Source organism: Puntigrus tetrazona, chromosome 22 (genome assembly GCF_018831695.1).
Source record: "Puntigrus tetrazona isolate hp1 chromosome 22, ASM1883169v1, whole genome shotgun sequence".
Classification (NCBI taxonomy): domain Eukaryota; kingdom Metazoa; phylum Chordata; class Actinopteri; order Cypriniformes; family Cyprinidae; genus Puntigrus; species Puntigrus tetrazona.
The window spans coordinates 4,787,034-4,859,122 of NC_056720.1; the positions used below are offsets into that span (position 1 = coordinate 4,787,034).

The 72,089-nt window shown below is 39.2% G+C and overlaps 1 protein-coding gene across 1 annotated transcript; it reads right to left on the bottom strand.

The window, feature by feature from the left end:
* Positions 1–3,513: 3,513 nt before the first annotated feature.
* Positions 3,514–43,466, bottom strand: asic1b (acid-sensing (proton-gated) ion channel 1b). The gene is given in 11 exon segments (XM_043222641.1): positions 3,514–5,741; positions 6,095–6,196; positions 8,432–8,511; positions 9,191–9,282; positions 11,632–11,785; positions 12,027–12,083; positions 13,754–13,904; positions 18,126–18,253; positions 21,559–21,709; positions 42,620–43,008; positions 43,011–43,466. Coding segments are annotated over 11 exon segments (1,668 nt in total). The 5' UTR covers positions 43,279–43,466; the 3' UTR covers positions 3,514–5,645.
* Positions 43,467–72,089: the final 28,623 nt, after the last annotated feature.

Below are 72,089 nucleotides of genomic sequence, written 5' to 3' on the forward strand. Positions count from 1 at the left end.
GAAAACGACCATAAATCACACAATGCATTTCAATAGGAATACAAAGACAAATCTGTTATCCTGTTATTTTGCCAGGGAGGGTCAATTCGGGAAATCTGGGACACCTAAACTCCAATAAACTGGCTTTATTTCTTGTTAGGACTTTTACTATAATTTTAGCAGGGATGTCACATAACTGAACTCACATAAGTGCACAGAAAATGTGTGTTTTAGCGTTTTTTCTTTTTTGTTGGACAGTATGCTTTATGTAATCTGGTTTCAATTAGTTTTCAAATGGTAAAATACACATTTAGGGACTTTATAAGTCTAGGATAAGGGCTAATATATGCCATAATGAGAAATGCTCCTAATTGTTGGTAACTATTCAGTGTAACGCAGTGGATTGTCAATTTCTTTTAGAGATAGAAAGTATTTTTCCTGATATTTTCAGAAATATTTTGTTATTGAGATTTGTGTGTCATATATATATATATATATATATATATATATATATATATATATATATATATATATATATATATATATATATATATATATGTGTGTGTGTATTTATTTATTTATTGTGTATATATATATATATATATATATATATATATGTATATATATATATATATATATATATATATATATATATATATATATATATATATATATATATATATGTGTGTGTGTGTATTTATTTATTTATTGTCATTTATATATTTTATTATTATTATTATTTTTATTATTATTATATATACATTTTTAATCATTTTAAAATTGGGCGATACTGTTTTCCGGCATGCATAAAGTATAGTTAAATGTGTCCCAGATTACAAAAGTTACAGATTATCAAAATTGTTTTGTTGTCGTTTGTTTTTTTTTCATACAAAAACATATCTTTTTTTTTTTTTTTCTGGTGTCCTTAGAAAACATCCTAAAAGTCCAATGTGTTAGATATTAAAATAAATTGCTGACCTAGTGTGTTAGAAAATATACTTTTTGTTATATTTATATTATAATTTATAGCGCAGCGTTAAAACGAGGCGTTACCGCGTTTAACCGTACGTGCGCGTGACGTGTCACGTTCCCTCAGTTCGCGCTCTTTCGACGTCGCCTCGCGCTGTGTTGAGGTAAGCGTCTCTTTCAGCTCAGAATATAAGCTAATATTTAATAACTATTTAAATCGATAACATTATCGTTTAAGTAATGTCTTCCTCTTGATATGTAAATAGAGCTACTTCGAGCTGGTTTCTTGTTCGTATGTAATCATAAAATGTGAACATTTATGTAAAATATATATCATTCACAGCTGTTGTTCCGTCTGTGTTTTTGCTTAGAACCACTGTGTTGTCATTTTAAGCAGTTAATGCTGTTGGTAAGTACGTTGCCTGGCCTGTTTTTTGACGCAGGTAAGTCTTGCAAACAAAATGAAGCTTTGTTTACCGTTGCTTGTACCTTTTTTTTTATCCAAATCTGACATGTTTTTATGCTGCCACAGCCAATGAGTTCTAAGCCTCGCCGCCAATCATATCCTCCTGCACAAAAAAAAGATTATTTATGAACCTAGCGGGCAAGTGGTGACACGGAGACGGATGCTGGACTTTCTAAATACGATGGATGCATGTAAAACTGGCATAAAAGCAAATTGAGGTCTCTCCAGTCGACCCGGTTAAAAAGCGGCGGTCTCTGGAGTTCTTATTAATCCTCTCAAAGAGCACGATGACGCTCTTATCAGTGACAAACGGCTGCAGCTTTCTAATTGTGCCACGAGATCTGACAGGATAAATTGGCACGAGGGCAGAAACTCCTGACAGTTGCATTATGGGAAATGAATAGCAACTCATTTTCGGTGAGCGAGCGCCAGCGTGATGAACTCAAAGAGGCTCGTAGGGTACTTACATTTTCACAGTTTCAGATGATCTGAAAAATTAAGTGACACCACTAATGGGATAATACTTTATAGGAACGTAGCACTTATCAGGTGACAGGGATGTTAGTGTCAGTTTGCTCAATTATTTAGATGTATCTGTCACAAACTACAAAGCACGCATAACCTGTTGTTTGACATTGGAGAGCAATTTATTTATTTTTTTAAACCACGGATGGTACTGCCATTTTTTTAAAATCACGGGGCTGCCATTATACTCTTATTAGTCCTAATTAATTAGAGGTTTTATTAGCTGAAATTAGTATATTACATTATTAGCCAAAAAAGCATGCCCACACTTCCTGTGGATAGTACACCATCCATTTACTTTTTAACTGTATTTGTATTTTTACTATTTATTGTAGAATTATGTTTAAGCTTGTCATTGAATTGCCATTACTTTATTGTGCCATCCCAAAGAGGACAAAAAAATGACCCTTGAGTCCTTAGCCATCTTCAAGAAATGGCTAAAAACACATCTCTTCCATCTTTATTTGACCCTTTAACTCCAGCACTTTTTTTTTTTTTATAGAGAGAGATATACTATTTCTCTTTTGTTTGCTTCTATTGTCATTCGTAAGTTGCTTTGCATCTGCTAAATGATTGTAGGTGCGCAACGTCTTTGCATACTATTTAGGATGGACGGTTTGCAAGTTGTAAGTCGTGGAAGGATATTGGTTCTAAACCCTAAACAAATTGTGGATTCACAAGCAGCAGCTGTGCCGTATCAAGACTAAATGCATCTTTCCAAACGCGTATGCGTTTTGGAGGACAAGGAACGTCTCAAAGGCACTAGTGTTGCACTACAAGATCCTCATCAGAATGCACTGACGGTTGGGTTGTGCTGCCTAAAGTCTTTGGCAGTTTTCCCCGCATCTGCCAGAGACGCTCCCACATCAGCGCAGTGACGACTGAAGGAAATGACATTCATCAGTCATTTGCGATGTCCCTCGCTTCCTTTAAACGCGCTAGGCTCGATCGAAAGCCTGCGGGTGACTTTGGACGACGCAGTCCGGTTAGACGTGGACTGCTATTTATATTTAATCGTGGTTCTGATGCCAGTAGGCTACTTTAATATACATTTTCCTGAGAAGAGTCGGGTCGGATGTTCTCCGACGATCTTGATGGATGTCTCACGCTTGGATTTTCTCTTATTCCTCCTGGGCTATGCGCTCATGTCCTGTATCCTGATGCCGTCTGATGCCCATGAACATCCCCTTCATCTTTCATCTCCCTCTTTCTACTTTCCATAATGTAGGTTCAAAATTAATTCTACCTGCTGTTTGAATTCATGAATAGTTCAGAGGTAAGTGAACAGTAAGGCAGGGAATCGGGAGCCACTTGTAATTCAGAACCATTTTTATCTTTTTTATAATACTGCAGCTGAATAATTTGCACGACGTCCAGTTCTGTTAACAGTTACTGAAAGTCTGCGTTCTTTCGCTGATGAAAATGGAAAATTATCCTAAAACACTTCAAAAGGGCTTTTCTGTTGTTGAATAGAGATCTAATGTGAGCTTGCAGTCTAGAAAAACTCAACGTAGATAAATCTCGGAAGTCTGACATCCACCGTAAACCTGATTTGAATAACAATGAGTCATTCGTAAAATTATGAATGATATTTATTATACCTTCATAGATAAATAGAACAGCCTATTATCTGCCGACTGCACTATCAGGCAATATGTATGTTTGTAGTAAAAAAAAAACAAAAAACTAAAGAATAAAGAGTACCAATGAATCTGTCGATTATGATAACACTGATAAGAATATTTTATCATTCTTTAACATCACCTTTACATATCGGTGGTCTTGTTTGTGCTTTGATATGAAGTTTGCGACATTAACAAATACGTATCGGCAAGTACAGAGCGGAAATAAACAGTAAGCCGTTAAATGCGAAGTTCGGTATTCATTAACGAAACGAAAATAAAGACGGAGGAATAACAGTCTCGCACAAACAAACACACATGCACACATACACACGCACAACTACAACAGTTTGCGGTGATGACCGGTGTGCTGTACGAGTGATCGGTCTGGTCCACCCAGCGATACAAACTCTTTGGTTTGTTACATTCCTGATCCTGGAAACCCTTTCGTCCAGAAACAGACCAGCAACACAGCGCAAATAATGAAACATTCGTCACAAACATTCGTGCTCAGTCACACCTTCATGCGCACATAAACAATCATGTATTCATACATTAGCCCTAGACAGAAATGAACACTTTTAGTCACAACTACAAATGCCTGAGGACTTGTTTACACCTGGTCACTTCATGTGTTTTCTTCCATTTTTGTCACATAATGAGCTCTCGGAATGCATTAAAAAAATCTTAATTTGTGTTCCAAAGAGGAACAAAGGTCATAAGGGTGTGTAATTAATGACAGAAATTTCATTTTAGGATTAACTATCCCTTTAAAATTTCAGTACCAATTGGTATCACGGACAGTAATGTTAGCCAAGTGGTTTCAGCAATCAGCCAGATCACCTCCTGAAGTGGTTTGAGCGATCAGATTTAAATCCATCTCAAAAGTGTTTTCAGGGGCATTTACGACTGGTCTTTTTAGGATCGGGTAACAATCCGATCAGAGAAAGAGCATGTAGTTACCAGGTGTAAACAGGCCATCATTAAATGTCATTAAAAGTCTTAAAAAAGAAAAACAGATATCATAGATTCACTAAAAACCACCATAGCAATCCTGCAGCATTTTTGATGTGCAATCTTAAAGCAACACATTTTGACATGTTTGAAAGTGTCCAAATACCTTTTGGGGCCACTGTATCAATTTGAGGGCTTCCCATTCCCATTTATCATTTATCAAATATGTTAATTATACGACAGACTGATTCTAGACTTAAAATAAACCTTCTTGGCATTTTTAGATATTAACTTATACATTTGTTTAGTATCATATTGAATCCTCGTAGAGAGGTTCTGACAAGGTGCTTCTATCAGCTTGCTATTCTTCTGGGATCACTGAGAAACTTCACCCCCACAAGAACAGCAAAACCTGCGCACACGCATATACACAGAAAAACAAACTTTACACCATCTTCCAGCGCTTGTATATAATTGAGGCAAACTTGGCGATAGTAATAATGATATCTAAATAAAACTAAAAACATGCACAGGACGACCAGCATGCATTTACAAGATGAGACCTGTAACACAATGTCATATGGGACCTGAACCCTCCAGCACCCCGAAAACCCCCTCTTGACGCTTGTGATGGTCACCTTGTTCGGGAAGTTACATTCTCGTGAGATACACTGAGGCTGAATAGATCCAGCGGATGGGACTAATGAGGCTACATACAGTGAATAAGCGCTATATTTATCTACTGACCTACGTAAGCCACTGGTCTTAAGACAGTTTAGAGCCGTCACTATGTACACAAAAGGCATCAGGGTCCAGCTGCGGAAAGCTATTCGATGTCCAAGTCACAGAATTTGTCATTTCTTAGGCTTCAAGGAGTTTCGTTTTTGAGGCAGTATTTCCTTGAAATGTTCAAAAAACATCAAAAGTTTTCCATGGAACGTGTTAGTGAAAATATACTTTGTTGCTCGGTACCATTACTCCGATGTCTGGATATATCTCAAGACATGGTGGTTTTCCAGTATGTGGCAGATCCAGAAGGTTGTTCTGTAATGTCCGGTTGTGAATGGGGTCCGTACTGATGTGGTCAGCTTTGGTTGTTCTCTGTCAGACAGGTCGCTCTTGCTTTATGCTCAACAGGTGAAGTCTTCGAAGTTGCCCTGGCCAGGATGGTGAGGTAGCATGTTGGCTGGGTAGGTTGACGGGGTACGAAGGTTTTCACAGGGAGCCTGAGAGGAAAGAGAGAGTAAAATGAATACTTCCTGCAATCAGGCAAAATATTGCATGTCAAGCATGTCAGTCTAATGAAATATTAACTTGAGGATGCTATAAATTACACTACTATTTCTGTCATTGGAAGGTCAAGCTGATAATGTTCCATTGTGGGATGCAGCATCTCATGCAGTATTCTTTTCTGTTGTACCAGCAATAAATAGTTGATATTCCAATAAAAAAAACTGCACACATAACTGAATACTGTGAGTATGAACTGTATGACAGTACACTATTCTGAACATAGTGTTTATTATCTGCAAGCAGGAGTTTATCAGCCAGCACAGATACTGGTGTGATAGTTACTGACGTGGCGCTTTACATCGTCCAAGCTGAGAACGGCTCCTCGTTCGTTGTTGTTACTGCGCTGGTGTTTCTTCTTGGCGCAACGACACAGTTTGTACTTGATCACCTTCAGAGAGAGAAAACAAACCCACGCGTAAAACATGCTGTTCAGTTCACACTATGGTCATGTGGAGATTTTGAGCTTCTGGGAAATTTACTTAAACATCTGAAGCAAAGCAGACAAACTTAAAAACCTCAACTGTCGGATTAATTTCTATGAAATACAAATGCGATAACATAGATGAACAAATCTATTGTGAAATTAGAATGGCAGACATGGATGCATGGAACTGAAATATTGGACGTTTGTAGATCTAAGTCTAGCCAAGTCTTATTTGCATCCTATTTGCATCCCAAGTAAAGCACACATTCAGAAAACTTCCAGGAACTCAATTTGCTTCCATCCCCAAACGCTGCTTGTTCCAGAGATTGACAGAAACAATATGAAGTCCTAGATCTGAACTCGTAACTGGGGCATTTCCCCCCGATTCCCATGTGGGCCTGCTGACACACAGAACAACATGATGGATGGATGATGTATTGTTTGTTACTGGCTTTCGGCTGTCATGTACCAGAAGTCATTTTAAACCAGCCAGATTACACAAACACAAGTCCTGGAACTGACAGTATTTGTGTCTCATTTCCTGCAAATGACGCCAGCTTCCACCTGCCATATCTGACAGCCTGTCTTCCATCTGTGTCCTAATGTCACGGGCGATACTGAGAGCCTGCTGTTGAGTCTGAACCACACTCTAGAGGCTTTTCACGTGGAAAGTCAATTTATCAAAATTAGTGCATGGCTAGATTTCTTTAAATTTTCCAAAAGAATAGTTTTGGGTAAAGAACTCCTAAATGAAAGGAAGGGGAAAATAAATTACTAAAAAAAAAATGTTGTGGCAAGTTCCTCATGCAAAGTTCTACAAGGTTTGTGCTTAACAAATCAAATTTGTATTAAATAATATAGTGATTTTGGTCTGAATAAAAATAGCATACTGAGTGGTTTCACATTTTCTCTCTCTTTTTGATAAAGGCAACAAGACATCCAATTTCTCCATTGGGAAAGATGAGATTTGTGCTGTGCACGACTCATAAATACAAACATTTTGGCATGGATACAGAAACTCTTCATAAACCAGCACAGACAATCTGCTAAACATCTTGTTTTGCATTCTACTCAAAAAAGAGGTTTTGGAATAACATTTTGGTCAGTCAGTTATGACAGATTTTTCATTCTTGGTTGAACTATCCCTTTCACGTCTCCGTATTTGTGTTTTTTTTTATCTTTTAGCAGAAATCATTTTGAATGCTTGTGCTTTTATTTACCAAAGGCGCATGTGAGTCTGTTGAGAAGATGTGCAAGTCAGCACTTCCTGTAAAAGATCACGTGATCCATTATCAATCACTGCCATACAGAGATACCCAAGGAGCATCCGAGAGACCAGACAAGAAAAATAGCTCTTCTGGCATCGCTCCCCTGTTTTAAAAGTCATGTTTTAATGCATGGTAGGATTGGGTGTTTTGCAATATAACAAAGCAAAATCATAAGTATTGTGATGATTTATGGCCATATGGTCAAAAATATATATATATATATATATATATATATATATATATATATATATATATATATATATATACTGAAAATTGTCAATCGGGGAATAATATTGCAATACTTCGCCCACCCAAGTGTGTAATACTTCTGCAGATGAGACCAATGGTTATCAGTCATATTCAATATAAGATCTGAGGACAATATTCTTAGCAGAAGTTATGTTGATTAAGATGCTAATGACAGAGTGTGTGCATGCACGATTTCTTCATAACGCCTGAAGCATTGCATCTGCCAACAACATTGAGTCCTCAGCTTGCTTTGAATAAGATTCTGGTAGCTTGCTTCTGCACTGTTCTGCTTTCTTGCCTGCTGGATTGCCTATTATCACATCCGATGACAATTTTCCCAATCAAGAGACAATTCCACCCTTCGCCTTCAGGTATTGATATCTTGAAAGCAATCACATCCTGAGCCAAGGCTTGAAAAGTAATCATATATTTACACTCCATTCAGATTCCGAGTGTGGCAAAAGGTCCAGGGTGAAAGAAAGCTCCAATGTTAAGAGAGCACAGCTTTTGTGAAGGTCATACCAATCACAATTATGAGGGAAAGGAGTATATGTGCCATTTTGAGTGACAGAAATTTCCACAGCTGTCGAGTTTCGAGATAATTATCCCTGAAGGGTCCTTAATACATTGAGAAAAGAAGAACGGCAGGTACAGGCTTGGATGTGAATCAGGGAGGTCTTACCTCATACAGGTAGTCGAAGAGCTCCAGGATGGTTAAGATACTGGCCCCGATGAACAGTCCCATCTGTCCTCCAATGTCACCTGAAATAGTGCAGTCCAGTAATTAGCCACATGATAGAACACACAAGCCTTGCACCACATCATGCTTAAATGGATTGTAAAATTACAAGCTGCTGTTTGTCTTTTTTTTGTTTAACAGCTTTATTGTCTTTATGTTCTCTTATGTCACTTTAAGTTAGTTTGACTTTCTAAAAAGTGAACTGACATCTTTTGGGAAAGCAATTAATAAAGCTGGGTGTGCACAATAGCTATGTTTCCATTCAAAAATCTGTCAGTCGTGGAAGATAGTTATTATACAGAAATACTTAGATGACAGACTTTTTTTCTCATCCATTTTAGAATAACCATAACAACAAATACTTGCTGTGTGAATGAAATCGTTTAACTTATCCCATCTCAAAGTGACATGACTGCATATGAAGGAATTGATTCAGTTAATGTGTTTTCATCGTAGTTTATGCAATTTTCTTTTTAATCAGATAAAGTTTATCCTAATCAAATGTATGCATAAGCAATGCGCATTTTTAGAATTTATGTGCATCTAGGTGTTTCCATCCAGTGTTTTTTTAATGCGATATTCCAAAATGCACATAAAAATAGGTGGATGGAAACATAGCTAGTGAAAGAACTGAAATATCAAGGGGTAAAATCATTTCAAGGCTTGTGAATTCATCTTGATGTCTCAGAAATCGCTGCTCACCAAGAAGGCCGGCTAACTCGTAGGCTTTCTTCTGCTCTATGGTCTCGTAGTTCAGAGCCTCGAAGAAGATGTCCAGCACCAGGATGTTTTCTCTAAAGAGCAGAACAGAAAGGAAAGGTGAGGACTCCCCAAGTGCATTTACTTCCACGAGCCTCCCCATCTTTTGCACAATCTTCCAAGCATCGATCCACAATCTCTGCCAATTTCACAGCATTTCATTCTCTAATCTTCCACTGCTGTAAGCAGACGGTTGGAGTCGATCCAGAAGAAACCTCGGGCCCTTTTAGACACAGCTGGAGTTGATTCTGGGCATATCTGTTATGTTATTGCACATCAAGTAGTGGCAGTTTACACTTTATATCATATTGGTATAATTTACTCAACTTCTTAAAAAAATAAATTGAGTTTTTAATAAGAACATTCCTACACAGTCACTGCAGATGGTGTGAAAGTGAAATTTTTCTGGTCCCCTCTGAATACATATTAAATGTTTAATTAAGCTACAGGCGACAGCTGCAGTTATTTTATGAGTGTTTGCCCAAGCTTTTCAAAGCTACCTAGAAGCCAAAAACACTAAAAAGGTTAGCTTTAATGGTTCTTTCGAAGCAGGTTTTTCAAAGAATGATAATGAGGTGCCACTTTAAAACAGTATATTAAAAAAAAATTGTTCCTTCTTTAAAACTAGACATTGCATTATTTGGGTTTGAAACATAACCATCTTCTGCTACAGATTAATATACAACCCTGTTTCTGTCAAAGATGTGGATTTAAGATTACATATGATTCATTTCCCAAACATAAGAAACCATGGCAGAGACTTTGAGCCTTTTCAATGGATAGTCATCAATATCTTCGGGAACAAGCAGAAAACCAAACAGAGGCATTCAGCTGTTGCGTTTAGAAGATTAAATTCTCCCGAGTTTTTCAGTAACTTCTCTTTTCCTGTTCTGAATGTAAAATACTGCAAATAATTTACAATTGTTCCACTTGACTTCTCTTTTCATTTTCTAAATGCAAAATACTACAAATAATAGTTCTTCTCCATTTAGTTCATGCAAATATAAGAAAATGGTTTCATGAAACGTGGATTGTCACTGCTTTGTGCTTTGAGGCTGCCGTGATAATTTCACAAATTAAAGTTTAGGTCAACATGGAACGGCACAACCAATTTCACAGAACTAATAGTTAACACCTCAGTTGAAAAAAAAAAAAAAAGTATTTTATTTTTTATTTTGATAAATTCAGAAAAAACTTTTTTTCTTTACAGTGCGTGCATATTAGGCACACTGACATTCTGATCTTATTATGAATTCTGAACCACATCATAGAACAATATTATTTGACTGAGATACAACTATCTTGAGATCGAAAATCTTTTTTGATACATGTTACTAAAAAATTAAGTTTATCTATTTATTTTAGGAAAGGTACAACATATCTTCAGAGAACATGATCTTTACTTAATATCCTAAAGATTTTTGGCATATAAAAAAAAATTCTATCATTTTGACCCATATAATGTATTGCTTGCCACTTAAGATTGGTTTTGTGGTCCAGGGTCACAAATGGTTCCTGACGGCTTCAAACCTAATTGTTCACCTTAATTCTTATGAAGTTAACATGTGTCTTTTCTTCTCCACCTGTTTTCTTCTGACCGTGCTGACCCAATGAGCATTCTACCGCCCGATGGTCATGCATTAACTTAAATTCTAGCGTTGCTTTGGTACTGTACCCTTCTCGTGGGCATTTAATAATTCTTGACTTTCAGTCTGAGTTAAATCTTTTTTGGATCATTTATCTGTAAAAGAATAATTATGCACACCTGAATATAAAAACGTTTTACTTCCAGCCTTAAGGAACAACAGTTTGTTTAAAAACATGTTGACTTTAATAATTATCTTTTAGTATGTAAATTAACACCCGAACTAGTAGAACTGCCTGTAGAATAGACATCCAACTAAAAACAGCATGTTGTTCCAGATGGCTGCGGATGTGGAGACATTTCTTGACATTTCTTAGCGTGTTTGTCAAAGCAGTGATGTGTTATACTACCGCCATGCTGTTGTGTGGATTTTAAACTGTTCAGATGATTGGCTGTCTGGATCTTACATGAGGGCAGGCAGAGATCCTGGTTAATTACTAATGAGGCACCAATCTGGACAATTAAATTAAAATAGGACGTAACAAACAACCATAAATTGCATAGTTATTAAATCTGGCAACTTTATTTGTGAGGTTTATGTTTAAACATAGCCTCAAAAATATAAAAGCATTTGGCAGCTGCAAGAAATATTTGTGATTTTCTTTAGGTATCTGCACAAACTTCAACATTTTCCGATATAACTGCACATTGTCAGATTAGCAAAACACTTCTGAAGCCCAATGGCCAAAGCTCTAGACGATTTTGCGCCAGAGACAAGCAGCATTTAAGCAAAACTCACGCAATGTACTGCTCCGTCTTGTTGAACTTCTTGGCCAGGTATTTGGCAGAGGCTTTGCTAGGGATCTTGACGAAGGACAGCTCTTTGCCGTAGCGCGTCATGTTGCACGGCGTGTCGCAAACGCAGTAGTCGTTGTCTCTTTCCACCAGAAAATCTATAGCCAGAAAAAGGTAGAGCATTTCTCTTAACCTCAAAAATCCTGGCTGGAAAAACAATGGGACAGATGAAGTATAAAAAGGCCTGGGGAAGTGGGTGGTGAGGTTAGAAGGGGTCATAAATCGAGTTGTCCCATCATGGCCTCGGGTTCAGACATCAGTAATGAGGAGCGGATGGGTTCAGATAAGAGAACTGGCCTCTAGACTGAAACGTTTCAACAAAGGCGGCAAATTTCTCACCTAGAGCCGGATCTGCACATTCCTTATACTGTTCCGGAGTGCAATATGGAGCATCTCCTAAAGACAGAAAGACATAGCTTATATAAGCAAAGAAGACTCCCAGGAACATCTACAGTTCAGTGCGATTTTATATATTAAAAAATGTGTAAAGTAGGCAGTGCGGCAAGTAAATTGCCATAAAAATGCTACAAAACGAAAACTATATATATGTATATACGCACATGAATAAAATTACCTCAAAAAATAGTTTTATTAATATGAAGTAGTATCTGTGTGCTGCCTATAATTTATGCTGATGTCAATAAAAAGAGACAAAAGGATTTCTGTGACTTTATTACAGTAATGAGAATCTAATGAGAAACATCATTAAGAATAATGAGAATTGCAAACAAACCCTAAGGTAAAATGCCCACACTAATTAAAGCGATGAGAAATGTGCTTAATTGTGATGCAAATAATAGTTACTATACAAAACAGGCCCCATTTCCTTCATGCATAATGCATTTTCTTATTATCTACTTTTGATTTTGGGGTGAAATAAGAGCTGAATGCGTTTTTGTGCAAGTTACCCTTTAAGAAAAGCGCGGGGATAAAAAAACAAAAGACGTGCCGCAGAGAGAGAAGCACACAATGTTCTGGCTAAAGGTGAAATGAAACGGCCTCCGTCTGTCTGTTAATTAAAACGTGTCGCTGTCCATCACGCCGTTGTTATCAGCTCTGAACGTCTCCTCAAAAAAAAATCAGATTTCCTCTTTTAATTAATTGTATTTATTCAGGCCCTGAAGTTGCCTCGAAGAGCTCAAGGACTCTTGCGGGGAGAGAAAGAGCGCTTACAATCGACGAGACGCGGAACAGAAAAACAAGTCTAGACCGAGTAAGCCAGACAATATTAGAACGATCTTGTAACAATGAACTAGTTTGCTCTTTTAAAATCAATAAAGATGGCTGCACATTTTTAGCTATAATGTGATTTTCCTGTTTACAGCGTCTTCTGCATGCGGCGAAGACGGCTTTGTTTATTATAACCAGAGCCCTCCAGTTTTGTCACAGTGTAGATGGCGAAGATACAGCAAATCCCAGTCTGACGGAGCTCTGATCTAGTTAATGACGAAGTCTTCAGAGATGATCAGAGGTGCCGCGTTTCAAACGGACGTACAGAACGCAGTGGGGGTGCCGGATCCAAACAGGGCTGCAGAAAATTAAGGTTTTCTTACTTGCTCAGGTTAAAATCCTCTTACTTTCGCTAAGCCGAAAAACTAGCAGCTAGAATTTAAGCGAGACGACGCGCTAAACAGCTTTTGGGGCCACGGTGAGGGTTTAAAAACCATCGGAAGCTTGGAAAGCGACATCTTGAGAATGTTTCATTCTGAAAAGGAATAACAAACCACAAGATTAAGCAATTAATGCGTTCGTTTTTTTAAAAATAACTGCTGGGCAGAACACGCTAAACTAGAATGCACGCTAAAAAAAGATTTGACTGGGGGAGCTGAGATGCTCACAAGCTTGTTTCATTACAGCTGCTAATTTAAAGCAAAGTTTGTTTAATTGAGAACGAGGCTACGGAATAAAATGAAAATGAAGAACTTTAGGAGAAGAATTGGTGCCTTGTCTGTTGGCGTTCAGAAGAGAATAGCACACATAGATTTGTAGCACTGCAGATATCATATGGTTCTGTTGATACACTGCACTGTGTGTGTGTGTGTGTGTGTGTGTGTGTGTGCGTTTACCAGGCATGTGCACCATGCGGCAATTGCAATTCTCCACCAGATATCGCGTCTCGCAGTCGATGCGGCAGGCGGTGATACTGTATGTGCTGAAGAAATCAGAGTCCATGGGTGTAGCCTTACAGTCGCCCCATGGAGGAGGAAGATACGTCAGCTACAAGACAGAAAGAGACACCAACAGCATCTTGTTGAGACATTATTTAAAACGCAATGTAAAACAGCTCAACACAAATATAGCTCCTCACCTGTGTACTCGAAACATAATGGCTTCCAACGGAGTTTGACATGTTGCTACTATTGCTAAAAATTTCAGAATATTAGTGCCGCTTTTTCTATATGGCAAATATGATTCTAAAACATCTTGTTTATATATCGGCCACCGCAATATACCAAGTGTGCAGTTGCAAATAAACAAGCCGCGGTGTGTTGAAAAGAACCGGAGGCCAAAAAATAAAGTGCTGCAAGAAGCACTTGATAGACCTGGTATTGCGTGACTCCTAGTTGAGGGTTCGAAGTCGTCTTCTATTTCCTAATGTAAAGTAAAAATAACATGGTTTGGCAAACTACATTTGAATAATGGCTTCTTCTGGCATTCCCAATAGCCAGTGGTGTAGGTCCTAGAGAAGTTGCTTCCTGGCAAGTAGCAACACGCCAAAAAGTGGGTAGATCTACAAGTAGGATGGGTACTATGAAAAGGTTCCCGCGATACGAAAGGCCCTTATTTCAAGCGCAAAATAGTTCAAAACACGCTTTTTGGGCGTAATAACGGTTAAATATTAGTCGATCTCTTTGCATGATTTATTTTTATATTCTCCCCCCGTAAATTTAGCATCTGAAAGGGAAACTTCTACAAATGCATATTCACTAAGGTCGAATGCTTTTCAATGTTAATTTGTCACCGAACGTAAATCCTGACAGTAATATTTTACGGCTTGCACTGCCGCAAGCTGTTCTGTCGAATCCCAGGTCTAATTTACAGCCCTTAAAGTTTTTGTTAATGTCAGTAATGCTTACATTTGCGTGTCTTTTTGTTTGTCCGGCCAGCCACGTTGCTGCTGTAGCTGGGTACCATTTCGCTTGAAGTGTGGTCCCGAAAAGTCTTTGTTTGAAATGCCATCTGGCCCTTACTCTTACCCCTCCAACTAAAAGAGATTTGAGACACCACTACACCTTCAGGTGAAACGGGAATGGCTAAGTGGTAGAAATAAGATTGGGCCTTAGTAGAACTTTCTCTTATTCTAATAAGCAGAAATGTTCACAATTTAAAAATATTTTTGATATCCTCTGTATTAAAGTATTAAATTAAATATAGGAATTTGTACTGAGATATGTTCATATCTCTCTCAAGCTGAATAATTTAGCATACATGCAATGCTGCAGTCAACCAAACTAAGTATCTTAAAAGCCTGCATAATGTTTCTGCATACATTTTGGAACAGCCTCTGCAAAAAGTCTATTTGGCACATCACTAGGTTTTGGACAACGCTATAATCCCTGAAGACACCTCACTATCAGCTTGAGAAATGCGCACACACGTACACCATAAACAAGTGCTGCATATGCACTAAAATACACACACAAGCGGCAGACACGAAAAAAGGTAAAGCAAGCTTATGCTTTATGCAACGGTACCGCATATGAATTCGCTATCTATAAACGTCATACGTAAAAACCTTAGAGGAATATTTCGGGTTCAAAACAATGCAAGCTTTGCTGACAACATCTGACATGTTGACTTTGCCCTGAAAACTTGTAAGCTGGCAACACAGGCAGCATTTGAAGGCATTATAGGTAGATCCTTGGTGTTATAACCGCTCTGAAAGACAGACGGCATTATTATGCTGCCTCCTAAGATACCTTGTTTTGGCAAATATCCAATCCCAGAATGCACTGCAACCAGCTCAGTGGGAAACTAGCCGTTAAAAATAGTTCAGCCTAATTAAAAAGAACGCAATTTTGCCCAACATTTGTGCGTGGTCCGTATTTTTCCGCTTGTTAGGATATTGCCTTGTTAGCTAGGCAGCATGCTAATGTCAAACTCTGGACTGTACAGCATTGCTACTACCGCTTTCCACAAGTGCTAATGCAACATTAATTACGTGAGGCGAATGTCGGCGACTAATGAATCTGGCGTATTCCATAGCAAGCCTCATTTTGCCTCAACTTGCATTTGCAAGGGATTCGGATTGGCTTACGTTTACTACGTGTAAACATTATTCTACCTTCCGCGCAGCCTGAGAGTCCCATCCATTAGTAAATACAGTTGTCAATCCAAAAACGCTGACTGTGTGAAGCACGGTGAGAGCGACAGACAGAGATGGATGCTAATCCCGTAAAGCCAGTGACATCGAATCTGGGTGATGCATCTAGAGACGGAGGCTTGATCTTTGTGTAAGAGGAAAATAAATGAGGGGAAATGTTACTGAAATCAATCCACTGCACATGGGAGACGCGCTGACCTCCAATTACAAGAGCAGAGAGCCGTCTGTGCATATCAACCACCTTTCTGTCTGTCTTCATCCAGTCAAATCGCCTGCCTGTCTCTGACTCTTATTTATCGATCGCACACACCTCGATTCCGCCTTGTTTCTTTCCCTCGCAGAAACAAAGCTGCTGTTTTTATTTCATGATGTGGCCTTCATGAAAATTAAACCTGGATCCTGAGAATCCCATAAATAAATAATATTTATTCCAGACAGCGGGGTCGACCTCTGTGTCGGCCGTCCGCTCTCATTTGAAAATCAAATCATGTTTGTGGTTTGCGGGAGACCAAATTTCTTCTTGGGTGAATCTCACAAAGCTATCCACCTCATATCTCAGCCCAAGATCAAACAAAAAACAGGAAATTATGTTTTGAATAGTGAAAACGAAGTCTATTTTATGACGGTGAGACTTTTCTGTATAGTGAAAATGAAGCCTATTTTGTGACAAAGAGTTTTTTTTTATATTGTTCGTGATTATCAAGCGCATTTTCATAATGCATTCTCATTGCTTAAATGTGAAAGTCCGGTTATCTTCAATGATTTATCATTTAAATCAATGTGACTTCTACCACGATAAATGAATACTAATGTATATATTTACCCTATTTTTAACAGCTGAGACCAAGCCTCCGTTGCTAATTCTAAACGTCTCTTAAGAACTAGTAATGAAGGAATATCGATGGAACTTATTGTATTACTGTATTAAAAGCTCACTGTATGTAGAGTATTATGAGAGAGAAACGGACTGAGCAAGAGTGATTTCCTGCATAACAGCATTCATTCTTCGGCTTAATCTCATATTCACAATAAAACATTAGTTTGAATGTCCGTTGAGGAAAGCGGTATCTTCATCAGTATGACAAAGGATGACTTTGTCAGCCTTTCATCCGTTAAGGGTTATTTCCGATGATGGCGCTGCTCAGGGTATTTATTGGCTGCCTCTTAGATGTTGTTAAAAAGTAAAAATAACCCTGTTGTTTACAACCCAGTTTTAATCTCTTAATATAAAAGTCTTTACCTTTGACTCACCATTAAATAGCAGAATGATGTAACATAAATCACCATTACTAACACATACCTCAATATTAAATACTACTATTTCTATAATTTAATGAATAGTAATATTTAATAAACAATAGCCATCATAAAAGTTGCTAGGCAAAGTAAAGGCAGCATTAATACATCATTAATGTTATATAAAGTATAATGTGATGAGAGTTTGCCCTAAGCCAAAATTCTTTCCTCTGAAACAACAGATTGATGATATTAAAGACTGTCCATTAGATTTACCCAAAACAAATGATATCTCATGTTTAACTGCTAGAGACGTCAGAGCCAGCTGCAAATACCAGAAGATCTGGCCAAGGTAAAGCTACTCTCATTTATGAGCACTGAACAGCCGCTGTTGCCCTGGAGCTCACATCTCCAACAACGTTTTAGCAAATATATTTTAGGTAGCAACTAGTACATTATCAGCTAATAAAACTCTTAAAAACTATAGTATATACTGTGTATTTGGGAGTATACCATGACAAATGGCGAAAGAGTTGGAGTTGGGTTACCACTAGAATATCCCACTCTTATCAGCCATTAAGATTGAAGGACCTGAAAAAGCTGTCGTATAAATTACACATATAGAAAATTAGATTTTTCTGCATTACGCCGATGAGAACTCATTTTTAAAAAATGTGCTTCATTAGCATCAAAATTATGTCACAATATCAATCAGAACGTAGGAAATTACATTCACAACATACAGGAATAAAGAAATAAAAGCATCTTCAGAAATCAAAACCTACCACTTAAATAACAGACTGACACAATTGCAGTCCTGTACATTTTGATACGAGTCCAGCACCAAGAAATTTACAAAAAGAACAATGATCTGGTACCCGCTGTTCTTGGCAGGAGACAAACGTCTGGAAGCCTGGAGCCACTCCGAATCCCAGCTGATCGATGAAAGGCGGTTCATCCTGCGTGTGGATCTGGACTTTGATTCCCGCCTCGAAAGACGTCTCATCTTGTGAGAGAGAAAAAGAGATGTGAAGACTTGGACATGTACTTAATGCAGGTGTCTCAGAAGAACAGATGATATCAGATCATATGCGCTGTGCCTTCAGCTTATATCACAGCATCAAACAGTCTCAAGTTGAACCCAAGTGTCCTTTTCACTGACAAAGTAAAAGAAGATCATGACAGTGGATAAAGAAAATGTGTGAAAATGGGTGCTTTTTCACCAATTCCTGATAGGAGCAATTGTAATAACACCTTCCGTAGCAAACACCACTAATTAAACCAAATCAATCATAATCAACAACCCAAAAACATGACTACAAAAACGTAAAAATTCACTGTAACAATAAATCAACGCAATAATGATGAAAAAAGGTCATAAAACAAACATAAAAATGAATATTTCCCTACCATGACAATAAGACTTTAAGTGTGTGTGAAGAGTTTGGCTGTGCACATACACAAATACAGGCCCACCATCACCGTTTGATTTCTTTTTATGTCATCATGTAGCTTTCTAAGATTATTATTTCTAAGAATCTAAGCAAGACTGTTGCATCATACCAGAACGGTCATATTTATTTTCAGTCTTTCTGCTTGGTAACCACATATCAAACCAAAACTCTTAAAGGGGACTTGTATCTGCCTCTACAATCTTACTGCTTGGCCCCAAAGTCTCAAGATAGGACTTAAGAATGTCCCACCTCGAATATGAATATAAACGGTGCGTAAGACAATATCAACATGCAATAATTGTGATAGAGCATTGAAAATAATGCAACGAATGAGTTCAAACATTTGGTTCTCAACAAGAGACATCTGCAGGCATATTATATGCGCAACACGAATTAGCAAACAAGAAATCAACAGTATTCAAAATGAGAAAGACACCAGACAATACAAACCGAACAGAACAAACCAGAATCAAACATTAAAAACTGCGGCACTGACAGGAAGAGAGATCTTTATATACTAGTCTCAAGGCATTTTTAAACAACTTCACGTCTGTAATGTTTTGACATTCATCCTCAGACTGTAAACGGGAGTAATCCTCAGGTTTTGAGACGCATCTCTATGGACAGCTAAGCAAACATCAGTGTTAGCGCAGATTACAGGCTGCGTTTGACACTAGCCAGTGTCATTTAAATACTTTAAATCAGTATATTACAGCCTATACGCTGGCTTTCTTCCACAGCCTGCTGGATTTTCATGTAGTCCAGAGAGCAGTCCGCATGTGGCACTACTAATGTCTATTGTTACAAATGTATTGTGGTAAATGTGGAGTTATGGATGTCTCCCACCTGCTTTATCACCATTTCTGCCGTTTAAACATCTGCTTAATGATAATTAACGCGCAAACAGAACAACATGAGGGAAATGATACAGCCGACCACAGTAAACTCACAGATGTCCTGTTTCATGTTTCATTGTACATTAGCAGATCATCTAGAGCATAATCTAGCACTCAGACAAAATGAACCCAAAGTATTACTATCAAGACTGGGCCTTGTTAAACTCCATTCTCGGTTTGTCAATTAAACCTAGTCACGCTTCATGATTTTACAGTGTAAAAGCCTGGACAAGTACAGGGCGACATGAAAAGTCTGAGACCATTCTGAAAAACTTTTTTTCCCATTTAAACCTTTTATTTAAAGTCTTGCCAACATATTCCAACAATCCAGTGTCATGTTGTACCACTTTGCTTCGTAATTCAGGGTCAACAGGACCTTATAACCCAGGGTTAAAAGTAATGCTAACCCCCTTTCGAAAGTGTGACACATGGGTTAAAAAGAAGTTAACTCAGGGTTAAGTGAAATGTGAAAAGCCTTAGAGAGAAACAGTGAAGCGCAGAGTTTCTGGAGGAGTCTGGCATTGTCAAGACTTCGAGACAGCTGCTCTGTAATTACAGAGAAATCCAGTCAGCTGTGGAAGAGATTTCAGGACAGCGTTCACCCGAGTAACCAGAGTTCTGCTCGGAGGATGTGATTAGATATCGGAGACCTTCGAGAACACCTGGCGTTTGGAGAAATTTGAACGAGCACGAGCAGAACTCCTCGGGAAATCACAGCATTATAAAAACAATCTCAGTAAATGTCGGGTGGTGACACAGGCAGGTGTGCAGGGTTTCCCATCTACCCCCTCTCTCTTTTCAATTACGTAGGCATAGAAAGGTTAAACTGGTCCCACTGAGAGACAGAAGGTTCTCTTCCTAGCTGGGACGTATCACATCACTTGTAATTGGGTTGCAGCAGTAACGCGCGTTTGTGTATTTGGCTCTTTCTGATCAATAGGATCTGGCCTGACGTCAGTTTTTGCATTTTGAGTGCTCAAAACCGATTGAACTTTATCGGAAAGGTCACAGACATTTTCTCCTTGCAGCATTCTGACCTTCTGCTGGCAAACATGTCCAACGGCTGCTGTTGTTGTTTACTGCGGTGTTGTGCTTGTTCTTTGTTTTTTTTTGGGCTCTGTCTGATAAACTGTTGTTCTGAGTGTTGACCTGGTTTTCGTGGTGGTCTACAGCTATGCTCCAAAAGCTAGCAAGCTCCCTACTTAGCATTTTAATGCATCGTAGGCATTCTAAAATACCTCATTTTGGCCAAAGTCCTTGTTTGCATCATTGTTACTACTTCTTAGTAAACTACTTATTAGCCTATATGTGTGTCAATATTAATAACATGCTGACATCAAACTGCATAAGAATCAATTTAGCATTTCAAATCAGTTGCTATTTTAGTTAAGATGCTGCTAAGAAGTGTCTATGCCCGCTAGCAGTATTTTTTTTATGGATCTGAAACAGTCTCTCGCGGTAAGCTTTGTGACATGAATGTTCATTTAACAGTTCATTCATGGTCCGTTCTGTTTAACCTGTTGATTTATATTACTGATGGAGAGCCAGTCTAGCAAACACAGATTAATCCGAAACTAAACCCTCATAAGCAGATTACTGACATTTAGACGGCTCAGATCATGCTGATTTGATGCAAATCTGCTTGGAAGAATAGGTGGAATCCCAAGAGCTTCTGCTGGAAGCGTTTTAGTGCGGATTCGTCTTAGGAACAAGGAGTGTAAAACTAGAGATCTGCTGGATCAGGATCTGAAAAAAAGCTTTAATTCCTCAGGAGAGTGAACGTATCCAGCTGAATGCAATGCAAGTACCAGCTTTGTCTCAGATGTTTCTCCCACGGTTCTTTAGAAGAAATAAAAACAGGCACAAATGAAGCAAACGTTGACATTCAGGCTGGTTAATATTATGGGATCTCATCTAAAACTGAGAAGACACATGAGATTGCTTGGGTTAATGAGACGTACCAGTCTCTCCCCACACAGGCAGATACTCGTCCTGCTGGATATCCAGCATCAGCTCCAGCCCATTTCCCATCCCTCCTTTCATGGTGATCAGCAGCGGCCGTCCATCCTGTCCAGAGTTGAAGGTGTAGCACTTTCCATAGCGCGTGAAGATCTGGAAAGAAAAATAAAAGGACTTTGAGCACTAATTGTTTTTACTAATGGATGAATTTCAACTTTGTTTAGAGTAACTTAAATCAGAACATTAACATTATCACTAGTAGAAAGCAGGCAATTTAAGTTCAAAGGCATGTTTAAATATTTTCTAGTGATCACAGTAACAAATTCATCAAGTGATTATCAAATTATGCTGAATAATATACAATCTATAAATAATTAATCAATCAGAATATTTCTGAATGTCCTTTAGAGAACTCAATATAAATATCTCCTTATATCAACACGCATATTCCCTAAAGTTCAAAAGTTTCTTCTGTATAGGAATGACCCAGCTGCACTTCCAGTTAAAATCAACTTTTTTTAAGTAAGTTTTTTATAGGAAATAATTTGATTAACTATAGAGCATCTCTAAGTCACGACGTGATCTACACAGGGGCAGTCTTAATTGAAACTGAACTAATGGACATCTAATCAGATCACAGTCGGCAGGATATGGAGAGCATGGCGCCTTAGAAACACAACTGCCCCTCGTTGCACGAGAACCTGATTACCATCGCAGACAAATGAGAAAAATTCAGTGTAAAGGAAATGAAAAGGCCACATCTTTAAAGAAGTTAGTGACGTTCTAAAAACGGTAGCGGCTCTACAGGCAATCACATCTAAATAAACGCAACATGTGTCTGGATACAGACATCCATCTTCACTTCTTTCACTCTGAGAGAGAAACCTTTCAGTGCCAATAAAGGATGTGTCAGAAATCAGTTGGCGTGAGATGAAATGCCGCAGACAGACAGATGAATGGTTGATTCAGCCAATGCACATGCAGATATTCACAGATGGAGTGCTTACATAAATACACATCCTGGCAAACACAGCGATAAATAAAGAGATACAGATTCTGTTCTGAGGCTGAACTGAGAGATTCTTTAAGATTCCAGACAACCATGAGTCAACAACTATTATTTTTACCACGTTTTTAAAAAAAAGCCAACACTGATGCATTTTAAAGATTCACAGTTAAAGACCCATGTTAGCATTTTATTTATATTTTCAATTTATTACTTGTTTGAAAGTTATTTACAAACATTAGTCCACATTTTATACTTACAAATTCTATTTTAATGTCATTATTTTCTTTTATTTTTTTACAAAAAAAGTACTTTAAAAAAAGAACTCTCATCTGAGTTAGCCATCTAGATCATTTAATCGATATGAAAAGATGACAAGCAAAATATGGCAATGACCCAGTAAATTAAATGATAATTAAGTTAACTGCCCTGAAATTTTCTGCTGATGCCAGGCCAGTGGCCGATCATAATTTATGAGACCTCATTGACGTGCATGCTTTAAAACCTTGCGTGCGGCTAACCTACACAGCATTTCGAAGCATTAAAGAATCGTTTTAACTTTAAAAAAGCAGATCCCCAAAAGAAACATTCACTATGTTTCTGAAAGCTCTTGCAGACAAACGTATTTAAAAGCATCAGAATAATTGTTCCCTTTTGCCATTACCGACAATAAGTGCTCCAGAGCTTCTTCCACATCTAAACTACTCCTGATGAGATAACAGTATCTAAAGCGTTTAGCAAACAGAAGCGAGGCTGTTGCCAAGACGAGAGAGTTGCTGTGGTAACCGCGGCAACGCAGCGTAGTTGGCTAGGGTTGCGTTGACCTTGGGACGCAAAAGAGTCGATGCTAGTGGAGTCTTTCTGAGAAACTTCACAATGAAGTCCTCTCAACGAGGTCATCGGCCCATTGAGCACAGATAACTGCATGTTATTTTCAAAGAGCGGGCCTTCGCGAGGACCTTTATATGCAAACGGTGCTTTAGAAAATATTTACAATAGCCAAAAGGCTCCACACGCCGGAAAATGAGTCAGGAACGTACTCCGCGTGCTTGACTGGAGTATTTTTCTAGTTATTTTGAGGATAGAAACACATTTGTTTACTTGTCAGAATTTCGAAAATGGTGCACTTGAAATACCTCGCGTTCGGGGGTTTGAACACGCCACTAACCCATAAATGAGAGACAAATGACCAAACAACACTATCTAATAATGCATTCAAACAGGGCGCTAAGGTGTGTTAAATTATTCGTGCCAAAGCTGGGCCACCGAGTGTCGTCAAGCGTCTTGTTATCCTCAGCTGCTTTAATACAAGGGAACTGCCTCCGCTGGGGCTGAAGACATCAATAATACATTATCATTTCTGCCCTTTGTAACAGGACTTTATGAAAAATGAAACGACTTTAAAACTTTCTGGCCGCTGAGGGGAGTTTGAAGGAGCGAGGCGCTCTGATCTCCCAGTTGGATGCTGTCAGTTGGCAGACTCTGTTCAGAGACTCGCAGAAAAAGAATCACAGGGGAGGAGCGGAAAACTTACAGCCTTAATCAGCGATTTCTTTGAAACTAAAGCCAGCCATGAGAACTTAAAGCAACGAGTCACATCTTCTTAAGAACTGTGTAAATATTACGCGAACTGCATTCAATTCAAAATACGCATTCAGGGCCCAAAATTAACTTCTTTCCATATGTGCCAACGCTGAGTTCATTAAGAATATGTATTAAGTAGTATTTTACGAAAGTGAAAAAGTATCATTTGTGCAAAAAATCATGAAAAATCATTTTTATTTTAACATCACTGTTGCACAAATTTATATGAAACAAATGCTATAATAGATTTCTGCTTCATGCACACTTCATGCATTGTGTTAAAGTAATGTTTGCGTATTTAAAAGGATTGTAAAATGTTGCCAGGTTCATATATTTGTAACAAAAACCTTAGATACAAAAACTAGCTCTTCAAATCCAATCACTTATATCTTACCTGTACTTGAATATTGTAATTTTATTGTATTTCTAACTTTGTTTGTTTTGTTTATGTACGCTTGCAATTTGTCTTATTTTTACTGCCTTGTATTTAATCATGTGTGAACCTTTTAGTGAGGCTAATAGTTCTTGGTAATTAGTTACACTGCAAATTTGAAAAATGATCCAATCCGAACCGTGAATTCTGTGATCCGTTGCACCCCTAGTAACCATTTCGTTTACTCTACAAAATACACAATTGGTAAATTTTAGACATCGGGCGGATCTGCAGTCAGTTTTTTTTACATCCACTCCAAAAAACCGACATATTTATCAACACAAGAAAGGGGGGTATGAATAGATGCAAAAGGCTATCATGAAATATGAAGAGCGTGGAAATGCTGACAGATGATTCTGAATTCCACATTGTTCTTTCTCGTACCTGAGACATAAAAAAAGCTATTATTTATTTATTTAATGCTTTCTCCTGCATGCCTGCAACTCCACAAAGCAATTTCACAATTCACCTTACGCAGCAGGGCTAGAAATAGAAGACGATACGTCACTATTAGCTTCCACTTCACCGTGATAGGTGAAGACTGCTGAAGAAGACGCGGCTCCGGTGTCTCACGACCGTGACTGATATACCCATCACTACCGATCAAGATCAGCACACTGACAGTAGCGCCTTCTGAAATGAATAATTCACTGAGACCCAAATGGCACCGTGCCGCCCGCTCGAGGGCTCCCCGTGTACCCTGGCGAACTCCTAGCAAGCCGAAGCCGTTTGTCAGAGTTGTCAAAGGACTTTGATTGCAAAGCTTGCGTGTCTAATAAGCTGCGCGACTCACTGTCCGTTTCAGTGCGGCTGGTGGCTCCAGATGTACGATAGCTTTGCGCTGTCATGACGGATCAGATCAATGCTGCCGAATCGAAAAACGATGAAATTATACAAGAACACTGAAGCCCAAGTCAAGCTGTTGAACGCGTCGCCTGCTTTCCTGATCCGCATATGGCTTAATTCGTGAAACGTGGGTGGCGCACTTGGGATGGTTTGATGAACAATTTACACATTTTACAAATGCGTTCTTGCTCATGTTGCGTGAACATTTTTACGTAAGGAACAGACCAAAAGGAATTAAATAATCATTTATGGTTATCATATGGCACATAATATGACTTGAAAGGAACACACCACTATTTTTGGTAATAGCTAATTTTCCAACTGCCCTAGACATGATTTTTACCGTTTTCGAATCCATTCAGAGGATTTCCGGGGCTGGTGATGGCACTTTTAGCTGCAGCTTAGCATTGATCATTGAATCTGATTAGACCGTTAGCATTTGCTTAAAAATAGAGTTTAGATTTTTTTTTAATTTAAATCTTGACTCTTCTGCAGTTACGTAGTGTACCAAGACGGAAAATGAAAGTTATGATATTATTCCCACGTAATAATCAAGAAACTTTGCTGCCATACCATGGCTGCAGCAACTGAAATGATATTACGCAGTTCCTGAAAATTGCCCCCAGCTAGGAAAAATATCGCACCTTTCTGGTCAGCAAGATTCTCACGGTCTAATTAGGTTCAGCTAAGATGCCAGGACATACGCTGAATGGATTCGAAAACGGTAAAACCCAACTGTTTAACTCTAGGGGCCTTGGAATATAATCCTATTTTCAACAACAGTAGCGTGTTCCTCTGAAAGGCTTGGAATATAGAGCAAAAGACGTATGGACTACCTGCATGGTCTATGTCATTTTGGGGGTTTGGAACCACAGGAGGATCAGCAAATGGAAACAATTAAAATTTATAGGTGATCTATGCCCATCCAGACTGAAAAAGCTAAGGCTTTAGTTAGAAGAGTTTGTGGTCTCCCGGTAGCTGTCTGTTTGATCTCAAAGGATAAACGGAGAAATTCACTGCATTTTGTGAGCGAGTGTTTGTCGGGTTTGAGAGGTCATGTTCCCGGTCTGACAGCGATCGATACAGGCACAAAGATGGCCACAGGGTGCGCCTCAACTCGACTCGGCCATAAAAATCAATACCGGTTCCTCTATTGACAGCAAGTCGCACACATCGACGGCAGACTCAGTGATGTAATGGAGAGGGTAATATGGCCAATTTAAGACCACCAGGCCTGTTAAAGGGGTTACGATTTATCTGTCAGTGGCCTGCCTGTGGACAGGAACACAGGCTCCAATCTCTCAATGCCGTCTCTGCTCAATCTCTCAAATAGGTCTCCACACTGGACTCCAGCTTTTGGAACCAGTAAAGGCTCATTGATTCTCAATACAATCTAATCTATCTGCAGCAGACAAGTAGCTTTTTCCTTGAGAGGTCCATCCTCATTCAAATTTTCCCTCGTTCGAAACAACTGAGAAAATTGTTTTTTATATTAAAAATTCAACTGGAGACATGTCAGGAAATATGATGGGAAAAAAACGAACACTATAAATGATTCAGAAAATGGACTGTGTAATAATTTAAACACACCTTATGAAATTTCAATATCATGCTTCACCCCAACTTAGATACATCAATGAAGGGAGAAATTATGATATTCAGTTATCTTTTATATATTATATTACACTGTGCTGTATTGTATTGCATCGTATTATATTATATTCCGGTGTTAAAAGTAATTAACCATTGAATTTCCATTACTTTTCCAATTCTTTTTGTCAAGTAAGTGTAAAATCGAAATACTCAGAATCCATTTAACTCAACTACAACCGCTTCCAAAGCGTTCAATTAAACATAGCTCCATACTGTTCAAAAACTACATTTTCCTTTTACTTAGAGAAGAAACGCAGAATGGTTGAGAACTGGGTTAGGATAATTACGGTTTACTTCAAGCTCGACTGACGCTTCAATCTCAGCCTCCGGTTTGCTGATAGTACAAGATAGATGCAATTTAAATGAAATTGTATCTGTATAGACCCTTGAGACTGACTTAGCTTCTTTCCGCTCATGCAAAGGTGGTGCATTTGAATTAGACCAAGTGACTCTGCTCGAGTGTGAACGAGCGCTTTGAAAAAGTGGAATTACAGAGAAAACCTGGGTGTCTACAAGGTAGACGTTTAAAGCAAGGTGTGTGTGCTGACTAAATAGAAACAAGCCCAGGGGGAAAGTGACCTTCTATCACAGTAGCTGCATTGATGCTGATCTACAAATCAAGTCAAAGTGCTTCAAGCCCAACAGCCAAATGATTCATGCTGAACACCGGCAATGTCCCTAAAAAAATAATGCAAGACAAAGTGTTAAAAAGAAACGAGTCATAAATCCAGTCATAATTTCCCCAACACGCACCCTGACGGTGTCTACTTGTTTTTTTTTCCCCTTCTATACCAGCAATGCAATTATTATGCAGAATGAAGAATAGAGACATTCACAGGGCATTGCCCTCGACAAAATGACGGATCGTAATTTCTACGACAAACGCAACGCGGTGCATACATTTAGCTAAATTACATGAGACCTGGACGCGAGGAGATTGCAGATAAGGCTCTTGAGATGCTGAGCGACTTGTGATGCAATATATCAAGCTCGGTATCCCAGGAGTCACATTGCTGAATGTGTTCAACATGACATTAAACCGGCATTGTGTTTGTTTACTGACATAAATACAATTACCCAAAGCGATCTTAAAGCCAAGCAGTCATCTAGATAAATGGGGTCAAGACTAAGGCCATGTAAGTGCAGTAGCATGGTAAAGAGGGTAATGATAAATATTTCAAATTGTCACATGACCTATTTATTAATTTATTTTTAACGTATAACCCAGCTAAGTGAAAAGCGGGTTAATTTATTTCAAAATGGTCTTCTCGAATCTGGTTATCTGATCTGGAGATGTTTAAAACGCAATCAATAAGAGCTTTCCTGTTCATTTGTCTCACTGGAAATTAAAAGGTCAAGTGCATTACGTTGCTGGGTCCATTATTCAATGCAATGTGCTCTTGCATGCTGCACATTTTGGACAAACGTAAATTTCACATTCGGTGCAAAGTACATGTGTTAAGTATTGCAACAATAACAGCATTTGTGGAACGATGGCAGTGCTTTCACTTACTTTTCAAAAGTAGTAGGCGATGTTCAGTGTATACTGTACGGAATTTAAGCCAATGAGATATTGAGATTGCAGCTGAAATTACTTGCAGATATTTAGTCGTATATTGGACATGTAATGGAAAGAAGCAATGCATCATGGGGTATAGCATTCCAAACAGCATCAGCATACAAATGAACTTTTATAGTTAATATTAAAGGAGATAAAAACCATTCTATACTGCAATATGGGAGTATATGATGACAAACAGAGCGTAACGAGTGCAAATGAGATTTATAACGATTCCACTACAATTTTTGCACACTAACTCACGGTGCTAAAGTTGCGCGGTCCGCACAGCTGCCCTTGAAATCTACAATAAAGCAACATCTCTTCAAGCTGATGCCCCAGACGGTCCAGCAACTGCTTCATGGAGGGCTGAGAGTCTCGCGGTGGAGGCAGGAAGTGGTTGAAGTCCAGTATGCGAGAGAAAGGTGACCAGGGAGGCTCGCTACTAGTCCCGTCGACGTGCGACGTAAGCGCTTCTCGAACCGCGGGGGACACCTGCCAGTTTTTCCCGAAGAGTCCGAGCCAGCGTCCCGCGCTGAAGATGTCCGGTTTCTTCATACGACGCGGCAGCAAGATGTTCTGGTTGCAGATCGTCACGGCGGGAAACACGAGGCGTTTCGCGTAAACCATATGCGCCTTGGTGTACACCGGCGACGAGAGCAGGTACCGGACCCGGTTTGAAGACCAAGTGAAAAGCAGCGCTAAAGCCGTTAGAAACGCCAACAGCCACGCGACTCTGCGCGGGTACGAGCCGCTCAGAAAGACGTGTCTCAATCCGTGAAATGTCGTGTGCTTCAAGAAAAGCTTCCCAGCTTCCTTTAGCGATCCTTCAGCGCGTTGTTTCGGTGCGGCGTCGCCTTGGCACATCTTGGAGCGGGTCTGAGTCCTTTGACGCGCGGTTTTGACCTCGGAAGAGACCCGTTAAAACCTCCAAAGCTCCCCAAAACGAATAAACATCGCGCGTTTCTGCTCCTGAGGCGTTTCGCGTAGGGAGCAAAACTGCAGCTTCATCTAAACTGGTTTAAGTACGGTACTGTAGTAAATAACGAGGGTAAAAATGTTAGTTCTCCAGATTCAGATTTTCTCTTAGGGGAGCAAAATGCAGCCGGTATGAAAGTCTCAACTGTTGCCAGAAACGCATAACGTTAACGTTACCTCGGCACATTGTCTGCGTCACGCTCTCGTGCCGTCCTGTTATGCACTTCGAAGTTCAATTTTCATGAATTCAGTCGAAGTAATTCACTGGCGTGTGTCGGAACCGCTCGTTTCGGCAAGAGCGCGAGCTTCGTCCCCTCCGCGCGCTCTCAGCTCTGCTCCCTCTGTGCGCGCGCTCATCCTCTGCTGCCTGTTACTTCACTGAACTTTCTTATTGCAGTGGTTAAATGCTCTTTTTTTCGTTTTATTTGACCTAGCCGCAATAATTAACCGTTTGGGGGATTTGGAGTGTAATGACATTAAACGTCAGATTAAAAATTAATTTGTATCTGAATTGCCTTGAGCATCATACTGGTGATAAAGTTTGTATGTATATAGTTATATATAGACACACACACACACACACACACACACACACACACACACACACACACACACACATATAAATATATACAGTATAGCAGGCAATGCCTGTTTATGCCAGCAGCAGCCAATCATCAAAAATAACGCTCTTGTTGACGTCAGCATATTCACACTACTACGGTGCTTTTTAACATTAAAATAAGATTAAGCTTTTAATTGCTGCTTGTACAATGCATCATTCAGACCAATAATTACACTCTCCATCTCTGTTAGACTCTAAGTGGTCATGTCCTTAAGTTCAGGCTTTTAGTCAAGCAGGGAAAGTGGGCACGGAGCCTGCAGGTCATGGCCCACTTACCTTAACAATGTGTTCAAAGTCAATAACCCCTTTTTTTTTCCACTGGCAAGCGCCCGGATGCCTCAAAAAGGCTCTTGTCCAAATGTGTACATAACAGAGGACGGTATTGACCAGAATGCCGTGCCAAAATAAACCTGCAAACACCCGGATGTGTTCGGTCTTATCTGAAGCAAAAGCTGGTGGGTGGATCTGTGGCCACTCAAGCACCGTTTGTGTCTTTGTCATCATCTAATCATCCGTTTTACTGAGAAAAAAAAATATGAAAGAATCCGCGAATGTCACAAATAAATCACAGTGGAGGTGTTACGAATCACATTTGGCATTTCATTTCAAAGTTACATCAAATACGTGCCAAGAATTGCTATTTAATGTCAAAAATAAGTTGAAGCTCGCAAAACAATTAAAAAGTCCTTATCAGAGAGAGAACCGATCATGATGATGCTATCTCGGACCCCATTATATAACTGAAAAATCTATTTAATCTACTTATTTGAATCTAGTCAACCCAAGTTTGTGCTAAACAAAATATTTTTGTGGCTTTCAGGGCTCAGGCAGAAGGAATAGCAATGATTTTTCAATCTTGCTATTTTGAAGGAGTGTGATGTTGGCATGGGACCCCAGTGGCTGTTCGTCACTGCACACCCACATGTTCAACAGTCACAGGCGTTTTTTTTTAAAGCGTCTTCATCAAAGAGGATGCGGTTCTGCTGTGGGGACAATCGCACGCTGAGCTACATCAACAACTCGGATGAAGACGCAAATTAGTATTCGGCAAAACTTGGTCTGCAGCGCACTGCCAAAGACCAATTCATTACGAACTCCAAATGAATTCAAGTTATTTTTTTCTGGAAAATAACTCCACGCGGTTTGCTTCTGTGAAGGAACGATGTATTCCATTTGATGCTGAAGGGGGCTAAAAGATTGGAAAACATTTCATCATATTGGTGGGGATTGAAAAATTTCTAAAAGGGTTGATGCAAGTTTTTAAAGATCTATCTATCTATCTATCTATCTATCTATCTATATATATAGATAGATAGATAGATAGATAGATAGATGCAGCCTCTTAAATGGACATCCTTTGTAAGAAAGGGTAATACATCTCCTTTTGCCCTGAAATAAAAAAGCTTTCAATTGTGTATAAAACAGTGAACCTTCTATAATGGTTGAAAGGCAACCAAATGACCCAAAAGAGTTGAATTCTTTACACAACATTAAACTGGGATGCAAATCACTAAAAGCAAATCAGATCTTGGTACAATGATCATGTTATAAACTCTATCCTACACTCTTAAAAATAAAAGTGTTTCACGGTGCCATAGAAGAACTTTTTTGGTCTAAATGGTTCCGCAAAGAGCGTTTAGCATGTAAAGAACATTTCTGTTTCACAAAAGGTTTTTTATGCTGAAAAAAGGTTCTTTAGATAATAAAAAGGTCAGAAAGAGATGGTTCTTTATTGAACCTTTGGCTGAATGGTTCTTTATGGAAAATGGTTCTTCTATGGCATCGCAGTGAAGCCACTTTGTACATTGCAGAAAATGTGTTTAATGGTAACCAAATTATTATTCTGCTAACTGATTGATGGTCAAGTCTATAAGATGGACAGTGGGTTGAGGAAGAGACTCGGAGAGCAAAACCATGACAGAGCCACAACTGAGATTGCATTTTATGGGGAAAATCGTTTGCAGCCTAAAATAGCCTTGATGGGGACCAAAGTGGTTTATTTCACGGTGAACAAAGGGAAAACAGAAAGCACAACAGCAATACGGCTCCTTCCATTTGGAATGAAATGGCAAACATTACAACGGTAGCTCATTGATTTCTCCAGTGAAAGCAAGGCACTCCTTGCTTAAATGAAAGACGCTGTGTTTCTTGAGGGAAATTGAATTTGATGAAGTTTGATTTCTTCGTCTTTTGAAACGCTTAAATTTTCCATCCTGCATTGTCTGTTCGAGTTAGTTTTTTACTGACTTCAATCTTTCATTCCTAACAAACAAACGCAAATGAGATGATGGTTTTCATACTATAAGAATACAGAACTGAACTTTTGCGAATTTTGGGATCGTATTGAATCTTGATGCAACGTTTGGTAAATCTGATCCTAAACTCAACCTAAACTCTACTTACGAATTATTATATATGTTATAACTGAGATTTTAAAGAGATCCCATTTACAAATGAACCAGGTAAATTACATATTTAGATTCCGCCAATCACTGTAAACTATAGCATCAGAGCTGGTTTGACGGTGCCGCTCTTCTTTAACGTTCTGCATACTAAACTCGGTCCTCAGTACCCTACTAGTGTATGCTGTAGTGATCTGGAAAGCTGCCTATATCAGCACCCAGGCTGATGCCAAGTGTCCTCTGCGGAGACTCTGCAGCTGTGGACGGAGACGACTCTCACATGCGATAAAAGAGACAATTTAGTTCAGATGATGGAAGAGGAGCTTCAGTTTTACGGAAAGAATGGTGAACGAGACAAGAAAGAGAATGAAGCAAAAGAAATAAAATACTAGACAATGCAGCAGTGGATGAGAAGAAGAGAGAGAGAGAGAGAGAGTGACTGACTGTGTCTCTAAACCTAATGAGCTGCGCTGTAACGTTTATCAGGAAACCTAAGGAACATGATTCATATCTAAATTGATTTAATCAAGGGAAAGAAAGTCTATGACATTTGATTCAAGAGAACAAATACAAGAGAAATGATGATCAAAGCATGCCAGACGTTTGATGTCTGATTTAAGAGAGAGCACATTCAGATCAGGTGTTGGAATAGAGAAAACACTGAAAGGAACATTAAAAAACATCTGAAGAAAAAAAGTATGTTTAAAACATTCTAAACAATTTCGCTTAATGTTCACACTGAGAAGACAATGCGAAAAGGCTCTAATAAACAGGCTGGAACATTCAAAGCTACTGGAGTAAAAAAAAAATGCTTACGATCAGGAGATTCAAATGATTAGACTGAAGAACGATCAATTTGAGACACTGAAAATGTCCTATTTGGGGGAGAATAATCATACGACTTGAATTCAGGGTAAAATGAATAAATAGAATGTTCAAAACCTTTGAAATGGACGGCGGAATTTTCTAAATTCTTTAAATGAAAGGACATTTAAAACGTCTGATTTGCAGATAAACCATTTTTTAACACGTTTGAACGGACAAAGATGTTCAAAACAATGACAGGAATTGCTCAAAACATTCGAAACAAGAGAAATAATGTTCAAGTAGAGAGTAACAACTGCACAATGGCGCCTAACTAGCTTAGGACGATTACGGTGATTGCAATATCAAAAAATATGTCTGGTGGAGTATCTGACGAACGTGGGAACAATTGATAAGCAACCGAAAAACAATTTCTGAAAAAGCCAGAGTAAGAAAGAAACGAGAAAAACAAACCACTGGGCGAATCTGGGTGTTAGCGGGGCGCTTCTGAAGAATGAATCTCAGGCGGCTTGAACTGATACGCACGGGTCAGCTGCTCTGACTCACTGCCGATATGAATCTTGTTCACATGACCAACTTTAAAAAACCAGCAACAATAACTCATGTATGAGCACAGAAACATCTCCAGAAACAATCTCCACAATAAATAACACTGTCACTCTCCCAGAATTCCCTGAGAGCCACTTAGAGATAAACAGCTGCTTCAAACGCACAGATCTGCGTGAACCTCGCTACAGGTCAGAATTCCCAGCAGTCTGTGTTGTCGTTTTTTCAGAGCAGCGGGACATCAAAGTCTTGCCCCCAGATGCAATATTCTCCGTCGGTGCCACGCTTACATTTACACTCAATTTTATTTTTAGAGCTTTTCACCTTAGGTGACCGTGAACATCAGCGATTTCTGCCGTCTTCTCTTGTGCCCCATGAGGAGTTCTTTAAGTTTGTTTGATCTCAGAATTGTCTTTGAATTAAGACTATATAATGGGGCCTGATGCGTCTCCAAAGTCATGCCGAAGGTTGCTCAGGTCGAACTTCTGTTGAAGCGAAGCAAACACTAACAGAGATTGAGCTCAGGTCAGACTTTGAAGTTAAAAAAAGAACATTTCATCAAAAATGAATGACTAAATGAGAAGGTTTTGTGGATGTCGCTTTATAGTATTCACAATGAAACAACTGTTGTGGTTTCAAATAACGTCAAGATGCTGATGTGAATTGAAATTTGAATATAAATGCCAATTTGATGCGAAATTTGATAAAGGGATTTAAAAAAATGGATTTTGTGCAATTTGTGCCACTGGGGATGATGACGGTCAACTGTCTTTTGAAATTTTGTCTTGCCCAATCACACATTGGTGGGCGGAGCTAATTTAAATAGCCTCTGCCAACAAGGCGGGCTTAGTGTAAATAGACACTCTGTTAAAGATATAACTGAATAAAATGATGTGTCAAGGCCATATTTCAGCACAGGAAAATATGATATTCTTAATTAAGATTACAATTATTTAGTCTTGATATACAGATTCAGCTTTATCTATAGAAAATATTATTTTTTGCTTCGCTCTTTTGATTTTAGGAGATACTTTCTTGACAGAATTTGTTGGATTCACCCATCAACACAAACCATCTGAACTCATCTAGGAAGCTGTACTTCTCTTTCCACCTGTCTACATCACGGACAATCTGTCCAAGGTCTATTAATACCGCTCCAGGTACACCTCAGTCTCTGTGTGTGTGTGTGTGTGTGTGTGTGTTGAGGGAAAGCTGATAGCAGCAGTCATCAGACACATACAGAGCAAGAGTAATGAGGCAGGACGTGTCGACTTCACCCTGCAGGAAACACACACTTGTGTGTATTTGTATGTGTGCGTGGCTGACAGACTTCAACACCTGCTTGACCTCATATCTGAATCACTTCTGTCACCGACATCCTGTTCTTTTCAAACCAACAGCCCTTTGAATTTCACTTAACTCCAGCATTTTACTGATTTTTTTCCTCAAGAACGTCTGATACGCTACACAGCTGAGATCGATAAATAGAAACATAGTAGCACTTCAGAGTAGGGACCAATTAGCTAATTGCTTATTAGCATGCCTGTTATGATTGGCTGCTTATTAGTACCTGTAAAGCACACATACAACTGAACAAATTATGGAAGACCATTTCCGCCACTGAATTTCCGCCACTTTTTTTCCCTCAGAATTGCGCAATTGTGAGTTATAAAGTTAGAAATGCGAGATATAAACTCAGTTTTGAAGACATGTCAGTCTTTTTTCCATTTTTAATTGCGACTTTATATCTCACAATCTCACAAAAAAGTCAGAATTGTGAGTTAAAAAGTCCCAAAAACCTTCAACAACAAATACCTTACTATTTAAACTAAAAAAAGTTGTAGTTAACTGTTTGTTGATGGAGAAAATTGAACCATAAAATAAAGTATTTCTGTTAAACGATGAATTGCAATTAATTAATATAATTTAAGACGAAAAAAAATATATATATATATATATATATATATATATATATATATATATATATATATATATATATATAATTTAAAAGAATATAAATATAGACATTAGGGCTGCAAGTAAAACACTATTTTAGGAATCTGTCATAAAAAAATGAATTATTTAACTGGCCAATTATTTATTCACATAATAGCAAAAATGGTCTCCTATGCCTTTCATAACAGTTTGCATTTATAGGCACTTTCTGACTGTAATTGGGTATCTAGAAAATAAAAACACCATAAAGTGCTTGACTATTTTATGTCACACATATATTACGAATTTTGGATGTGATTAATCATGATTAATCGTTTGGCAACACTGAAATAAAGTGTGACCAGAATCATTTTTTATTACAGTGTTACAAACAGATCAGCCAGTGCTTAATAAGTCAGGCTCGTGCTTCTTAAAAAAAGTGTAATGTAGTAAAATATATTAATAAAATATGAAATGTGTGTAGTCCTTCAAGGCCCCTCGCAGAGTAAATTACAGCAAAGAACACAAAATGAAAATTAACTACACATCAAATGAATAAAGAAATCGATTGACCTACACACCCTAAAAAAAATGATACGTTAGTTCTTAAAAGTCCAATTTCGGCACTCAAATTTCTATTAAAAGGAACAAGTTCAAGACCAGTTTCTTCACAAAAACCTTCAAAATGTTTAAAAGGATCTATGAAAACTTTCTAAAATTAATAAACTTTGTCAAATGACAGGTCGAAGTTCCCCTTCAAGAGCTCATTACCTCGTTCTGGTTCCTTTCAAACGGATTCGTATCTCGCGCAGATCTCAGAAAGGCAATCTCGTGAGTGCTTTCCATTTCTGTGAAAGCAATACACATCAGAAAACATCGCTTCAACAGGCCCCTCAAGCAAGTACGCAAATATAAACACGTCTGCACATGAACCCGCGCGTCTATGGCCTTTACCGTATAATCACTCAAGATACTACAATTCAAGCTCTTCCTGGCTCTCTACGATTGATTCGAGCTGCAGATCTACGTTGTCCGTTTCGGTTTGAAGCGGCCGAAGTGTAAATCAACCAAGTGTGAGTCTCTTTAAAACACGAAAGCTTTCGCATCCTCAACCCAGTCCTACCTTTTTCAGACGGCCACCGGATATTCTTTACTCAACATGACGGATGAAAACATTAAGAAGCCATTAGCGATTAAGTAACAAGCCAATTAGCCATGATAAGTGCTTATTGGCACATTTCGGTGTCAGGTCGGGCTCATGTGTCACGCTCCTCCTAATTACAGACATTTATGGGATTTTCACCCTCTTTACCCCATTTTACTTTTCATTTTAGAGCCCGTTTTTTTTGCTTTTCAGTATTTCGGCCCATATTTTATCATCTCTAATGGCACTCAGGTTCCAATTAAGGCAATACACCACAGAAAAAGCTAATATTTTTCTTGTCCATTTAGAGATTTTGGACTATTTTGCTTTCACTGCGTGTCTTCTGACAAGACTAATGGATAGACAAAACAACAACAACAAAAACATATGTAATGTGTTTATGTTCGTGCAAATCGTTTATGATCCAGCTTCATTCAAAGATGAATGAGTTTAAGCTTTTTTTATCAATCTCTGCAAACCTATTTACCTAATAATGCGCTAGTTAGCATGTTCCCTAGTTAAAGCGTATAACGGCTGGACAACACGGCAGAAGAGGGGGGAGCTCATTAGCATTTAAAGGGACTTGCAACAAAAAGAGCTGTTTTTGACAAAGCAAAAAGGTGTTGTTTTACACTACCACTGAGAAATCTGAACTAAAGTATGTTATGTATGAACCATACCGACGCGTGGAAAATCGTTTGCATCTATCATTTGCATATTTACGCATGATATTTCAGGAAACGCATAATACAAAACAGCTGTTGTAATAAGCTGTGAGCAATTACCTCGGAAAAGTCTAAAAAACAACAACAACAACAAAAAAACCTGTTGTGTCTCGGCACAAATTACTAATATTGACTTATGAACAGTCGTTTGAGATGTATTAAGATTTCTTACGAACATCTGAGTGTCAGTGGAGAACTTTCTCATGCAATTACGAACCCCTGAAGGACGTCACAGCAGACTGTGTGCGGGTTAATTGTTGATTGTCTCGGAAATAATGCGGCACATCCATCACTGAAAAAGTCATCCAGAGTCCCCGCTTTCCCCTCGTGGCAGGTAGGAAAACGCGCAGTAAATCAAAGCTCTCAGCGGTGTCTGCACGCACACGTGGGAGTGCCGTCACTGAGAAATGAATACTTATCGGTTTTCTAAGATCCACATCTCGCTCAAGACCCTGAGAACACAATGACGCGCTTTCAGCGCGTTGCCGTTGGCGATGGAGATCATCCGTACACCTCCGGCTTCACTGCGGTAAACAAAGCCGAGGTGCATTCATCAAAGTACTATTCTGAACAAGATAAGCGTGGGCATTAAAGGTACTTCGTACAGATTGTTTTTTGTGCTGCAGACTGACTGTACGAATTCTCGACTCTGAACCGCACGCTGTTGCACTTGAACTTTCAAATATCTCGTGAAAATACAAAGCAGAGCACCCGAGAAGACCAAAATCTTTGTTACATAAACGGCAAAACGAAAGCCTTCGTTTTTTATTGCCTGTTTAGTCACACACTAAAATTGCGAATTCACAATATAATGTGTTTTCGAAAGCATCAAGATATTTCATGAGAAATAATGTGGGTATAATATATATATATATATATATATATATATATATATATATATATATATATATATATATATATATATTCCCGGAGGCGTTGATTGGATGGCGATGTATTTATTATAGAAACTTATATCGTGTGCTAGACACGAACTAGACTTCAGAGAGAGCATATTTTTTCACAGCAGACATACTTTTCTTTACAATGAAAAGCAGGTGATATAAAACCAGAAATAATGTTAAGAAAGTAAATAGAGTCGTTTTATGTTGACCTCAATATGCTGTCAACCTCCAAATTCAATCTCCATCCAATAATACAGTGTTTTTTTTCTGTGACGGTCTAGAGCCGACGTCCTGCTTTAAATCTGTTGGGCCTCACAAGCTTACATTCATGAAGAAAATGAACTTGATTCCTCCATTTGTAAGTGAGCGTGGACTGTTCAGTGGGCTGAGAGTCTGGTTGAGAACGTGCCATTTGCGTTTTGTTTTGTCTTCTGGCTCCCTCTGGTGTTCGGAGAGCAACGGTGCGAAAACTCATGATCATTAAAGTGTAAAATTACAGAAGAAAGTCATTTGCAGCTTCCATTAGTTCAGTCGTTAGCGCCGTTTGATGAAGCGTCGCTATCAGTGTTGCCGAGTGGTTCAGACAAACCGGCAATCCTAAATAAAAAAGTTTTGAGGAACTCGTCTCTCACCTAGCAACCATCTACAACACCCTAGCGATGCTTAACGCAATCATTTTAACCACCCTGAACATCCGCACCCAGAACGACCACGCAGCAACTAAGAACTGCTTAGCAACCAAATATTACATATTAAATATACATTAAAAAACTGCACACAACCTTAAATAAGTAATTATTAGTCCGCATGAAATACTGCAATATAGCATTAATTTAACTAATAATGCAGTTAACGTGATTAGTTTTGTTTGTTTCTTCGTTGTTGTTTTTTATTGATCTGTAGACTTAGTTATTCGTGATGTCTTTAAATGAAATTTTACAAGTCCAGACACACGCCAACAAAGCCTCCGGTCAAACTCTGGAACCTTTCAGCGTGATCGCAGCCATCGTCGTTAAACGGCGGTGCGATGAATTAGCATTTCGAAGAGCGCTGTGCAAGCGTTTCTGAGGGCTGTGAAGGGAACAGAGCCAGGGATGGAGAGAAGCTGGTGTGAAATGTGTTTTCTGGCCTTGTTAATATTAGATGAGCTGCTGTCATCAGCACCGATCCTCCGATAAACCATGAAGATCAAGTCGAGATTATACAGTCAAGGTCAAATTAAACACTAGCGCATATCAAATGCAGCATCGGATCAAGTCTAGCCCCCTTTTTGTCTGTAATGACAACCCACTTATTGATTCCACATCTATAATTAACTGCATTTCCCTCAATAGTTATTGCTTGAACTAGCCCAATTAAGCAGATTACACTAAATAATACCCTTAGTGTTTGGCGGAGGAAATCTCTTCAATCATCAGTCTCTTCAGTGCAAGGCCGTTTTATGAAAATAATAAATCTCTTCACTAAGAATATAGCTACAGCTTTTAAGGCCTATAACAATAACGAGAAATATACTCGTGTCCACACCAACGGACGTTGTTTATTTGGGCACGGAGTTACGCTGTCTGCTGTTTTAAATGCGCCGGCTTTTAACTTAGATACTGACTGGCCGTTTTTATTATTCACCAGATGGCAAAAAAATCGTTCAGAGAGTGGTTTTAATGATATCGCTCTTCTGTGTCATTATAGAGTGATCTTATGGTCCGACAATTTGGACGATTATTAATGTTGCAGAATGTAATATTGACAGCTAGTGGTTCAGATTGGTGCTACAGTCCAAAAATAAATAAATAAAATAAATTGGAGAGATTTGATGCCACACGGGTTGCCAGATTGAGAACAATCGCACTTGGCAGTAGGAGGCGACGAACCTTAAACTTTAGTCCAATCATGCTGTGATATTCCTGTAGGTCATAGAGAAGCTTGGATGGTAAGGTTTTTTCTGAGTAGAATCTGCAATATCTGATTTGCTAACTTCCATGGCTGCAATGCGCTGTGTTTAGCGCTACTTGGCAACCCGTGTGCGTCAAAACACTATTGGGTAAATTTGCAGTGGGTAAAATCACACAAACTAAAAGAAAAATAGTAGTATTGTCAAATTATTAATCGCAATTAGTCACATTCCAAAATTAAAGTTTTGGTTTAAATGCGTGTACTGTGTTTATTTTTTATATATAAAAAAACACACACACACATGCGTGCAAGAACATTTTTTGTTAATGCATTATATGAAAAAAATGATATGCATGTAAATATATGTAAATAATTTTTAAATATAAGCATAAACATAATTTAGCGTAAGTATAAAGCAGTAACGCAGAAAGCAAATTTTTACAACGTCATAAACTACTCCACTATCTGACCTATCGATAGTTAGCTGACCGCAGGGCTGGGCGTGAAGAAGGGCGAAACGTGAGCTTGTGCTCTGGTGGTGAAAAAAGATCCCTGTCTAATGGAGCTGGAGGAAGTGGGACTCGAATTCTGCCCTGGGATGGAAAGATGAGCAGCCCGTCTGCTTGGCACAGGCCCGCCTCCTATCGACCCGCACCAGCGCTCTTCTAAATATCTGTCAATCGATGGAGACTCGCGCACTGTGAGCTCACATTCTTAGTGTCGCAAGAATGATTAGCAAATAGGCACTAATGGCGAGGCTGAGATTAGCAAAGGGCGCTAGCGCTGACTGGCAGAGCTAGCTGATATGAACTGATATACTAGTCGAACCACTAAATGGGGATTATATAATACAGTATTCATGCTCGTCGAATGTTTTGTTTGTGTGCATACGGGAGATTATGCATGCGCACCTTTTAAGAAGGTTGATAACACATCCCATTGGAGGCATCGGATAATAAACATCCATTATCGGAGCGAACCAGTGGTGTTTAAAACCCCATATGCACTTACCAGGCAGGAGGCTAAATATACTTAAGTGCTCTAAACTGATTCTTCAGTAAGCGCTACTAGATATATTCCTGGCCTTTGCGGCGAAGCACCACATAATTCACTCAGCTCAATAAGAGCTTGACTCACGGGAGATCTCTAACGGCGTGAGCGCAGGCTAGAAACCTTGAGATCAGCAACAATGGCAAACAAAATGCCTATTTCATAGACAGGCGGCCTTCTTTTCATCAGCGTAAAGGGATTAGCTGCAAACTTGCTCTTGGGGGGAAAGAACGCTAGAGCGATACTCCGCACAGAAAACTTGCATCATATATCAGCCGTTTTCAAATGCTTTGATGACAAGCAGCCTCGAATATGGTGATCTCACTTCAAGCAACATTCCTACTGTAAAATGTAACTGCATAGGACCTTTTAAGAAAAAAACAATCGAAAAGCAAATAATTAAATAACACTTTTTACAGAAGCATGGATATTTCATTGATGCTTCCAGCTTAAAACTAGCTACAAACGAAACTCTTTCATCCTTACAAATACACCATCCACAAAGCCTGAAGAACAACGCGCAATAACCTTGTCATCATATCTGACAAATCTATGCAAACACTTGCTGGAGACCAATTTTCACAATGTCAAAACTTCAGCAGAAAGTCTAGAGAAAAAAGATCCCTCAAGTGGCCTCGAAACAGGCCAATGTGTTACATGAAAGCAAGCTACACCATATAATTATCAATCACGAGCAGTCAAAGGGTAATAATGGGGGTCTGAAATGCTGTTTTCATTTGCAACGCTGAACACAAAGAATAAATGGCTTCTGATTCCTGTTAGATACGGTGAGAACACCTATTCATCTTCTCTGACGCCTCAAGTGCGCCGAGTCCATTTATCTTCTCGCAAATAAAGTCAGCCAGCCACCCTCACAATAACACGGCGAGAATGGATTGAGAGCCGGGGGGCCAAAACTCGACTCCTATTTACAACGAGTCAATCCGGACGCCGGTCCTACCTCTCTCCAGTGTTCCGGGCCGCACTCCTTCCCCGCAAAGTTGCATTCCAGAAGCATGTCTTCCATGCTGTGACGGGTGCGATTGAAGAACTCGGCGAGGCTGAATCGAGACCCTTGCCGGTCGGGTTCCGGTGCCAAAGGGATTCCCGGAGCCATGTTGTCTTCGTATCCCAAGAGCGGCCCCATGAAAAGCAAGTCGCTGTAGCTGAGCTGCGAGCGACGGAACGAGTTGTAGTTGCAGAGCGTGATGGCGGGGAACGTCATGTTCCTGGCGTTGCGCTCGTCTAGCATGGTGATGTAGTCGTACTGCAGGTAGTAGATGACACGGTCAACCACCTGCATGAGGAACATGGAGATCGCCAACAGGAAGACCACAGTCCACAAGCCCGGCGGATGCTGATCTTCTTGTCCTCTACGAAGACGTGGTTGGCTCCGTGGAGGGAGCATCCGCCGAAAAAGGTGGCGAGGCTGATGTCGGGCGCTTCTTCTTCCGTGCCATTGCATGTGTCCGGATCGTCACCCTCCTCCTGGTACTTGCCGTGTTCGCCATCTCTTGACCACACCACGCGCTTGTAGTGATCGTCAAAGCTGCCTTGGCGCGAGCGACGAACTGGCTCATCGTCGGTGCTGAAGGAGATGGTGCATGTGATCCGTACCATGATGTTAAATCAAAAACTGGTCTATAGCCAAATTCTCAACTTGTTTAGTTACTCTTAAAACAACATTCTGGAGTATTCTAGATGACCCCAGACAAACCAATTCAGATCTTTCGGTTACTAGAGATGAAAACACCTCAATGACCTCTTCAGAAATGGTGTAGAGCACTATGACATCCCCAGTAATCTGTCTCTCCCTTCATATCGGGACATCTGAAAAAGAATGGTGCTGTCGGGACGTTATGCACTTCCTGGCCCCAAACTCCCTCCCTCAGACAAGGAATAGTCCCAGTGCAACCTGCTTCTGATGTCAGCACCAGATCGCCTTTCACTGCGCATTTCGGCACTTAGGATAACAATCCGGGCCGTTTCTATCACATAATATCTGCTTCATGAATCCAGATGCACAGAGTCATGGGATTTTTCACTAGGTGATAAAAGGCACAGCAGCCGTTATGCTTTGATAAACAGTATATACTGCATGCGTCACTGGTTGCTGGTTTATCAGCTCATGAATAAACACTCTGGAGTTTTGAGAAAAGCAAAGATATCAACACGCATGCATGTGTGTGGCTGTGGCTCAGGGGTGAAGCGATATTGTACAATGCCATGCGTGAAAGACTCAAGTACACAAACCTAAACCCAACACCTTTTGATGATACATCTGAGCTTATTTAGCATGCAATTGCTTTACTAAATGTGCCATGCAGCTCGTAAACTGAAGGGAATTTCAGCACAGAATTTTATCACCTTAATTCTTGGTACACGAGCAGAATCAATGTTGGGGGTAACATAATATATATGTAAAACCTTCTTACATACAGTTTCGAGGTAATTTTCAATAGTTTATTAATTCAAATGAAGTAACTTACATAGCATTTTCATAAATAAGATGAAGATGAAGATTAGTCTCTGTGTATTTTCTGTCCTAGATTGTGTGATTGATTTTGGCAAGATCAAAGATTCAAGGATTTATTTTCAAAGTACAGTGTTTGGAAGCAAACCGGAGGCATTCGTTTTAAGCCCAACTGTCTGTCTTTAAAACATATAGTTTGTCGTTGCACAGCTGCTCCGTTGATTGATCTCTATTGACGACTAAGACAGCCAGAGTTTTATTTGTTTTCTTTGACTGGATGGAAGTGACAGAATTGAGGAGACTTAAACTGAACTATTTAGGGGTGAAATGGACAGGATGTTTGGATGAGATGGAGCAAGAACAACTCTATAAAGCTGAACTTAAACACATTTCACAGAAGCACGACTTTTCTAAATAGGGTTGCATTTCCAGTAAACTATTTTTTCCAAGAATGTATAACATGACAAAGCACAATTTCATTTGCTATTCTGAGATCCAGAAAAAAGATTTGATAGCGATATTAATTTAATAACCATTAACCAAACTACCCACTCAAGCAGCTAAAGCAGTTAAACTACTTGCACTTTAAAAAATATTTTTCTTAGTTTTCATATTTTTTGTTAGCTGCTTTAAATTACAAACAGTTTCAAGCATGAGAAGCTAAATGTTCAAAGTACCTTCGACACTGGATAATTATAGGTCGTCAATCCCCTTAAATGCCCTCATAAAATGAACCATTTCAAAATTGGAGATTGTTTTAGACCAATATCCAAGAAAACTGAAAGCGTCCAACAGATGGCAGCAGAGCTCAGGGTGTGAATCTCCCAGGCCTCCTGCCAAACACGTTTCAGCGTCGACCCACAACACTCGAAAATGCAATCAGTCTGATTGCCTGAAGCTGCCAGTGAAAATGAATTCTCAACACGCTCGTATATATTTCCCAGGTCTGCTCCAGTGCTCCTCAACAGGTTTCTCCATGCTCCATTCAATCTCTCTTCACTCTTGAGGGAAGAATACGGAATCAAAGGGCGACTTTAAGGAACAGCACACTGAAAACCAAAAAAAACCCCCAAAAACACTGAATTATTTACGACTTCAGGTTCTTTTTCTATTTGCTAAGTTGTACCGGCAATCAAGCATCACTATTGTTATTTCTCACACTTGTGGTCATCCACACTATTTGGCCTAGTGCAAATGCAAGGAATGCCGACTTCCCTCACTAGGGGGCAGTAGATATGCTGTTATGTGGCGACTCTGTGCCTTGAGGGCGGGTATGTCATTTGAAGCGCATGGAGATGGTCCATCATTTCCACTCAAGACCCTCTCAACCGACAGCGATGATAGACCTGTCGTTACCATGGATACTGGCGGCGAGGGAAAACGCATGAAGACCCATTATCATGGAAGTGTGGACACGTACACACACATTGACACATATGTAATTTGATTCAACGACCGCTGTGAGAAAATGACGTCCACTCTGTGGCTAACATCTGAATTGGCCTACTGGGCACTAATCGTATTATTTAACACCAGGAAACCTGCGAATGTTTACGGAAACTGAATTAATGAGACCGGCTGGTCTCGAGTGGCACAGATCCAGAATAAAACATGAAACCAGCTGGCACAACCACAAGTGCTGGAATTAACGAGCACTAAATTACCAAAACCACAAATAGAAAGACGAACCTGTTGGTGGTTGCAGCCTGAAATTTGAGAAATTGTGGCCTACTGATAAATATGATTCTGTCATTTACTTTGCAATGATGTTAATTAAAATCAGTTGCATATATATTAAGTCAGAGTCTAAAATCATTGTGAAAGCAATATATTTTAATGTTTTCGATTAAATTGAAAATTGAAAATTTAAATTACAAAATATATGTTATACACATTCTATCTATCTATCTATCTATCTATCTATCTATCTATCTATCTATCTATCTAATTTAATCTTGAAAGCAAGATTAATAAAGATATATTAAATATGAATTAAATTATATATCAAATATAATAACATTTGAAATGTAAATATATATATATATATATATATATATATATATATATATATATATATATATATATATATATATATATATATATATATATAAATAAAATAAATAAAAATGATTGATTGATTGATATATATATATATACATAGACATATATATGTATATATATATATATATATATATATATATATATATATATATATATATATATATATAAAACAAAAACAAATAATTACAAATTATAAAATTATAATTTTTTTTATTTATCTTTCGATTAAACCTTCCATTTATTTCTTTTTAAATCGTATTCATTCTTTTATTATTGCTTAAAATTCGTTTTTGTCTCTTTATATTGCCCATCTAAAGCACTTTGAATAATCACTGCGTATAAAACGCACTTTATAAATAGATCTCAGTCCACTGCATTTACAGAAACAACACGGGACGTAAGAGGCACTACTGCAAGTTGCAAAAACAATACCAACACAAACAAGCGGGGGACAAGGGACTAGAGAAACGATATGATTACTAAGACAGCTGCCGTGGGGCCGCAGGGTCCCGCGCTGCGGTAAATGAGTTGTTTTGGTCGTGCGGCACGTTCTTCATATGAACCCATAGGCTAAGGTTAGACGCACAAGACCTCACCTTCCTCAACTGCTTTAAAACAGGGAACGATCTACTGCGCTGCGAAACCCTGAAATTGACATGATAAACAGCAACCAACCGTTCACCTTCATAACATCTATGAAAATGTTATGCTGTTTTTATTATTACAAATGCGATATTATTGGAATCAGGACATTAATTAGTTATATTTTCGTGCCCGCGCTATACACTTGATGCGGTGTATTGCTGACATGTATAATTTATTTGTTGTTTGTCTACGAATGCTAAAATTCAAATGAGATATTTAAAAATTAATTCGAATCTTTTCCCCCGTCTTTCTAGAGGCAGAGATCCGGAGGATCCGCAGCGCTGACGGCATTTTCAACAGTTAAATTATAGCCTGCGTTTACAGATCTATTTATCAAACTCAAGCGGCTGTTGAAGCACTCACAAACATTTGGAATAAACAGTGCGCTCGTCTAGATCAATAATGCCGGCGTTTGTGTGCGCTGTCTTTAAAGAGCACATGGAGCAATTTCAGCTGACAAATACGCCAGAATCATGATGGATTAACAGAAATACCATTCCACTACCCAGAATCCCCCTGTAGGCAATCTGCACGTCTTTGTCTTCTTGTGAGGTGTGGGATCGATCGCTTTAGGGTGGATGATACCGGTGGATCAGAAGGATCTGAATGCATTTTGCTGATGTAAAACTCGCCGCCATGATGTCACGTTGTTGTGAGCGGTTGCCAGGGTGTTGCTATGCGCTTTCAGAGTTGATCTGAGTGAGTTAGGGAGGTTTATAGTTGTTAACTGGAAGTCTGTTGAAGTGTGGCTATCCTATTCTGGTTGCTAGGCAGTTGCTACGGTGTTCTGGGTTGTTTCCTGGACGTTGCTGTGAAGTTGCCAACGTGTTCTAGGTGGTTACCAAGGCATCGCCAGTGCTAAAGAGTTTTGAGACAAAGGGTAAGAGCCGTGTGCCCAAAGTGAATGATATGTTGTTCTGTGTGGTTACCAGGGTGTCGCTATGCAGTTGTTAATGAGAATATAGCGTTGAGTTCTGCCATTGTGAGGCGCTGTGTAGGTGCCAAGGTGTTCTGAGTGGTTTGTTTAATGATTTTAAGTGGATGCTCTGGTGTTTTGGGTGGTTATCATGGTGTTGCAATGCAGTTGTAAAAGTGTCCTGGGTGGTTTTTAGTGGTTGCAGCTGCTAAGGTGTAAGAAGGAACCTGCGATGAATTGAAATTAAGCAAAATGTTGTTTTAGGGAGTTGCTATGGAGTTGTTAGTGTTAACATGTTATACTGTGGAGTTGCCAGGTGCTGTGTGGTTGTCAAGGTGTTCTGAGGGATTTGTTCCTGTTTCTATGGTGTTCTGGGTGGTTACCAGTATGTTGTTATGCAGTTGTAAATGACTCTTGAGTGGTTGTTAGCATGTTACTATGTGGTTGCCAAAGCTATGCCATTGCTAAGTTTCTCTGGGCGACTGTTACGTCTATGGCAAATAACTGCTCTATTATCTTAAGTTTTTACTAAGGGGCTGCTTTGCAGTTGCTAAGGTGTTGTTTTAAGAGGTAGCTTAGTTGTTCTAGGTGGTTACTCATTGCGCTGTGTGAAACTATTGGTCACTGTCCCATATTCCCTTATTCACTGGATTCGTCTGCCTATTTTATTGCAAACACCGCTAATTACAATCACGCTGACATTATTTTTTTTTTAAACTAATTTGTGACCACATACTATCTTGTATTTAGGTTTTGTTTTAAATATAATTGACAATTTTCCAAATGTTGCTTCGCAATTATAGATAAGCACAGAAAAGATATGTTAAAAGCTTTCAGATTCTCTAATATGGAGAACGTACAATTCTTTCATGCATCTAATGACAGAGTCGGCGACAAGATAAATAGCCTGATGTGAGGAGCCCCATTAAGACTCTTTCTTATCAGGAGAGTAAGCGCTGATGTTTTGAGAAGAGATGCTGTGACGCAGGAGGAAATGGAGCTGATGATGGGGTGGCGTCCTGCTCAGCGGAGGTTTTGTTGGATTCGACATAAATGAGGGTTTCATTAAAGTGTTCCGTGATAATGTACAAGTTTTGACATGCGGATATAAGCTCGAGCTGAGTTTCGTGAGAGGAAAATTGGTGTGCTGAGGTGTTTTCGTTAAACAGCAAAAAGTTCAAATGAGCATTTTGGAAATGTTCTCCTTCCTTGAAGGCTGAATTGACTTCATTGATCCGATTGAAATGTATTATATAAAACTAATACGTAAAATATATAAACACTGAGCTGAAAGAAAATATAAGGCCCTGAACAAAATGAGAGAAAAGTCGGTTAGAAATACACTTATAATAGATTTTTAATATTATTTAATGTTTGCCATGTGTCTTGATGCGAAATAATCGTGTTTTGTCTTTGTTTCATCTTCTGTGTACATTTGAAGTTCAAACAATATGGGCCTTGATACTACAATATCAATCATCAGCGGATGAGAAACATGAGGCTAATTCAAATATCCTGCAGCTAATTAGACGCTATTGGGAATAAGATGAGAATGAAAACATGAAAGCAGAAACAAGTATGACCGGATGTGGGAATCCCAGTTTTCCCAGAGGCGTGCACACATTGATCTCTGCAAACGAGCCATTAGCCTTTCAAACGAATTAGCTTTAGGCGATCAGCTAACTAGCGCTTCATGTGTAGACGGCAGACAGCAGACGAGGCAGCTAACTAGTGTTTGCAACATGTCGCGTTTAATGGCCAAGTGTTTTTGAAGCACAACCTTGGTTTTCAAGTGGGTTCTGCTCTTTTGTGGGGCACTAAAAGTGAAATAGCATGCTCACAAAAGGTTTCACATTAGCGCAGACGTCAGGTAGCTCATGGCTATAGACTATTTGCACACACACGTACACAAATCTACACAAACAGTAGGTCGTGAACTTAAAATAATGTTCAATGATTTCCAATAGGGCATCTGAAAAGGGCAATTCACACAGAACGACATGAGGGAGGAAAAAAAACAAGGAGGACTAGACACAAAGCGCTCTGGGAAGGGCAGCCAGGGCTGTAGAGGAGCTAGTTCGATTAGCCTCGCTAAGCACAGCTTAAACTTTCTTTCTGCCGGCCTTCGGCTGTGTGAACGAGGATGAAGCCTATTTAACATGGCGGAATGATGGCAATGGTTATTATGCCGAAGTCTGGCTGCTTCAAAAGGCTGTTATCTCATTCGCTAGAGACGATAACCAAGCTGCACCTGAATGTCTTGCTCTTACGTTTATCCTCATTTTACTCTTATCAGCAGAATGACCTCAATCCAATCAACTCTTTCAAATCCGTGCTGAGGGGGACACATTCTACACTCTTATGTAGCATTTTATTTTTTTCCCCCTTCAAGTCCACTTAACATCTCTTGCCCCCCATAATTCAATTTTAATGGCAAAAATTCACCCTCAAATGGTCGCTCCAGTTTTTCCAAAGAACACAACAAGCTTTTTTTTTTGTAATCCAGTATATTTAACAGCAAAATAGTTACAAAAACGCACAATAAAGACCCCAGCAATTCATAACATGGTAAACCTGGTAGAAACTAGCTCCAAAATGCAATCGTGTGGATGTAAAGAACTCAAAGTTTACTAATCCTCATGTCTTCCCAAACCTCTGACTGACTTTCTTCTTTGGAACAAAACAGATGACATTTTGAAGAACTCAAGAACACACAATGGAAGTCAATGGGGCCCAAAACAACATCGATTGGACCCCACTGATTTTCATTGTATGGACAAAACAAAAACCCAGAGACATTCCAACAAAAACAGATACTTAACATTTGCACAAGTGTAAGAGATTTAAATGAAGGCACCTGTCGTTAATGCTACACCTCTTCCCCTCCGCATCGTCTCAGCAGCGGGGCAGCCAAAACTATGATTATGTCCTGTGTGACTCCATTATGTCCTCCTGTCATGTCAAATGCCCCCTGACGGAGGTGTGTTTGCCTACGAGACCTTCCCCCATCAGCAAACGCCTTCTGAAGGAAGAGGCTGCGCCAGAGGATCTCTCTGGGAGATTTGCTCAGCGCCACATGCTTCAGAAAGGCTGTTTGTCAAAGTCGTTTGGCAGTGTTCAGCGGCGCCGCTAATGTCTGCGACTCCGCGGGAAGTCGGGGGAGCACATGAAAGCGCTGAATGTTGACTGATAGCTATATGATGACACTCGGAAAAGAGATGAATGTTAAGGATAATATCGTTTGGAAAATCTTTGAAAGATGCATATATCATTACGATCATTTCTACAGGTATAAAAACCATGGAATGGGGAAAATGGCTTGTTTTATAGGAAAACACTTGATAACTATAAACTACAACTTTTCCCTCAGTTGATGCTTATTATTAGCTAGTAAGGTTGTTGTTCCTAATTAGCAATAATAAATGGCTAATAGCGACTCATAGGTGTAACTGTAAAATAAAGTCCTACCAAAATATTATACCATTATCTATAATGTAGTCTATTTAGTAATATCCATTCAGATGCTTTCTAATCATTTAGTACAGTTTTGTAATCTTTTAAGAATCAAAAAATGACGTTTGCATTTATGCTCAAATCTTTTGAAAATACTATTGAAAAGACTACCTTGAACAAAAAATGAAATAACTGAACTGCGCAATATATCAGTGCTTCCTGTGGCTTTAAAAATGTTCAAAATGTCTATTTTGATGCTAGGCGATGTCATGCCTTATGCTGCTAATGGGTTCTGGGTGGATTCTAGATGGTCATCTACTTACTAGTCCAAGTGAAAGGAAAACTAGAAAGCCCACACTGAATGCATCCTGCAAATACTAGTCTTCATAGCCCAAACTTTAGTTTGTTGCGCATCTTATCAGGAGGCTGCACCTGTACGGCTGTTTAGGTATTCGGCTACTGTCTCCGCCTCCTCTGTGACCGCCGCCCCTCGGCTCCAGGGACAGTCTGAGTTTAATCTATTTGTCTTGTCACATAATATGACAAGCGCTCCAGGCGAGAGTTTGGTAACTACATTAGCGAGAACGGCTAGATTTAACCCAGGCGAATGCCAGCCGAGGGACTCCATTCACATGCAGCAAATTAATTTGTTCTCATTTGCTAATGTGTTCCGCCTACTGACATCAGACGGATCACACTCAATGTGGAGAGTGTTTGATCCGTGTGGTAAATAAAGCCCATTCTGGTTTCACGCACACTGTTTGCCGAAATGCCCCTATAGACGGTGTGAATTAAACAGTGACTTTCAGAGCGGGAAAGTTTCTTTTAATAGCTATTGAGACTTTTATTTACAGCTGTTAACAGAAAATAGGTCAAATAAATAGTAAAATAACAGTTGTTAAAAAGTAGTTAGCAAGTAAAACAACACTGCGTAGCAGTTGCTAGGGTTACCTACCTGCATAATAACCACTTAGCAACCATTCAGAAGAAGAAACCGAACACCCCATCAACCAAATAGCAACAACAATATATCTACACACAAACTCCCAGACTATCATATCAACACAGCAACCACCTACAATACCACAAGAACAGAAGAACCACATTCTCTTTACAACAACTCAAAGCTTATCAGCATCACAGCAACATAGAGCCATCCAAAATCATTTTAAACAGTTGAAACCACCCAAACCCCTAGAAACCACCTAAAACAGTGATTCACAGCCACGTTCCTGGATGCCCCCCCAACACTGCTCATTTTACATCTCGCCTTTGTCTGACAGAAGCCACCCAGAACACCAGAGAAACATTGTGGCGGCCCAGAACAAATGTATAGCAACAACTACCCAGAATACCAGATAAAAGAAACCAACCAGAACTCCATAATAAGCCATCCTCTCAAAATACTTAGAATACATAAACACAGCAAAACAAACCAAATTTCCATAAAAGCACAAAGGAAGCTACCCAGAATCCCCTTGCAATGACCCAGAACACCCCAGCAACTAATAAGAACCACCTAACAGCCATCCAGAGTACCCTATTAACACATCCCAGAAGTCCCAACCCCGTAAGTTTCATAATAGTTCCGCGGAATGTTTATGGGAAACGAGGTGTAATTTTAAAGTACATAATATCATAGTTTTGAATTAGGGGAGACAGGGAATGCGTCGCATCATAAACTGTGGCTCATTTGAACTCATTTTAGCATACCTGGGCACGGCGTCTAATCTCTCCCACAGTGACAGCCGCCTGGCCTCCGCATCCAAGTCTCGCGCCATTAAAATCTGTCATTGCACACAAATTTTTACAGCCGATAATCAAATTCTTCTCTAGCAACTTTTCCTTCCCTCTCTCTCTCCACCTGGGTCTTTAAAGCAGATCAATTCTCATCATAAGGTGCTCAAAGGGGAGAGCGGGGCTTTAATTTACACTTGTGCTGTGTAATGATGAGGTCCCAACGGAACACACTGTAAATAGTCATATTTGTGGAGCTCAGGTCAGACAAGTACGAAGTATCCTATATAAACAGTTTGGTAACTTATAAGCTCTTAAATTGTCAGGTTCAGTGAAATCACAAAGGAATCACTGAATCAAAGTTCTGAATTGATTCAATCAAACGGACATTAGTCACTTGTTCTTGAACTGACAAACTCTTATGGAATTTCAAAGACACTTTTAAATATAGGCTCAAATATTATTTTGCATTAAAATCATTGTGATATTTACAGTTTTGCTCAATTTCGTACCCCCAGCAAAATCATTAAGAACAGCCCAGGATGAAAGCGCGTGATGGATTTCAGTAATGACTTCCACCACATTCTTCTCGTTGTCCCTGTAGATGTGTCCCTTTATTGCAACTCTAAATGAGACTGAATTAGTGGCGCAGTTGTAATTAACAAAACTGAACAATTATGATTCTCCATAATCGGAAAGAACAACAAATGACTCTTCAGAGAACAGAATAATTCGCCTCTGTTTTCACTGCCAGAAACACACAAGAGATGAACACTGGGAAACAATCATGCGCCCCCTTAAATGATTAAATCGATTGCAAAACTAGCAATTAGAAGAATTTGGAAGGACTCCCAAATATCTCACCACTGACTCAATCTGGACTAGTTCATTCAGAGGCCTACAGCACACTGAAGTGTTTGAGCTGTCAGTCAACATCCAGGATACAACCGTCTGTAAAGAAGAAGAGATTAGCGGAGATGTGAACTAGCTTCGGAAAACATCAGTGGATGGGGAAAAATCAATTCAAAAATCAGTTTCCCAGGATCTTGAGTGAGAGAACATATAGGATACAAGGTCAACAAGAGAACATAAAGACAGATGAGAGCGGAAAATGATCACTGACCGAGAATCGAGGATGCATAGAAGTTGTTCAGAGGTTATTTGAACAGAAAACCTCAATGGGAGCCTCTCTAATAGGCGCTTGACTTGTTTGATGTACATTAAAGTAAAAAAATATAGCGTTTGAACATTCTTAAGTACATAAAAATGAAAAAAAAAAAGCATTGTACGCTATACCACTGTTATGTTTCCAGTTACAATTTGTCAAAAAGAGCCAGGCAAAACATTACTTGGATTTTTAACCAATCAGATTTTCCTGGGGCGGAGCTAAACATCACATAAAAGTGTTGTGTAAAATCCTGTTTTATATCGCCTGGGTTAAATCCTGCAAATGATAATTTTGTAGTTATGTTAGCATTTCAAACAACTGATATGCGTTTTAGCATTTGTTTAGACAAAATACACGCCATTTTCTTCGTATTTTCCAACAGATTTTCTATTTATGCGTCTTTAGAGAGTACTACAGTTTTACTTCTAGCTAAAGGCGCAATTAACTTAGCCAAACTGTTTGCTAAACAAACATGCAAAGGGTCGAGGGACGTTTAACGAACAAAATCTGCTATTCCCTCGATCGCAAATACCTGCTGTTCGACTCGCAGGCTCTACTGTTAAGTGCGGATGAACGTAAAACGGCTGATGAAATGCTAAAGGTGAGCAAATCTCCCCCGTCAGAAAGCGAGCAGAGAACAGCGCTGCCATAAACATACGCCAGTCATTAAACCATGTCCCGGGGAGATCCGCTGACAGATCCAAGCGGAGTCGTGTTTTGCTGCCATGCCCAATTTAGCAGAGACGCGACACGACCGTGGCATCGCCCCGCGGCCTAAACACAGCTGACACCCTGAAACCTTCCCGTTCAGGTAAAAAGTTTAACAAATCACCTGTTCCACTCATTTAAAGATCATGTACTGACTTGAAACGAGTTAATGGCCTGATTACCGTGATAAAATATTGGTATGCCCACGAGCGCTAATACATCTCGGTTTCCCACATAGATAGTGTAAAACACACTGCACAAACCACATTTCTTATGATTTATGGCCGTCGCTTTCCATGGAAATGAATCTTTAATGTAAAGTTTAAGGCGAAGGTACTAAATGTAAGATACTCATGGCACTGCCTATTTATAAACGTTCCTTAAGTCAAAAAAATTCAGCAGTACATATTTAATTTGTGATGGCATCCCAAGAGATAATAACGAAATTTGTGATTTAACACCTAGAACTCCTTAGCAACCACTCAAAACCCAAACAGACCAATAAAGACATTATTTAGACGTGAATTTTGGACCAGTTCGATTTCACTTTGTCCGAAGGCACGCGACACGACTTAGTATATCCCTATAATTTCTAAAGCACAAATAATAATTCATTAATATTTAGCAAAAGGTAACAATTTCCTCAACCAGTCTCATGAAGTCAAATTCAATTACTCAACAATTCAATTAAAAACAATATAATGTAACGTCTCATGTGAGATATAGTGTCAGAATTCGAGAAATTACAAAGTAATAGTTACATAGTATAAGCAGCAATATTTTGCTCTAGCACTTAAAAGACTACACGCTAAAAATGAAGCAAATACTCAAGACTCTGGCTTTTAATTATTCTGGCTAAAAATGGTCACAAATCACTGGATACTTTCATGCCATTGCTGACATCTGTCCGTTTCGATCAGTCCTCAGTGAGGGCTCGGAAAACAACGAGTTAAAAGGAACCCGGGTAATTGATATTCCTCGGGGAGCGACGTGACTCTGCCAGGAGAGCAAGAGCAGAAAAAAAACAAAATGGATTACTCAACGTCAGTAATGGCCATAAACACATAAATCACCCACGGCTGGCGAAGGAGCCCGGGAAATAATTCAGGGGAAGCTATGAGGGGAAATGAGGGGAAAAAAAAAACGAACTGTGTTGTGCCACTGCTAGCCGTGGAGTGCCGTTGGAGGTAGCGGCAGGCAATTAGCAGTTTTAACGGCAAAAACGAACCCTCACCGCTCTTCAGATCCACAGGGACATGCAGCATTAACCCGGTTTAACCCTGTTCTTATATAACGGTTTATTGGCAGGTTATTTTAATGGTTTAAAACGGTCCCCTAAAATGTGCACTCATCCCATCAAGCCAATGATGTGCATTTCAAAATACTTCAAATTAGCTAATGCAGTCTGGAGCCATTTGGTTGGTACTCACATGTACACAACTGTCCACAAAAAGCAAAGTTTCTTCTAAAGGCCCTTTCAAATCAACGTTTTCCAATGTATTGAACTCTAAGTGTCAAGCAACTGATGGCATTCGAATGATTTCCATTTCCTTTCAAAGCCCAGCTGATGACCGGACAATTAGCACAAGTCATCTTCATGGGATCGCAAATCAAAAAGAGATGGAAGAGAGATGGATGCTGCGTGTATCTTGGTGGGATTTGAACAATTACATCATGACAGAAAATAATCCTCGCGATAGATATTATTTACAAAGTCAAATAAACTGTAAATTCAGTTACATGACGCTATATGCAATCCTACTCTTAGAAACTGAAAAATATATAACTTGACAATTAATCAATTAAATAAATACATGTAATTAAAATACCAAAGGAGAATAAAAAAAAATTCAAATGTTAGACAATATAAAATAAAACTCCAATATGCCCTATTTGAATTGTGTGCTGTGGATCTTGAACGTTTTGCTGCAGATGATTAAAGTGATTAAAAACCATCTTTAAAGAACGTTATCATGGCCAATAAACTGGGACGTAATGCCCCAATACTTTCTGTATTTCTTTGGTCTAAATCCAACTGTACAGCTTAATCCAAGGTCAAAACACACTCAGGATTTGGACCAGGATGTACACAGATGTTTCCACTGTGCCCCTCCAAAAAAAGAAAAAGAAACATTCCTTCATATTTCCCAGGAAATTTCATATTTCTACAAAGGGGCAAAAAAACTGAATAAAGTAACTGATAATGGAACAGCTGTGTAACGTCCTAGAGAGCAGAGAGAAACAAAAGAAAAGAAATGAGTGGTATTGGAAGTAAATTATCTGGATGAACACCAGCTGTCTAAACAAAAATCGGGGGATTGTATAAAACTGATGTTTCAAATCATCTAATTGTTCATATTACCGTAAAGTATAATTATACTTAAATCCTTCAGTTGATCCATAAGTTGAACCTCAAATGCTTTCCGTGGTCCGATACATGTTTATTTAAAATGTCGCTACTTGTTTAGCATAAGATTCGTGCGTATGGAGTTTCAAGCTAATAAAGCATCCCTTAAGCGACACACTTTGAATCTCAACCGCCTGCTTATTAAACAAAAGTTGTAGAATCTACAATTGTACATTTATGAATTCGTCTGAGATTTCTGCTGCAGGGCCGGACCGCAGTCCGTCTGGTTTGAACGCCCACCTCTGTTTCTCGAGCCCCCGAGTTCAAGTCTCTCTCTGGACGCGAGTTTCTGTTTCTCTGAATCGCAACTCAATCTTCAAAGACAGGAAAAAAAAAACATTCTCCAGCTGCAACTGTGTTTTTTTTATCCATGCTTTCAGATCAAAAACAAAACATCGAGCGGCGAGCCAGGGGCCCCTGGGTACAAAACGACGTGTCAGTTCAGCGGAGCGGCCGCATCCATAATCTCTCCCAACCATCAATACAGTTCCCCGAGTGTTTTTGATGGAGATCCCCCCGCCAGATTGACGAGAATGGAGTCTTATCGGCGTAAACAGACAGGCCCGAGGTACGGAAAAACAGGATAATGAGCCGCACTCGCTCTCCGGCGACGCGGGAGAATGTTTGGGCTTATCCGGGCCTGACATCTCTAATGCTTCAAATCTACGGAAAATCAACTTTTACCTTTAAGTCGATTTGACTTCGCACTCGCTCTTCACAATCACGTCTGGACCGTCGGAGAGCGAGACGCTGCCCCTGGGACGCCCGAGTGAGGAATGAAGGGAAGGCAGAAGTCTATGTTCACCTCAACCTGCAAAATGCCTCTTTGATTGGATTGCGAGTCTGAATGTGAAAGCGAGTGTCTTACAGCTGTTGTTTCTTAAGCGAACGGCCCCCGTGGAAGCTCATTATTTAACGTAACAGCCTTGATGTGTCTCCATTTGCTTCGCTGGCTCCTCGCAGCCGACGGTTTTCTCTCGCCAAACAACTAGTTGCACGTTCACAAGCCTTCAAACGCACGCAGAGTGACTCGCAGGAAAGAAAACTTGTAAATTACATCTCAATTGTGTCAAAGAGTTAAGTTGCACAAGAGAAAACAAATACAATACGCAGAAGTCGGATATCTTTATGTGAGCTCAAATATTTCTCTCAGACTATTCAGAAAGTATTTCAAGGACGGAAATCCACCGAAAGATATAAACCTAAAATTAAGAACATATAAAGCAATTACGACTATTTAAAGTCCCGAATGCGAGAAATAAAGTAACGATTACGACTAAATTAGCGATTGCGAAATATAAAATTACAATAAAGTAGCAAAAAAATCACGTTGCAAGCTATAAAATCAAATTTACGACAACTAAAGTAGCAGTTACGAAGTCTCATTGTGAAATATAGTCACAAATGTAAATATAATATAACGGTGAAATAGAGTCTTATTGTGGGTCTCATATCAGAAAACAAAGTAACAATTTGTTGAAAAGGTAACAATTTCCTCAACAAGTCTCATGAAGTCAAATTCAATTACTAGGAAAAAATGTAGCTGAGATTCAAAAGAAATCAAGTAGCAATGGTGAAAAAAATCTGTCAGATCTAGTCACAAATTATATAAATTATAATTATAAGAAATTATAAGAAATAAAGTCCTACTAAAGAAATGGTCACAAATCACAAATACACAAATAATGAGAAATATAGTAGCGATTTTGAGGTACAATATAATGTAATGTCTCATGTGAGATATAGTGTCAAAATTCGAGAAATTACAAAGTAATAGTTACATAGTATAAGCAGCAATATTTTGCTCTAGGAGTAATAAAACTGGAAGATTGTTTCCACTTCAAAGACGTTTAGGAGAAACATTTGAGACCGAGGTGATACGTAACTAGTTCACTTGAGTCATAAAAGAGCCACATTTGGATGCTTATCTCCCGAGCCTCACCTGTAACAATTCGAGCAAAGTGTTGTATAATATTCAGCAAATGTAACTTTCTGAAATAAAGGCAGAACGTTCAGGAAACTCCGCCGACAGCCGGACTCTGATAGCATCAATCCATCTGCGCTCACAGCGTGACTTCGGCTATCAAATAATAACAGTGACGAATGGGCTTTTATCACATTTGACGAGATAAACGCCAGCATACAGGGAAGAAAAAAACAAAACTCAATGCATCTGCTAAACATCCCATGGGAATGATTCTGCATGTTTTGTTTGTTTTGTGTGAGTGGGTGATATTACACAGCCGTTAAATCTCTCCTCCAGCGCCCATCCGGCTTCTCTTGGGCTCCGATGAAGCCATCGGTAAACATATTCGTGCTCTTACACCTTTCAGCTTCTTTATAATTCATAACAGTACAGAATTGATCTCCTCGTTCAGGAGAGATGGGATAGCATGTGTAACGTGCCCAAAATATATACCATTACTGTTAAAAATTCAGCAGGGACGGGGTCGGGGTGGTCAGCAGGTTCAATTTAGAGAAGCTGATGGCGTGCTACGCTTTGTCTGACAGTGACTCATACATTACCTGCCTATATTCATTTCCTGTAAACGACAGCCATCAGAAACATTTACTTTTATGATTAACAATCACCGTTGGATTTCAAACTGGAGCGGCAGGAGTTATTTAGCCGGCCAGTAGCGTGATTGAAGGGCTGCACTGTGAGGCGAAGATGAAAAACGACACAAAAAGCTTCGGAAAGAATGCAACAAAAATGTGAAATGAAAAAATGCTAAATGCTAACTGTAGCATGCGTCTTCGCAGAAGTGTTATTTACATATCAGACGAAAATTAGAATTCGTTTTTCGAAGCATGGTATCATTCCCAATAAATAAAGGATTATGCAACAGTCTGTTTTGTTTTTTTCGCTACAAATTCAGGCTCTTTCAAAGAGAAGAAAAAAGGCGTTGTACCAAAAGGGCACGGATACAGTTGTTTTCCGCCGGATCCAAACAAGGTCTGGTGTTAGCGCGCGAGGAAAAGAAACATTCCTTCATGTTTCGGAGGAAATTTCGTATTTCAGAGGGGCACAAAGCAAAATGATGTTCCCGATAACGGAAGCTGAGAAGCTGCATAATGTCTTATCGAGAAGAAACATAAACAGAGAGGGGGAAAAAAAGGTGATAACGGATGATATCTGCAGGAAGTTGAGATGAACGCCGACACACTTGTAAGAAACTGTGGAACTTTTAATTCAAAAAAAGTTTGATTTTAAAGTAACTGGTGTCCCAAACATTAAACGGATCATTAGGGTGTTCAAATAAACCGAAATAAGAGCAGAACACCTTTTCTAAATTCTTGACATAAGAAATCCTGATATTAGCAGCAGCGTATCTGTATTGTATTCCATAGAGTCTGTACAGTGGCTCATTAAGCATAATGTTTCTAATGTTTCTTGAAAACATATTGGCACATTGTATTATTAGACAAAAATGCATATTTAATTGCAAAAGTATTAAAAGTATAGGGACACAGAATTCTGCCAATAATTATTTGCCCTCACGTCATCCGTTAAGACCTTAGTTTGTCTTTGGAACTCCAAGAAAGATATTTTTTAATGAAATCTGATAGATTTTGGAACCCCCCAAAGACAGTATTGTCTTTGAAACCTTCTCAGGGCCAGACACGTGAATCGCGGTGGACAGCCTGAAGTCATTATTTAGTTTTTCTTTGCATATAAAAAGTATTCTCGTAGTTTCATCATTTGTAAAGCACTGATTTCACATTCCTTACAACAATGTCTCTACTACATTTGTGGGCCTCGGCCGTGCCTTCCTGTCCGTGCAGAGTCCGAAAGCTCTCGCATTTCATCAAAAGTGCCAAAGGTCTTATGGGTTTGGAACGACATCAGGGTGAGTAACTAGTGACTTTTTATTTCAATTAAATAGCATTACTAGTAAGTGAAATAAAATAAACCCAATTCTCACGTAAATGTTCGCTTTAAGATTCAGTTCTATATATATTTTTATTGGAAAACAAGGCAAATAATGATTGAAAGAAATATTTTCTGCAGTGTTTACTACAACCTTGCCAACGCTTCTTTCCTTAAAAAAACAAGAGGCTTTCGAAGTTTGGGATTGGATTTGGAAGCAGACCAAGAGGAATCAAACCTGATCCGTGCTAAAAGCCTTTTGCAAAGTTCATTCACATGCTGGCAGAGCTGTAAGGCGGCGTGCGGCCTGAGCGTGAAGGGGCTTATGCCCGCCGAGGGTGGAGGCTATGCAAACGAGAGCGTGGCGCGCGGGACGGAAGAGTTCATTACCTTTACCGTCACGTCTTGTTAGGATGACTTCACAACTCATTTGTGCGTTCAGTCATGCGGAGACGCTGCAGAAGCGAAGTTTCAGCAGAACGACGGGGGGAAACGGAAAGCGGGCGGCATCTGCAGCTCAAGACGACTGTTTTTGCCAAACAGATGGCTCGCCAGGCAGGTAAAGCAGGAGGTTTCCGAGGAAAACGTGTGCACTTCCAACTCCCGCAACACGTCGCACTTCCAGCCCTCCAAGCGCCTGAGGGAATAACGGCGACTGTCAAATCCAAAATTGCGTCTGTCAGGACGGCGAGCCAGAGAATGTCCTCTGAGCCCACCTTCTGCACTAGTAATGCTTTCTTTTCCATCAAAACACAACATTCATCTACTACGCCCTGTTTTCTGACTCTCTAAGGGCTCTGGGGGAAAAAATCGGGCTCCCAGAGGACCACCGGAGGGCCGGATATCTGCTCAGGTGGCAGACAATACATCCCCGTGATGGTTCAAAATTGGGACGCACCCCGGCGGGCTACTGCAAGAAAGCAAGCGTTTGGTAAGAGTAAGAACATCAGACGTGAAATAACAAGTGAAAGGTGGAATCTGTAGGGACAGAAGTTTATAAGTAACACATAAAAAGAAGTGAAAGACATTGAGGAAGCGCTTTAAAAAACATCTGAGGCTTTCCTCGGCTCAGGTGGGATCTTGAGCGCTATGACCTCATCAGTCGCTGGGATCACATGACCGGGCGGTGAGAGCAGGTGCGGTGCACTGAACCTGTGCCTGAACCTCTCATCATGGTAACGGGCTGACTGTTGTCCACAGAACACATCGATCATTCGCTCTCGTACTTTCAACACCTCTCATCCTCTTAAAGAAACCGTTAACATCAACACAAAAATAAGAAGGTTCTTTTATCGTTTCTACGCATCTTAGTTTCAGTCCAAACATGTCTGTCTGACTAATTATCTTACGTGGAACAAAAATAGAGACACTTGAAGGGTCAAGCTGCACTTTTAAATAAAATTTATATACCGTAAATTCTGGACTATAAAGCGCACCTGCATATAAGCCGCATCCGCTCTATTTAAAAAAAAATGTAAATAAAAAAATAAACAAGCCGCACCTGCATATAAGCCGCATCCGCTCTATTTAAAAAAGTTTTGCTCTTCCCGCTGCCTCCTCCAGCGTCTCACCATAGACTCATTGACGCTAAGCTTCCTAGCGGCAGCGCGGTTTCCTTCTTGTATAGCGAGATCGATGGCCTTCAACTTAAAACTTGCATCATACGAACTTCTTCGTGTGGGTTCCATGATGAAGGGGTGAGGATTTGAAAAGATAGAGTTTGACAGGATTGGTAATTTGTCGTCCTTCTATCCGCTTCTACCGACTTATATCTGCTAAAGAGGAACTAGCGTATTCTTCTTGAACTAGCGTATTCTTCTTTGCATTGATTTTGTCTTAGTTTTGATTCTAATTCCGGTTAGAGCGCCCCTAGCGGTGGAAAAAAATCTGCAGAATAGCCGCACCTTTGTATTAGCCGCATGGTTCAAAACCTATGAAAAAAGTAGCGGCTTATAGTCCAGAATTTACAGTATATACTATTCTAATAGTCTACTTTCATAGTATGGAATAGAGCAGCATGAGCATTCTGCTAAACATCCTCTTTTGACTTCCACATTGAAATTTCGTTTTAAGGTGAACTACTCCTTTAACTCAACACTAAGCCACGAGCAAAGAGGAACATTAGCGTGTGTGAGATTCCGGGCGTCCGGCCAGATACACCACGTGCGTGAGTGTGTGTGTGTGTTTGTGCCCCGAGGCCTCATTGTGTTTCACCTAAGCGAGACACCGTTAAGAAACAAGCCCTCATTGAAGGTTACGTGCTGTATGTGCGCGCGCTGATTTTAGCCAGCGTTCGGGAACGCGTCCTGATGGCTGCAGGAGAGCGAGGAATGCTGGAGATCAGGCAGCTGGGTGCAGCATGTGGCCATTGCTACGGGGGAGCTTCGAGGAAAGTGTGTGCGTGTCTACTTCATGCCTGAGCATCTCCAACAGCTTGTCCCCTTGACGGAACTGACATTTCTCTCACTTTCTCCATCTTTCCTGCCATGGCTCGTCTCGCTGTGAGTGGGAAGTTGGTTTGGTGGGGCTCTGAGAAGCTCCCGGAGCCGACCGCTGTGCTCCCGCTGCTGTCAGAGCTCATTATGCAAGTGCCGGTGTGCTTTGGCCCTCGGGGGCCTCTGCGGTAATTCTGAGCAGAGAATGTCCAACGCTGCCGATGGTCTCACTGGTGCTACGGGATGTTTGACAACACTGCGAATCGCAGGTCAAGATAAGCCAAATTGGACCAGACACCTCGCAAACGTATGCAGAAGCAGTAAGCGTATTAAGTTTGCTTCAAAAGCTAGCGAGCTGACTACACGAACAGCATTTTAAGATGAGACATCTTGCTGCCTTCTAAGATGGCTCGGCTTGGTCAGAATAAAAACATGCGTTTGATGACAACTACAGTGAAAAAAAAAATCCAAAATGGCAGGCAATTACATTTAGATACAAACAATCGTTTCAACTGATGCAATTAATCAAATAATATTTACTATTAAATATTTCATGCTTTTTAATTAACATTTGTAGCCCTAACCTGCTAATTTACTGCTAATTTAAGTTTAAATAAATAAATAAATTAAACAAACAAAAGTATAAATATACAGTAATAATGATAAAATGAAAGCTAAGACAAATTGGGGGGGAAAAGCAAACAATAATAAAACAAACCTCCAAATAAAGAAAAACAAAAATATATATTTATATTATTTATATACTAATATTGTAAAATATACCATATTTTTAAGATTAAATTTGGCTGCAACTGAAGCAAACTGAGGAATAAATGTATATATATATATATATATATATATATATATATATATATATATATATATATATATATATATATATAATAAATAGGAAAATAAAACAAAACTGTCTCTTTAGATCCATGAGCTCAACAAGAGAATATATCTTACACCGATGCGTATTAAGATGATGTTTTTCAATGCCACAGGCCTGTGTTTCAAGATAAAGGTATATTCATTCATTATTTTTCGATACAGTGACAGAATTTTGCCATATTGGAAGAAAATACACAAGGTAATGAAACATCTTCTTGAGCTAAACTTTGATATGACCCCAGCTTTGTATTTATTGAATCGTAATGTGAAGAGTTTGTTTACAAAAAAATGCGATACGGTTATTTATTGTCCTGGTATATTTAGCTAAAAAATGCATTTCGTTACTTTGGTCTGGATCACAGGCTCCATCTTTCAAAACGTGGATATCACAGCTCGCTGGTTGCCACTTGAAAAGCTCACTTGTGATAAACATAAAAAATTTGGCCGATATGGTCTCTTCCTTGGGAATACATAAAAGAGCTCTCTTGATGCGCATACAGAACAGTTTTTAAATTCCTTCAATTCTTATTTAAAGATATGCTCTAAAACGGAGCGATATTTTTATCATTTGTTTTTTTCTTAGCTTTTTCCCTTCTTATCTTTAGGGTATATTCTGTAACATAAGCATGCTAAGTATGATGCAATACTGCTAACGTCAAAGTCATAAGCTGGCCATCTCAATAAGGATCAAATGTCATTAGTCATTAGCTTAGCAGTACGCTAACCTCAACCAACAATAGCACTATTAGTTTACAGCGACATGCTAATGGATTAGAATAAACATTACTATTAAGACACAGGTTATCCATTACACGCCACTGCTAATAAAGTGCTGCTAATTAACTCCAGAGATAGCGATGCTATGCTTAGTGGCTTAAAAAATTACCATGCTAAATGCTTCTTTAGCAAACCGTAAATCCTGTGTCTGAACCCGCACACACACACACACACACACACACACACATACACAGTCCTATAATCTACCTCTTCAAACCCTTAAATTACAGCCAAACGGGGAGCGCTAGCAAATCACAAAGCTAAAGGTTAGGTTTGAAAATAGGTTTGTTGCCAACTTCAAAGAGCTCACACGCACAGCTGTCGGGGGGAAGATGGCTTTCTAATGGAAAAATAGATACCTTCAACCCAAGACCTCAAATGGCGGAGCAACAGTGTCATTAAAGAGACTCGCGGCTGTTTACGCTAACACACTAGCCTTCATTAACTGTCTGCAGGGGATGAACGCTGACATGCTAGCAGAGAGCGTGTTTTTTCCCTGAGGGCAGGGTCGTAGCTACTGTTATATCACTGCTAGAAATGACTAGATTTTCCACAACAGTCCCATTCTGAACTCACTCCATCGACTGTGCCGTTTCTGCTAGCGTCAGGCAAACCCTCACCAGTTATCGCCAGACTGTCCATTGGCAAAGGGTTTATCTTGTAGTTGAAAATGTTTTTAGAAGAATAATACATGACTGAAAGACTTCCTGCATATTATTTTACAGAGTATACAAATGATTATACAAATGAGTCACTGAATCGTTCAACCAAATAATGATTCATTTCAGGAACAAAACACGTAACCGCCTTTTTGCGAGTGAGTCACTGAATCATTCATTCAAGCACTGATTCATTTCGGGAACAAACAAGTCATTGCTTTTACGACCGCGTAACTGAATCCTTAAATACAACCGCACAGATTCGTTTTAGAAACAGAACGTGACTCTAAAATGGAGTCAGAGCCGTATTATACCCTAAGAGTCTCGGAAACAAGGAAATATTTACATCTAAAGCTTGAAGAAACTTGCCACCAGTAGTTAGGACTTCATTACTGATTTTTCCTCAAATTAGATGTCATTTTAATTGGATAAAAAATGAGAAATATTTGTTGCGCGACAAAAGCTACCATCTTTATAAGCGAGCTTGAGCTATCGTTCACCTCAAACGCAGTTTAAGCACACAAAAAAACGCCGCAAAACTGAATTGTTCTGTGCACACATTGCGTTTCACAGCTCTTGAATTGAGTTTCGCCTCTTCTTTAATCCAAGAAATTAAATTAGATACATTTCTGCCCCACAGAAACCCCAGCTCCGGCCCCGCGCGCTAACAAATGCGACTCAGTTAAGACGGTATTACGTCATGTTTTGATATAACCAGAACAAACGCTCAACAACAGCCGAGGCAGACGAGACGAACGACGCGGGTCACGAGGAGCGTCTCCAGGATGATTACGGCACTAGCGTTCCGAGTGGAGCTAATATTCATCAAACGCAGCCAGCGGGCGGCCCGCTTTGATTGGGTTATTTTCTGCTAACTAATGACCATCGGTCTCCGCGACTGGAATCCGCCGCTCCGCGTCCTTCTCTGCAAATATCCGCGGGCAGTGTGAAGTAAAACAAATGACATAATCTGCCGAGTGCGAAGAACGAGAGGAGAATAAAAGCGGCGCGGGCGACATTGCGCGAGCGATGCGTGAGATGGAGTTGACGAGTCGCGAGGGTAATTGGGGCCAAACCCGGGCAAACGGTCGGCGGGCACGGACACCTTCACCTCTCTGAGAAACGCTCATTACCGTAGCGGTAAGCACAGCTAAGCAAGGGTCACCTTCTGGAATAAATTGCTTTCCTTTAGCTTCTTATTAGCGAGCCGCTCCATCTGAGGGCGTTTTACATTCCGCTGAAGCCCCAGTCCGCCGCGTCAGAACACGCGCGCTAATAATCAATGCGCCTGCAGATTAATTTGATTCAACAAGCGAGTCTTGCGTCGCAGCCAGCGTTTCGTAGGCCGTTGGGTGAGCTACGAGGCGCGACTGGATGTCGCGGACAGCCAGGGCGTCAATTGGAGCAACCCGAGAATCTAAATCATCGATTGGATGAATGCGATCCCAGCTTGTGTAAAAATGTTAGCTAATATCCCGTGCCCATTAAACTCAGCATTAATCCATAAATGTATATCATTTAAACTGAAGGAACACTTGATATAGGAACCGAGCACTTGGATATTTATGACTCCAATTGTTTATTTACCATAATTAAGTGCAAGTGTTAAGCCCACCTTTAAAACATATATAGGTTTAGATTAATATTAGTCGAGAAATGTGTCATTTATGCATTAATAATAATAAAAAGCTGAATTTTCAGCAACGATCCTTCAAGAAATCATTACAATTTACGGCTGTTATCACCGACAGGTATCGCTGCCTAATATTTTTTACACACAAACGTATCCGGATTCTATGAGACGGCATTTATTTCAAACAGAAATCTTATCTTAATAAAAAAAAACCAAACAAACGTAACGTATATAACCACTAGTTGCCTGAATATAAATGTCTGCAGCTTTCTTTTCTGTTGAGTCTTGACGTGTGAGAAACTCGATGTGCGTTTTGCTAAAAGATAAGAGAATCAGAAAAGCTCTGCCATATCATGCTTGCATGCACACACACACACACACACACACACACACACACACACACACACACACACACACACACACAGAGCATTGACACTAACGCTAAGATTAGAGCTTTGCATCATTTATGAATGTGCACTGAGCAGACAGTATATAGTACAAATATGTATTTCCATCCGTCCTGTAAGATGCTTTTGGAGCAGCGTCTTGTTCTGGCTGCTGACAGGACGAGCCCCCGTCAGCTGACCCGTCCCGGCCGCTGCGTCATCCTTCAGACGGACCCAACCTTTCGGCCGCCGGCTTTCTAGCAGCGAGACATTGACATGGACGGCAGCAAGTCGAGGGGAGCGTGTGGGAAAGGTCTGGGGAGAACGGCTGCTTTTGAAGTTGTTTATCGTGTTGCTCTGCTGCTTCTCGTAGTCAAACAGAAAAAAAAAGCTTTAAAAAAAAAATTAAAAATGTGCCAGTGATACAAAATATCAAGCGGTGGTGAGCCAACACGATCCGAAATATAATTTAACAGTTTGAATTGAACATTTAAATAATCATATAATAAAAACCTATTCATTTGAATTTTTTATTATATATATAATATTAATAATAAAAAAATTGTCAACAAAATTCAGTTACTTAATAAATAAAAAATGCATTAATATTGAACATATGCATTATCATAAAACAAATGATTAAATTATATAATATAGAAATAAAAAAATAAAATTAATATTTAAAAATAAAAAAATATATATATATATATATATATATATATATATATATATATATATATTATTTAAACGATAACACTAATTAACTAATCGATTATTTTTTAGTGAATCTATCAAAAAATTTATATTTGATGACCTTAACACACCCATATGCACATTTATGACCGCACAAAGAAAAAAAACAACTTTGAATTGGAAAACGTTATATAGATTATATATTTTTTCTAATACGTTTTTTTAATAACAACGAACAACATGACAACCGCATTCCAGTTCACAAATAAATGACTCTCCCGAACGGGAATCTTTTCGAAGAATCTGTCAAAAAGACGTCCGATAAAAACTCTAAACCTAAAGTCTAAAAAGAAGGTTTCCTCTTGGTCCCGTTCTCTATCTTTCTTCCTTCACGTCGAGAAAGCCAAAGCCAACGATCATTTTTGCTAAGAGGGAATCTTCACACACACTGTTTGCCGACAGCATCGGTACGTTCGGTTCCTAACGTCCGTTTGTTTAACAAAAGTCGGTAAACAGGGTTTCTCCAGCGCCGTGAGCTGAAAATAGAGCCGGGCGTGTTTGTGAGAGCGTCCTTGACCCGTCTAATACTCGCAGGCTGACACAAACGACACGGGCCGGATTCGCGTTGACCTTTCGGAAAGAAGAACTCGTAAACAGCTACTGCTTTCCAAAGCGTTCGTCTGCAGGGTTAACGCGGCTGCTTACCTTACGCTTTGGTTTGGCGAAACGAATCAGCCTCGATGGCAAACGGCGTTTTATCATCCTGAAGAGCGCCGGGTATTAAACAGAACGACGCTAAATAATTTAGACTGTTTATCTCCCACTTATTCCATCATTGATTTTTCATTACTCTCGATTGTTTCGGCGCACGCGAGCCTCGCCGGGACCGGCAGATTTCATTACCGTCACCGTTAAAAAGGGCGGCTCGTGAACATGAAGCTGTTTGACCGCAGCGCTGGGAGCTGGGAAGCTGATTTTAGGCAGTTCCATTTAATAAACCAAACCGAAAGCAAATTAATTATGATGTTCAGATGTTTTTTTCAAGCTAACTGAACGCCCAGATTCGTCCACTTACTCAAACGCATAAATGGCTTCATGCTAACTTAATTATGCAAATGCTCCTTAACTGAAAATGTATTTTAAAATAATGAAAAATTAAACAATTGCTAATATTCAATTATTAAATATATTAATTATATATTAAAGTATTACTTATAAATGACTATATATATATATATATATATATATATATATATATATATATAATTTTATTTTATTTTTTTGGCTTTTTATTTTTTATTATTTGGCTTTATAACTAAAGAAAATGCTCTTATAAATATATCCTAATATATATTACAGTGCTGTTAAACCATTATTGGTGTATATATATATATATATATATATATATATATATATATATATATTGTTATATGTATTTAAATGGCTATGTTTATATTCATATGATTTTCACTACACAATTACATTTTTAATATTTTATAATATAATATTAAATATATACATCTGTGTATAAATTTATATAAATACATAATAAATATACACAATATACATATAATAAATAAAACAGAGCACAATGAGTCTGATTCACCAATAAATGGAGCTGGTTCAGGAGAATCAGAGCTAAATGTGAGTGATTGGTTTGAATCACAACACGCGATTTGATTCATCTCAAGCCTTTATTTGAAATTAAGCACAAAACACTAAAGATTATTTTTAATTATTTTTAAAACGCTGAAACGTAACAAAAAATTCACTTATGTCGTTATCGTTAATGAATCAGAATCATTAGGTGAATCAGAATCATTAGGATAATGAGAATCGTTAATGAATCAGAATCATTAGGTGATTCAGAAATATTAGGTGGATCAGAATCATTAGATGAATCAGAATCATTAGGAGAATCTGAATCGTCAATGAATCAGAATCATTAGGTGGATCAGAATCATTAGGTGAATCAGAATCATTAGGTGAATCAGAATCGTTAATGAATCAGAATCATTAGGTGAATCAGAATCATTAGGAGAATCAGAATCGTTAATGAATCAGAATTATTAGGTGATTCAGAATCATTAGGATAATGAGAATCGTTAATGAATCAGAATCATTAGGTGATTCAGAATCATTAGATAAATCAGAATCATTAGGTGAATCAGAATCATTAGGTGAATCAGAATCGTTAATAAATCAGAATCATTAAGTGATTCAGAATCATTAGGTGAATCAGTATCATTAGGAGAATCAGAATCGTTAATGAATCAGAATCATTAGGTGATTCAGAATCATTAGGTGAATCAGAATCATTAGGAGAATCAGAATCGTTAATGAATCAGAATCATTAGGTGGATCAGAATCATTAGGTGAATCAGAATCATTAGGTGGACCAGAATCATTAGGTGAATCACAATCATTAGGTGGATCAGAATCATTAGGTGAATCACAATCATTAGGTGGATCAGAATCATTAGGTGAATCACAATCATTAGGAGAATCAGAATCATTAGGTGATTCAGAACCAGGACTGGACTGGTGTGTCGTTCAGAGATTCTAAATCTGCAAACGCTACACACAAACTAGCAAAGCCCGCTTAGATTAGCACACTATCCAGTGCAGCTTCGTCTCTCTCCTACAGCGCTGAGGTGAATGGCGTCGAGCTCAGGTGCGTCGCAGCAGATGTTCTCGGAGCCGCTGGAGATTTGACTCCCGCGTCACAGGAATCAACATCTGCCGCGCTTACATCGGTCACGTTCGCGCTTTGCTTTCTAATTGAGAAGCCGCTGTAAATCATGTAATAATTCACCTACGCTTTCGCGCTCAGGCGGCTGCTGGACGCGTGAGAACGAGACGGCCGTGTTCGGTAGACGTGACAGGAGACGGTCGCCGTAGTCTGACAGGAGCTCCGGCGGTTCCGGCGGCCGTTAGCTGCCCTGACTGATGCCTGCGAGATAACAGATTGACGGATTCGGAGTTCAGCGGCTCTCTGGGGAAAAGTGGGACAGCCGAACACGCGAGGATGAGTTTAGCTGTTCTTTTTGAAAGAGCTTGTGAAGGGTTGCTTTTTTAGACTCGCTTTACTTTTACAAAGCGCTACAATGGCGCCAACGTTTTGTGACCGCGTCGTTGGCGGGAAATCCCCGATGAACGGCATTTGATTGGATGTTTGGGATGACGTGCACGCAAATGTAAATGTACAGGTCATTAAATGTAAAATAAAACTGCCTCCAATTAATTAAAACTATCCACGATGGTAATCTAAATAATAGTAGTAATAAATAATAATAGCCATAATTATAAATTAATATAAATTTAATAAGCTCAAATCAATGAATTAAAATGATCCATAATGATAACCTCCTAGTGTTCTTCTTCTTCTAATAATAATAATAATAATACAAAAACAGTAAATAATACAAAAAAATATTGAAATGAGTGACTATTTAAAAGTTAATAAATATTCTGAAATAATATGTGGTGTAATAAATAGAACAATTAAATAAAAA